This window comes from Pinus tabuliformis, chromosome 4_2, assembly GCF_031772625.1.
Source record: "Pinus tabuliformis cultivar Carrire ecotype Pingquan chromosome 4_2, CPIR1, whole genome shotgun sequence".
Taxonomy (NCBI): domain Eukaryota; kingdom Viridiplantae; phylum Streptophyta; class Pinopsida; order Pinales; family Pinaceae; genus Pinus; species Pinus tabuliformis.
This window is the reverse complement of record NC_142304.1, coordinates 384,196,538-384,268,626: the sequence shown is the minus strand read 5'-3', so window position 1 is coordinate 384,268,626 and position 72,089 is coordinate 384,196,538. Positions and strand designations below refer to the sequence as shown.

Sequence of the window (72,089 nt, the reverse complement as noted above, 5' to 3'; positions counted from 1 at the left end):
TGCCGTTTGGACCAGGTAGGAGCTAAACCCTAGCTCTCTCTTTTCATGGCTTCATTTTTCAGTTTTGTGCCTGTTTTCCTGCCCCCATGAGCCCCTGGGGTTTCACTAGGGCGCTCTGTCATCAGCGCAGGTACCCCATTCGAAACCTGCATTGGGGTTCAAGCTGTTTGAGGGCATTTTGACCCTCAACGCAGGTGGGACCCTTGTCTACCTGCGTTGGGCGTGGAAAAGCATTTTGTTGCACACTTTTTCATGAAAATTTTTCCATTTTCTCATCAATTCAGGGATCTTACTCCTTCTCTTGTTTGTGTTGCAGAGTTTGTTGGAGCAGAATGACTCTTACATGGCGAGAACGAGAGCACGAAGAGGAGGACATGATTGCCCTCTATGATCCTGTCACGGTGAACGCGCTGCGGAACTGTGGCTTGTTAAAATTCTTCCGCATATCTAGCATGAGGGCACAGATACGTTTACTGCAGTACCTGCTTGATGCTTGGGATCCTGTTAACCAAGTGTTCCAGATTAGGGGCAAGTCCATCCCCTTGACCATAGTGGACATTTACTTCTTGACTGGGTTGTCAAGGTGGGGTGCCCCCATTTCCTTGTCTGGTTCGGCCCGAGGGAGTGATTCCGTGAGAGACTATGTCCGTTAGTATTGTAGGGAAGGATCCCAGCCGAGCAGAGACGGCAAAGTCACTATCTGTGAGGTCACTGACAGGTCTCTCAGGTCTATTCTGTACACGATTTGTACGATGGCCGGTAGTGCATCCCCTCATGTTGCCAACAGGTCTTATGTGCAGCACGCCCTGGAGTGCCTTCAGCTGAAAGTTTTTAACTGGTGTGATGCACTACCAAAGTAAAGGACGGGAAACTGAAGAATTTTGGCTTCGGTTCAGTTCTGACTGCCTTCACTTTGGAGAAGATACCACTGATGCAACCTCAGTACATTGCACTCGACTTGCCTTCTCCCACTGAGCCACGCATGCAGAGGTGGGTTGACCACATGTCTAGACATGCAGGTCAATCTCAGATTACTTTTACTGATACCTTCTTTAGGTGGTTCGAGCAGCAAGACATGGCATTTTCCGAGTATCCATATATTGGCATGGATTTCCGAGGTGATCCGGATTTGGTGTTACCGGACGGCGAGCAGTGGGGTGATATTGGTAAAAAAAATTTGACCTTATCACTGTTTACTATTTTTATTTATAATGTCCTTGTGCTTTATTCTGTCAAGACTCTAATCAAACTCGTGTGTGCATGCAGATGTTGGTCCCATCCGTCCAGCAGTCCGTCTGAGAGCTCCAGTTGCTGCCCCAGCAGGGGAGGCTCCTGGGAGAGCTATTCTCCGCGACCTTGACTTGGCCGAGACTCTTTCAGCTGTGCAGGAACAGGTCGAGGGTCTTACCCTTGGGATTCCGGATGTACGGATCGACGAGTTGCCTCTACGGTTGTAGCGACATACTACTGGTGTTCCTAGACGATGGACTCGTCTTCTACGCATGATTGCACAGGCCGTGGCTTGCTATCATGAGCATCACTAGGCTAGGGTGCCCCCCAGCCATTTTGAGTTTTGGGGTCATATGACCGATTTTGTCTTGGTTACAGAACATTATATGTAAACCGTAAACAATTATATATTTTTGATTTTCGGGGTTTATTCCAGTTTTTATGTGATCCATGTATGAAACATTGATGATGCTTCTCTTTTTATCGACTTTGCAAATGTCTATCTAACACATAGTTTGCTAATGAGTCGGTTAATGTGTTTAAGTTTCTGTAAATGTGTTGATATTGGATAAAATCAAACTGTCTTTCCAAGATTTTAACTCTTAGGAACTTGCGATAAATAGCTGGATTTCGGACAGAGTAGGTACCATTGAGCTGTAGTACCACGAGCTGTGAGTCTAGCCTGACGACCAGTCGGCGTATGCCATGGGTGGTGGCATCAGAGAGGAGTTCTATCAACGCGCTATACTCAGCGATGTTATTCGTTGATTGACCAATACATACCCCTCTGAAACTCACTAGCTTGCCGCTTGGATCAAAAATGGCCCATGCTGCAGAGGATAGGTTCCTCGAACTACGACTCACTCCATCGGCATATCCAACCCACGGTTCCAATGGATTTGACATCTGCAATAAGTGTAAAAAGTGGATTACTTAAACCGAAACAAACGCTTTAGCGAAAACAAAAATGTAACAAAAGCATACAGGTTACTATTAGGCATAGTAACGCTTAAGGTACAACCCGTTGCGGGGTTGCGCCAGTGGAATTCCGTCATAATCTACCAACTCGTAGGCTCCTTTTGCTAATACACTTTTAACAATATAAGGGCCCATCCATAAGGACTTAAATTTCCCAGCTCCCAATTTATCGGATTCTTGGTCATAAAGCAGGACCAAATCACCTTCTGAGAAGACACGAGGTTTGACATTTTTGTCGAACTGCGCCTTGACTCGTTTCTTATGAGCTTTGTTAGCCAAAGTGGCATCACGACGGGTTTCATCCAACTAGATTAATTCCAAGAAATGAGCCTCTTCTTCCGAAGTTCCGGGGAGGAGATCAATTGCGAGTTTAAGGGACGAAATTTCACACTGGATTGGCAGGATTGCTTCCAGGCCATACACCAGTTGGAACGGTGTGAACCCAGTGGCATTCCTTACCGATGTTCGGTAGGCCCACAAAGCCGAGTACAGGATCAAATGCCATCTTCTTTTGTGAACCCCAACCATCCTTTGCAGCATGCGCTTCAGGACCTTGTTGATTGCTTCAACTTGTCCGTAAGCTTGCGGATAGTACGGAGTAGAGCTGTCGTGAGACAATCCTAGTTTGGCAGTTAATTCAACCATCATGTGATTGCGGAAATGCGATCCATGATCTGTTACTATGGCCTGTGGTATGCCGAATCTGGCGACTACATGATTAAAAAAGAATAGGGCAGCTGTTTCACCAGTATTATCCAATGTAGGCATCGCCTCGGCCCATTTGGTAAAATAGTCAACTGCGACTATAATATACCCATGCCCCCCGGTCAAGGTGGGGTTGCATTGCATGAAGTCGATGCCCCATTTGGCGAACGGCCCCACAGCTATTATTGGCTGTAAAGGAGCGGGGGGTCTTCTGGTTTTGCTATCAAAAATCTGACAAGCATGACAACTTCTAACTGCGGTTATGCAATCTTTGAACATGGTTGGCCAGAAGTATCCTGCTCGTAAGATCTTTTGTGCTGTAGCATATCCAGATTGATGCCCCCGACAGGTGCCTGAGTGACATTCATTCAGGGCTTTTTCGGCTTCCTCATGGGTGAGACACCTTCTCAGAACCGTATCGACACCACGACGGTAAAGCGTATCACCGACGATCATGTAGTCTTTTGCTTGGTATCGAATGCATTTTTGTTCTGAGTGAGAGGTGTCTGGCCCAAACTTTTGGGTTTGGAGATAAACTATTATATCTCCATACCACTCATCACTTGCTGATATCAGAAACAAACTTTCGTCTACGATCGATTCTTGGGATGTTTCATCGTTGGACGACGATGGGAGATCACATAATAATTCTGCGAAAACTAAAGCTTTCTTTGATTTGGATTTTACAAATTCCAGATCAAACTCTTGAAGGATAGCTATCCATTTTGAATATTTGCCCCCAAGCAACTGTCGCGACAGTATATAAGTCATGGGGTTGCAATCTGACAATACGGTAGTCTTCCGGAAGAGGACATAATGCCGAAATCTTTGTATCGCTTGAACAGCAGCAAGTGCTAGCTTTTCAACATGAGAATATTTACCTTCTGTATCATTTAAGTTTTTACTTAAATAATATATAGGGTGCTCAATTCCATCGACTTCTTGAACTAAAACCATTGCAATGGTCGAATCCGCTGCAGCCAGATACAGGTTAAAGTCTCTTTGATAGTCCGGGGGGTATATTAATGATGCTTTTACTAGCGCTTCTTTCAGAGCATCAAAGGAAGCTCGCGCAACCTGGTCCCAGACGAAAGGCACATCCTTTTTCAAGAGACGGGTATAACCTTTAGCAAGTTCTGCGTAATTTGGAATGAACCTCCTTAGAAAGTTTGCTTTCCCTTGGAGTTTTTGAATCTGAAGCAAGTTCGAAGGTGGAGGCAAATTAATGATTGCCTGCACCTTGCAAGGGTCGAGACGAATTCCATCCTTGGATACTATAAAGCCAAGTAAACGACCAGAACAGACACAAAACACACATTTGTGTGGATTGAGTCTTATCTTGTATTGTCGGCAACGTAGAAATATCGCTCTTAAATGCTGCGGATGATCAGTCCGCTTTTGCGAATGAGCTGGAAGATCGTCGAGATAAGGTTGAACGATGTTCTTGATGTCATGGAAAGCATAGTTCATTGCTCTCTGAAACGTCGCCCCTGCGTTCTTTAAACCAAAGGGTAATTTTCGATAAGCGAACGTGCCCCACGAACAAATAAATGCAGTCTTTGACTGGTCCTGTGGGCGGATATTTATTTGATTATACCCGAAAAATCCGTCCATAAAGGAAAAGATTTCACATCCGGCACATTCATCAATTATCTGGTCGATGAAGGGTGTAGGGTAGTTGTCCTTTGGAAAAGTTTGATTTACATCCCTATAATCGACGCACACTTGTATTGTTCCCTGTTTTTTCATAACAGGGACAATATTCGATACCCAATCGGTTAGAGGAACCGGGTAGACGAAACCAGCATGGAGAAGCTTCTCAACTTCTGCCTTAATGGCAGCGGCTTTCTTGGGGTGCACCTGCCGAAGCCGTTGTCTTACTGGTTTGACATCAGGATACATCTTAATTTCATGTTCAACGATACTCGAGTCAATGCCTGGCATTTCATCATATGACCAAGCAAAGCCATCTCTAAATTCCCGGAAAAGAGCTTTATATATTTCCTGTTCTGAAGGGGAACAACCTTTGCCGACATAAATATTCTCTACAACATCTGTTTTGGTCGAGATATTTATGGCTATAGTCTCTTCAATATTGGATAGGTTTCGTTCGGAATCCACCGTATTTACAGTATTTGTTAGGAACTCAAACACTGAAGGGTGATAAAGGTCCTCCTGAAAATCTTCCCGAGGAAGGGAACGATGGTGGTTATCACTCCATGGTGTCCCCTTAATCAACATCGACTGCAGGATTCCTTCGTCACTTGCATGCACTCGTGACTAGGGATCCAAAGGGGTACCATATTCTCTCGATCTATCCACCCAAACGCTTGACGAGCGTTGATTTGGGCTCGCCTCCCATGCATGGAACATTGATTGCTACAATATTCCGATTGAGCTTGGGGGCAAAACCACTGTACGATCCATGAAGACTTTGTCCTTTGTAGTGATAAAGTTCCCATCATTGTGGGGTCCTTCAACAGGCCTACTCTGATATCTTGAATCGAATGGTCGTTTTCATGGATCATGGGAATGCTTCCTGTAACCTGTGAACCATTAAGGAGGAAGTTCTGTTGGTCGACGACCGTAATCCCTCCTTCAATCGGGAATGCGATCTTCCTAAAATAAGTTGACACGACAGCTGCCATGGCATAAATCCATGGTCTTCCCAGTAGGATGTTGTAATCAAGATTTCCATCTATGACTTCAACGTCAATTTCTATTGTTTTTCCACCTAGTTCAACCTTCAAGTTACTTAGGATACTGTAAGGGGTATATGTCCTACCGTCGAATGCTTTTAGTGTTGTTGAAGATCTTGACAAGGTTGGCGACCCTAATGTTTTCCAGCAACTCATCGACATAATACATGTAGATGCCCCCTCATCAATAATTGTTCGATGAACAGTTTTGTTGAGGACTTTCACTTGAATAAGGAAAGCTAGTTGAGCTGGTAACTGAGGGTCATATCCTTTGTGATCAAAGGATACAAGATTGGAATCCTTAGGATCAACCCCCCCTATTGCCGATAACAATGCCTGCCTTTGGGATGGACAATTTTGTAGTACCTCCAGAGTCGACATAGCAGATGGCGATTGGGCCAAATCTTCTACTACGTTATAATGTTGCGCTGCCCTGGCGCGAGGATTAAACGTCGACTTGTGTACTACTCCCTTAGGTGGTTTTATTGTTAATTCTGGCATTATGGGTGGGACAACTTCTGTCGAAGTTGTTGTCGAACTACTTGGTTGATCTTTACCTTTTTTCGTTTGACAGTTGCGGATTCCCGTAATCTTTGTTCCTTGTCGAAATTAAAGCATCATTCTGTTGCTTAGAGATCGATAACATTAGCACTTGCGATGGGGAAGCATTTCCACTATCAACCATATTTTGACCTGGGTTGGGAAACGGATCAGTCAACACAGCTAGGTTCTTTGGACTCTTAAAGAATCTCTTGAGCTCAGCTTTGTATGGAAAATCTGTTGTCTTGTGATCTTCGTCACATATCAGACAGGGCCATTTCTTTTTCCCTTTCTCAAGAGGGTTTGAAGAAGGTTTTTCAGGTGACGGATCATCCTGTTGCTTCTTCTTCCCTTTGTTTTGCTTCTTCTTGCTTCCTGGTTGATTGGTTTCTTTGCCTTTATCTGCTGATATGGCATTTACTTCCAAAGCAAGAATTTCTTCATGGGCATTTTGATCTGAAGTCTTACGGGCTTTCTGAGATGAAGCCTTTTTCGATTTCGCGCTTGCAGTGCCAATCACGCCATCTCCGGTATGAGAGTCAATATTCGATTTAGGAGGTGGAGGAATTGAAAATTCAGGTCTAGGGGTGTCAGGTATTTTGTCGTAGAGCGTGCCAGACTGAGTATATACTAAGTCTAAATATTGAGCATGAGCAATGACTTGCTCCTCTGTTACGACTCTCCCTTTGGCCACATCTTCCGTTATAGCCGGAAGTAATGACTTTATAAACCATTCAGCTAAGAGCTGATCGGGAACGTACGTTTTCACCATCCTACGACGACGACGCCACTCATGTATATGATCGGATATATGAGTAGCCGTCGTCTGTTTGAAGTTGGTCAGTATTTCGGTTCTCGTTTCATACCTGATTGGTAATTGAAAATGGGTTAAGAAAGTCGTGGCTAAGGAGCTGAAATTGTCGAAAGAGGCTCTTGGCAATTCAATATACCATTTAGCTGCCGGACCTGTCAATGTCCTCTGGAAGAGGCGAAGTCTTATCGAATCATCATTTAGAGTGTTCGATGAACACCACAGATGAAAAGTCATGACGTGATTCGACGGGTCTTCACCTGGATTTCCATTGAATTTAGGAATGTCCGAAGGAAGTTTGTGAGGAATTGTTGGCCACCAAGGGGCATAGGCAATTGGATCGTTCGTCAACCGATGTAAATCGGGTAACTCTAGAGTTGCCACGAATGGCAGCTGTTGACTCAGATTAGGCGAAGCGTACCCAGGATACGATGGAATCGCCTGAGCAGTTGGTCTTTGCATACCAGCATACTGAACTTGATGTTGGTATGACTGATATGGTTGGTGGACTACCCCACTATAAAGTGGTTGGTTTTGACCGTGTTGTATGTACGGTTGTCCATTGTTCGCAAAAACCTGCTGCTCGGTACCTTGGTACACTTGCTAGAATTGCGGTTGTTGATACTGTACCAACCATGGTTGTGACGCCATTGTTTATTGTGCTATACTAACCACTGGACCAAGATGAGGGGTAATGGTACCCGTTTGTACTTGTGTCGCCCCGGCAGTTGGCGATTGTGGTTGAGTCGCAGGGTCAAAGGGCTGTTGCATTATAACCTGAGAAAACTGAGGTTGACATACAACAGGCATCGTTTGAACTTGCGACACGGTTACAATCGCTGGTGTCGTCGGGATGTTCGTCACAGGTATTTGTTGTTGCATAGAATACACAACTCTTGGTTGCTGGGGTAGCATAGGTATCCAACCACTTGTAGTCATTCCAGTATAACCTGAATATGGTTGCGAACTCCCGTATGGGTAACCCCCAGAGAGGGTAATGAAAAAGCATATTGCCCCCCATACGGTGGTGGTCCGAAACTGAAAGGAATTACTAACCCTTGAGGACCAGATTGCCCAAACTGATTTCCAAAAGGATCAATTTGTTGAGTTCCAACATAAGAGTTACTGGGTATTAACCCGGAAGAACAAACAGGAACAGACCAATTTGTCGTTATAGCACCTGAAGGGGCTCCTTCCAGCAGTTGAGAGCTGGTCGGGACAGCTGGTATGCCGGCAAACATCGTTGGAGTGACGGCAGGGGGTTCTGTTGTCGCTGTGTCATTTGGCACAGTCCTAGATGTTGACAGTTGTTCAGACATTTTGAGTCTATCCAATATATTGCCTAGTGATTCTACAGGAACTTCCCTGGGTGATAGGCTAGCTTCTGATGCAGAAGGAAATAGAGTGACCCCTGCTCCAAAATGGGTTGGAGTAGTTGCTTGCGGATCTTCTACAATTTCCTCTATTGCGATCAGACCAGGTGAAAGAGGAAGACCATCAGGTCCGTAAAATATTCCTGGTGCCGAAGAAGGGGTTGTTTCGACAGCGACAGTTGTTTGAGGAGCAAGATTCTCTGAACCGATTATCGGTGGAACTGATTCAGTAACACAAGTACTTGCTCTCAGACTAGGATCAGTGTTACTGTCCCTCTGGGGCTGTTGAACTTCTTCAGTATAGGTAGGGTTTCCAGAAATGTTTGGAGTAACCGGAACCTCTGATGTCGTTGGAACACTCGTTCTAACTTTGACAGGAGATTTTGAACCGGTTGAACGAGTTCGCTTTGCCCGGGCTATTTTCGATTCCGGGGACAAAGACGGTTGACTCGTAAGCCTCCGCGAATGACGGGTCATTGATTGAATTTCTTCCACGATTTCGGATTACTCGATCAACCAAAAATACATAGGGTAAAATGTGTTTTCGAATTGAATTAATTTTAGACGCTTTTTAAGACACAACATGCTTTTTCACTTTTTAAGAGTCGAGAAAAAGCTAAAGATGACTCTAGTCCCCTTCGATGTATTAACGAGCCCGAAGTGACAAATGCTTGGATGGAATTTTTCAGTTATAGAGTTTGAAAAAGGCCAAAAGAAACTACTCTGGAGTTCTAGGCAAAGGGTGTGCCAAACCTTTCGCGAAACCACAGAATACGTTTTACGGTACGAGTGGTCGATCTTCGTGAATGCTGTGTTCACTGCATCGCGATCAATAGGGCGGCCGACACGGCTTCCTATGGATAAAGGCTTTGTTCCTATAGGGGTCTCCCAATATACGCGACGGTACGCGGGACCACAAATCCGTATTAGCGCTATCGTCCCTCAGGAGGAATCACCCACCTTCGTAGAGATCGACAGTCACTATGTTTAACGACGCCGGTTCACGTCTCTACCTAGACCTCTACTGTGTTTTGTTATGTTTCAAAGCGTTGTTATGTAAATTCAGTTCGTTTTAGGTTGATCTTGCTTAGCAGTTTGCCTTTATGGATCACCACGTGATGTATGATATAACTCCTAAACGCAGTCTAAGAATGATAAGCAAGCTTTTTCAATTCTTTCAACTTATGAAAATCTTAACTACTGAGGGAAAAGAAAGACATCAACTTTTCTCACAGATCATAGAGCACACACTTATGCACTTTTCCTAAATCGACATGCAAACTGTCAAAATGCACATGCACAATGCAAGTATTTCTTTTCTTCTTCCTTAATGTTGATGTATTACAAAAAGAAAGTTGTTGTATAATTTCGAATTCAATTTCAAGTGAAAGCAAACAAGCTTTTGTCCAATGATCAAAAGAACACCTTAAGATTCACTCATTTCAACACTAGAAATACTGAAATTCGAACCATATAACGAAAGCAAATCCTTAATCAGCTATGAACAACAATAAACTAACTCTTAGAATCAGAACGACACTTTATCACAGGTCTAGATCTAAGAGGCCATAGTAAGACTAGTTCACTTTCGTTATGGGAAACTGTAAATGAGGTAAGAAATACAACAAGAACAATCACAGCTTCTTCATACAACCGAGGCGAAATGATGGCAAAGAAAGGTAGTTTCAGATGGGTATACAGGTTGACAACAGGCTGCAAAAACAATACTGAAAACTGGGCAACAGAAGGCAGGGAACCCCAGTTGCACAAGGCAAAACTGGTTCAGCGCAGGCTCTGCACTGTCAGTTTGACATTCAGCGCAGGTAGCCCCTTCGGGACCTGCGTTGAAACGCAGAGAGCCTTCACTGCAGTGGCGCTGAAGAGAAAACTCTCGTCTCTCTTAGGTTCCGGGTCACAGATTGCTCAAAAATCAACTGTTTTTGGCCAAATCAGAGGCTATCAATCAAGTATACTCTAGAGGATGATTAAAGGAAGATGAACACTATCACAAAGAGCTATTAAGAGTCCTTTTGGATCAGCTCTTCAAATCATGAACATGCCCAGAACTGAGCTAGAGTAGCTGCCCTCTACTTTGCATCCGAAGAATTCAAATGCAGTTCGATTCGGTACTCCCTTTGTTTAGGAAATGAATAGCGAGAAACACAAGCTACCAACAAGATACGATCCCCAGTGGAGTCGCCAGTCTGTTGTAGGGAAAAGTATCCAACACGGAATGACCCTATCCCACTCTAAGGGTGATAGTTCCTTAGCAACAGTCAAAGCAAAGCTATCTAAGATTACTTCTTTATGACATGCAAAAGAGGAAAGGAAGAGATCCACTCACCGATGTCTTGCGCGAATGGTCGATCCAGTCTTCTCTCTTTGCTGCTTGCTCCCAGCTCCAAGTCTTCTTACGGGCCCAGCTACACAGGATCCTGCAAACAAGACGAGAAAAGGAAACTACAAGAAGCATGCATTCATAATCGATTCAAGGATTAGCATAAATCAAATACGCAAGTAAGACAACACATCATTGAAACACATGCGAATAGAAGAACCTCAAATGCTTTATTGATGGAAGAAAGTAAGGTTCAGGTAGTGATACAACCATAAGAGGCCCAATCCAGCATCACCGTCCCGACGGAAAGAAATCTCCTCTTCACCTCCCTCAAGCAATCACCCAATACTCTCAACTGTAAACCAACAGCAATTCTTTGCACAAAATTCCGGCCTCCAGATCCCATGGGATGAGATCCTTATATAGAGTTTTGGAGTGAAGATAAGTCAGCGTGATGTGTGACTGTTGTCCTCTTCAACCCCAGTTGTTCTTTAGTTCTTGAGTCCACTTGGAGATTCTACCTTCCACTCGGAGTTTTAGAACCTCTTACTCATCACTTAGGCGAATCTTTTGATCCAAGTGTCATTTTAGAAGCTTCCTGGGCACTGACACATTGAGGAAAGATTCCTCCACATGTCCAATCTCGCTCAGCGCAGGTAGCCTTTGATGAATTTGTCATTCAGTGCAGGTACACCATGGAGCAGTTGTCATTCAGCGCAGATGCTCAGTGGAGCAGTTGACATGATCCAGAATTGACCTGTTTTTGAGTGTTTTTCAGTGGAGAACTGATCTGAAGTGCTGTGGTTTGCTGACCTTGTTCCTCTAGGGGTAGGAACAAAATGTTTAGGGACTTTGGATCCCTCATATTATTGACATTTCATGCTTCATGCTGTAAAGCACAAAAATGTCTATAACACGGTGCATTGCGATCAGTAGGGCGGTCGACACGGCTTCCTATGGATAAAATGTTTTAAGCCTATAGGGGTCTCCCAATATATACGCGATGGTACGTGGGAGCACAATCCGTACTGTCACTTTTGGTCCCTCAGGAGGAATCATCCAACCATCAATGAGGCCAACAGATACCAGGTTTTACGACGCCGGAACACGTCTCTAGTCTAGACCTCTATGTTGTGCGTTAAGTTACAAAGCGTTATTAAGTTCATTCAGTTTATTTTATGTTGATCTTTCTTAGAAGTTTGCCTTTTGAGGTTCACCACGAGATGTAGATACAATTCCTAAATGAAATCTAAAAGATGATAAGCAAATCTTTATCTCTTTTTTCAACAATGAAAATCCTAGCTACAAAGGGAAAAGAAAGACGCCATCTTTTCTCAAAGAGCAAGCAGCACACTATAAATGCACTTTTCCTAAATCAATCCAAGCAAACTATCAACATGAAAATGCACAAATTCAAGTGTTTGTTTTTCGCTTTCTTAATATTGATGCCTAAAAAGAAAGTTTTTGCACAACTTTGAATTTGCTTTTAAATGACAAATACAAACAAGTTTACTTTTTCGAAATCAAAAAGGGTAGAAGAGATTACAACAGAGCAAAGAACTGGGCAAAAATAGAGCAAAGAACCCCAGCTGCACAAGGCATAAGTTGATCAGCGCACCTGTATAAGAGAGAAACTGAATTGCAACGCAGGTAGCCCTCTCAGGACCTGCATTGAAAAGCAGAGTCTCTTCACAAAGCCTGCGCTGGAGCAGAAACGAGAGTTCTCTCCGGGTTCTGGGTCACGGTTTGCTGTTTAATCTACGGTTTCAGGCCAAATAAAAGCAACAAGCAAGGTACAATCAAAGGGATGATTTGAAGGAGGGCTAAGAGCTATCACAAAGGGTCATCAAATCATTTGTGAGTCCATTGTTCAGATCATAGACAAATCCAGTGATTGGATCAAAGCAGCAGTTGTCTACTTTGCATCTGAAAATGGCAGATGCAGTTCGATTGCTGCTCTTAAGTCTATGAAACAAACAATGATAGAGACACAAATAAAATGATTAGACAGATCTCCCCAGCGGAGTCGCCAATTTGTTGTGGGGAAAAGTGCCCATGCGGGACGACCCTATCCACCTAAGGTGTGATAGTGCCTTAGCAACAAACAGAAACAACTATTCTAGTATTCTTCCTTTATGAATTAAGAATAAAGAGAGATGGGATGGACTAACCGGTGTCTTCCGTTTGTCCTTTGATCTGGTTTCTCTTCTCTTTAAGAGCTCCCAGCTACTTGCCTTCTCGCTCGCCCAGCTTCACCAAGTTCCTGCAAGATCACAAGAGGGGAAAACTACACAAAGACATAGATTCATATTCATAACTAGTTCAGGATTAGAAATAAACTAAACATACTAATGCAATCATACATCAAAGACACATCAGCATGTAGGAGAAACTCAAATAGTTTTATTGATGAAATAACAAGGTTCAGGAGGAGATACAACCATGAGAGTTCCAATCCAGCATCTACCTCCCAGCAGATGAAATCCCTTCTTCACCTCCCTTCAAAGCATAAAGCACCCAATGATCTCAATCTCAAACCAACAGCAATTCTTTGCAATATCAAAATTCCAGCCTCTGGATCCCATGGATGAGAGATCCATATATAGATGTTTGGAGAGGGGATGAGTCAGCTTGTGATCTGACTAGTGTCCTCTCTCTCTGTCAGTTCTTACTTCCACTTGGAGACTGAGAGCCTCTTACTCATCACTTAGTCGAACTCAGTGAGGCAAGTGTCATGGAGGAAGATTCTGGAAGCTTCCATAGTCTTTACACCTCGCACAAGGGCCCTGCCATTTGTCATTTCCCGCTCAGCGCACCCTGGTAGTGCATTTGGGTGCGTTGCAACGCACCTAGCTAGTGTACTGGGGTGCTTTGCAACGCAGGTGGCCAGTGGAGCCACTGAAATGATCCTGATTTGACTTGTTTTTGAGCATTTTCTGGTGGAGAACTTCTGTGAATTGCTGTGGTTTGCTGGCCTTGTTCCTCTAGGGGTAGGAACAACATATTTAGGGACTTTGGATCCCTTGGTTTATGGACATTTCATGCTCAGAGTTGTAAGGCACAAAAATGTCTATAACAACACCGTCGCTCTCACGAAAGACTAGCGAAGCTGCAGGAGGCCAAAACACTAAAAGAACAGGTAGATGTAGCGCATCACAAAGAGGCGGTGTTGAAGGTGCGCTTGAAGCCCTGGTTGGATGAGGCTTATTCGGTCACGACCTCTATTGAAGGCAAGCTTGCTAATCTGCAAGTGACTCAGCAGAAGCTTCAGGCTTATCATTTAGGAGCAGTGAAAGAGCAGATGGTTGACGAAGTGAAGCAGGCGGCCGCATAATGCACTACCAAGGTTGTCGTCATACAGGTCGAGCTGGGAGGTCTTCGCGCCAAGATCTCCACGCCCACAAAGTGACTCGAGGGCGAGTCACCATGTTTGTGTTAGGCGCCTGTTGGGAACAAGTTCCCCCAAGGACAGTTTTGGGGCTAAAATCCCATGTTTTGGGACAATTTTGTAATAAATTTTTAAAGTCTCCGCATTTTGTGGTCATGGAGCGTGAAGGTGTCAAGAGTCATAAAGGGTTGTCCGTCCTTATTTTGTAAAATGTAAAGTCGGTTGTAAAGATCCACCGATGGTCCGCAGACCATGGGATTGTATAAAAAGGAACTAAGTAAGTAAGCCCTAAGTAGTTTGGAGTAGCGAGTCAGAAGTAAGAATGGATAGCAAAGAATAGGAGTTTTGTGAGAGAAGTTTAAGTGTTTCAGGTCTTAGCATAGGTAGAGGCTCTGTAGCTAAGTGCGCAGAGGACTAGGGTGGAAGTCCGCAGCTGAGTGCGCGGAGCCCTGCAGCTGTGTGTGTAGGGTAGATAGAGTCTGTATTAATCAGGAGATATCAATAAAGAGAAGTATTCTGCAAATTCCGTGTATTTATTTCTTGTTAATGCATCTAGTTATATTGCGTTTTGGGTTTAATTTACAATGTTCATGTGATGCACGAATGTATGTGACTGTATTGGTTAATTGAACACAAGTAAGAATATATGTTTACAAGGCACTAACTATGGTTGACTAGTAAGATAAGTAAAACACTTAAGATAACTTGGGAACCTATACAATAAGTTGTCCCCAAGGTTGTGCTTCTTAAGGATTTCTACCATTTGGTCAATTTGTTTCTTCATGCAGGAGGATTACGGATGGAATCCTCGGTGATAGTAGGTGCATTTGTCTCCTTTCTTCTCTTTCTCATTTCTGGAGCCGGAGGAGTCATTGAAGGGCTTGGTGTACCTGTCCTTCTTTCGATGGCAATGCGCTTTTCCCTTGTCTTTTTGCTGCTGATTTTTCTTATTTGAATCAGAGCTGTGATTTTGATTGTGGCTTCCATTATGCACAGCAACTGCATGCACTTTTGGAGGTTTGATTTTCCCCATGCCAATGAGTTTATCTTGCTCAAAAGTGAGGGACTCCATGAACTCTTTGAGAGAAGGCATAGTGTAGGATTTACATGTTGCGAGCCTTACTGAATGAAATGTAGACATAAAGATGGAGTATTCTGGTCGAAGGTTTGACATAATAGAGAGAACTTGGCGACTCTCCTCCTTGGATTTGTCAATTCCACAACCCTTGACTTGTGGTGATAGATCATTATATTTGGTGAAGAAGTCTTGAATTCTGTCATAGTTTCGTGGATCCAATGAGAGCAGCTACACTTCAAGTAGATGTCCTTTCATCTCATCCTATTTCCCTTAGAGTTCTTCAACCTTTTTCCAAATCTCATTGGGAGTATTGCAGGCAGATAGATGAAACTACAACTCTAGGGAGATGCACATGCATATGGATCCGTGGGTCTCATCCATGCGGTTGAGGTACTTGGATTTCTCTATGGCTGAAGTGGGTTCCACTTCTGCAACCATGGTAATCCTATACAACCCTTTCTGACGAAGGTATCGAGCCATTTGGTCCTTCCATTCGTGATAGTTGTATGATGTTAGGATCGATGCTTTAGGAAACTCCATTTTTCTGTCGATCTTCGATCTCCAAGCTTTAATACCTGCAAAATAAAGTACTGGTGCACCTTTTATATAGCAACCAACTTGCTCCAATACCATGTAAATGTGTTAGAAAACCTGCACAGATGAATCTAGCTAGTAAAGGTTGAACACACAACTTTGCAAAGCAAAAACACTAAAAGAATTGAAAGAACAAAAAGAATGATTTATTCAGAAAATAGGTTACAATGCTCATGATATAGCATTACTGGGTGAAGATCCCAAGGTAATGCACCATAGTGGTGATCAATGAGAGGACTCAACACCTACAACAAGTTTCGGAGAGAACTAGCCAGTTGCAGGGTAAAAGGAGGATCAAATCAGGGAGTAAATCATGTAGAAGAACTAGCCAGTTGTGAAGTGAAAGGAGGAGCAAATCAAGGAGTAAATCATGCAAAAGGGATCTTGCATGTAGTCCCATGCTCTAACTAAGTGTCTACATGTGCCAGTAATGAAGGTCCTAGGTGTGTAGTACCTCCAACAAGTGTTCATGCCATGTACATGGCTAGCCACTCAAACCTAGATGCAGCAAAATGCTGAGGCGCAACAAGATATATTGCAGTTATTCTACTCATGGCGGGAGTAACTTGTACGATGGCAGTTGTGAATCATATGTGTGGATACATAGTCCCAGTCATTCTGCAATACATCAGCGTACTGTAGCACTGCATACTGTCGTCTAGGGCAGAACACAGTCCTAGAAAAACCATGTCTGCACTTCTTTATAATTACAGGCAAAGCATTGCAGCCCAAAACGCCTACTCGCTTAGAGATAATGCTCATCAAATAATCGATCTAACAACAAAAATCCAGATGATAGAAAACAGAGCAGAATCGTTGGACTGAGAACTTCATTTTTCCAAATTTGTGATCCCAAGGAACGATTCATGATTACAATTTAGATGATTGAAATAATTTTGTAACATACTATTAGAACTCGTGTATTTTAGAATAATATACTATGATACTGTACAAATATTCATAGGAATATAAGTCCATTTTTGTTGAGCAACTTATTTTTGTTGATATTATCAAAAACAAAGCCCGGCCAAGGTTTCCCTCAACTCTTCTCATCTCAACTAAGAAATCTATTTGAGTTGTTCATATCAGTGCCATTGAGATTTATGGTTCTACTGCTGTCACGTTCTATATTATGAGCAAAAATTTGTTTAATAGGAATCTCATAAAAATAAATACTATACAAAATGACATCACAGTAATAGTTGCTTATATTCATATATTTAAATCCAAGACATACAAATGGTTGCGGATTGTCACAATATATTTTAATCCATCATTGCGTTTTTTTTATCACAGTATTAGTTGCATATAGTTATATATTTAAATCCAAGACATACAAATGGTTGCAGCTTGTCACGGTATATTTAAATTTATGATTTTTTTTTTAAACAGTTTGGTATTTTTCTACAGGTTTGGTATGAACATTGAGATTTTTTAGAATAGTAATTTGAGTATGGTAATATGTATAAAATTTAATCAAGATTTAGTAATTTTATATTATTTTCTTTTTTGTTAAGCTTTGTAGGATTCTTATTTTCGATTTTACATGTACATTATTTACCCAACAACGGGGGAGGGTAGTACAAGATTCGAACCCAATATCTCCAGTTCGGTGAGACTTTATTCCACAGACATCACCACTTGAGCTACCGGAGATGGACAATAATTTGAGATTTTTAATTTGTATAATAAGAATGATTTAAAGATTTTTCGATGGGTTTGAATTATTTATGTATTTGGGAACTTATTTTAAACAACAAGAAATTAAAATCTCATCTAAAATTGTATCATTTGATTTCTACCAAAAAAAACCTAAAATATCTATTAGTAACATTAAGTCAATTAAAATATGTTTTTAGACATCAAACTACACATATTATTTAAGGTAAACACTGATTTTATGATTATTTTATACTTTCAAAAATTTGTTTTGAGACTTTTTTCCACTTCTAAATAAATACCTAGTTATCTTTATGTTTTTGATAGACTGGTAATGGGAATTGTTTTCATTGTCTTTATGTACTTAAATTAAATATAGTTTTGAGTTTCAATTGGAAGAGAACTTCATTTGAACTTTGTTGTCTAATTTCACAATAGACATGGTGGTTCATTCATTTGATCATTGACATTAGAAGTGTTAGATTGAGCCATGTTTTAACCATCACATTAGAAGTACTATATGGAGCCATGTTAATCATTATTGTTTATCATCTAGTTAAAGATAACCATAGTGTTGTAGGAACAAAAATCATAGGAGTATCATGTTAGTTGACTTTATATGGATGGTAGTATCACTATTCTTGTGGTGAATTTATTGAGAGTTATTTAGTTGATGAACTCAACCTTGAGGTATCAGGAATGAACACATAATTGCAACCAAATCAAAGAATAAATGTTAGAAGAAACTAATCTTAGTTAGTAGATAAAATTTCAAAAAATCCAACTGAATTTTGATGAGTTGCACTATTTATTTTCATTGATGATAGAATTTGTCTATTGGTTTGTACATCAAGCATCAATGTTGATTTGGTTGGGAGTCCATATTAATACTATAGTCACAAAACTAAGAACTTGAAGAAAAACTAGACTATAAGTTTCTTTATATGCTATTCCATGCCATTCATGCAAAGAGAATAGGAGCCTTGGAATCCATTATGAAGACAGATTTCTACATAATTCCTAAAATAGGCACAAAATTTAATTTTTGTATAAGATCCAAGTTGGTGAGGTGTGAGGGCCATAAGTACCATATTCACAAGTCATACCAATCAAAGTATTTAAATATTTGACCTTGACAAAGCTATTAGTACTCAAGGAGAAAGCAAATTCAATGTGGAAGAGAGAGGGATAGGAAGATACAATGGCCATCAATGCATAGATTAAAGAGGAGAATTGGCACTTGAAGGAGAAGGTGCGTATTTTTGAACAAAAGTTAGCATAGCTATACAAGAAGTGAGACCTATGCATTTTTTTTTCTATTACTATAGAATCATTTTGTTGGATAACAATTCTCCCTCACCCCTATTCTAGTGGATTGGGACAAGAGTAGAGTCCATCTTATGAAATGTTGGGATGGGGTCCCTTGGGTTAGTTTTGGGGTAAAAACCCAAGTTTTGATGTAAAGTTTCATGAAAAGATGTAAAGTCTCCACGAATTGTGGATACAGAGCGTATAATTAGTTAGGAGTCAAAAAGGGTTTTTACCCTCGTTTATGTAAAGTTGCGTCGGTTTTGAGATCTACCCATGGTCTGTGGATGATGAGATTGTATAAATAGGTGTGTCTTAGAGAGTCTAAGGCAGATCTATGTCTTTGTCTATGGGTATGACGAATGAAGTCTTAGAGAGATAGCACGGAGAAGTAAGTCTTAGAGGTAGGAAAAGGCTATGCAATTGAGTGCATAGAGCCCTAGAGTAGTGTCTGCAGCTGAGTGCGCAGACCCTTGCAGCTAAGTGCGCAGACCCTTGTAGCTGAGTGCACAGGGAAGTTTTTGAGTCTGTAACCTGATAATGAAGATCAATAAAGAAGATTGTTGAAGAAATTCATGTGTTTTATCTGTTTACCTCTGTTGTTCATGTCTGCGATATATGTTGCTATTAAAGAATGTCTTTACGAATTAATAATATATTGATGCACGAATCTATTGGATGAATCTCTTTAATTTAATGCAATGCATGTTAAGTATTTACACGAAGGTTATAATACTTTATGTTAAGTTTATTAAGCAATTAAGGAAATCTGTGTGGATTTTGATCTGAGTCTAGTCTATGATGTGCGTAAGAAAATAACCTATCAGTTAAAGGTCCGCAGAAACCGATCGTAGACCTTCGCAGAGGTCTAGGGGCCATTTGAAGGAAATTACAACGCTAAGCCCTAAGGGCTTAGAGATCTGCGAGAAGGCATATCTAGGACATAAAAAGACATCACAATGATCTTTGGATGTAGAAAATTGGTTTCAACATCCCCCCATACTACTTCGGGTGAGACTTCAATCCGTGCTAAGCAGGTTGATGCCGAAAGGACCAGTAATACGCGCATGATTAAGGCCGTGAGGGAAGCTTGCCGAATGGTCCCCAAATTAGCCATTCCTGAGGAGGGGGAGGCAGATGAACAGATCTACAAGCTTGCTACAGGGGTGCGCGATGCTCGCATAGAGTTGGCTAAGGTTCAGCTGGAGATGAACCTACAGATTGCAGATTTACAGTTGAAGGCCCGGCCTTCAACTCCGCCAGAAGTAAAGGAGCAGCGTGCAACCACTGTCATCGAGGCGATAGCAACGGTAGATAGTGCAGTAGCAGACTACACACAGTTGTTTGAACAGTCGTTCGAGGTCCTAACGAGCCTGCAGGAGGACCCTAATGTACAGCGGCTGGAGAGAGAGGTGTGAGAGCTGCAGCACCACTATCAATCAATTGACATATTGGAATCTGTTAGCATTGGAGGGTTTGTGTAAGGGTTACTCAATGGTACAAAAGAATTTCCTAAAAGCCAAATATTGACATCTATAAAGTTGAATAAACCTTTACCAAAGGAAATGGGTTATCGTAATCTATATTAGAAGGTTAGGAATGTGTTTATTCAAACCATAATGTGAGCGTTGTTTAAATGTTGGTTTGGTATTTAAGATTACAAGCTAGGATCACTATAGAAGGTGAAGTCTTTGTAAGAAGATGAGATCCTCGTATGAGTATAAATAACATTTAGAAGATAAATTTGATCCATAAGAGGTTAGATTTCAGAGTTATTACAGTAATCAATTGTAGAGGTTATGGATTTGTTAGATTTGTTATAATATGGAAGACTCATATTCTAATTATTTATGTAAGACATCAAGAATGGATTGAAGTGTGTGGCTAGGACAAACAAAGGCCCAAACTATGTTGAATTAGGCCAAGAGAGTGGTCAAGATAAACCAGTGAATTTAATCTCGAAAAGGACGAGGAGTAGATATTAATGGTAGACAAATATTACAGAGAAATTCTATGTACATATGTAATGATGTAGTGTATTTATGCCTTTGAGTAATGTATGCCCCACTTTGATTGATGTGTTTTTGTTTGAGTTAATACATAGTATAATTCTGAGTGAGATACTTTGTTCTTCACATGCTTTGATATTACAAGATTGGACTATCTCCCAACTCATGGTCACATGTGTATTTATTTCTCTATAGATTGAATTCTAAGTAATTTATGCATTATTGTGTAATATTGAGGTCGATTTAAGAAACTAAGTAGAAGAAGCATTCTAGCATAGGTCATTGATTAGACAAAGGTTTCCAGTGTTGCAAGGTTCTACAGATAAGATCAAATATAAGGTTGGGTCATTTGAATTGTGTTTAATGTTTAAATTTTAAAATTTGACAACTCAACACCCAAGTCCCAAAATGTTAATTGACAAGTAATAGGTGTATTGCATAACGTTTTTGCTAGATTCAGGATAGAAACACATCAGTTATTTTAATTCAAAGTTGTTTTTCCTAGTCTCTTAAAACTCCGAAGCCCCGATCAATCGATACTTGAACACCCCATCACCAGATATCTCAATCTCTTGAAATTCCTATATTGCAAGGTTCCATTAGCAAGGTTCCACATAATATATCAAGATGAGACTCTGTTAAGAGTAGTGCATTAAGAAATCCCTGATAATTAATACCCTGATATCTCTACACTCGATATCCCGGTATCCCTTGGAACAAAATTTAGTTAAAGGGAATATTTTCTTTCTACCAGGATTTGAAATTGTCTGCCTACTGAGACAACTCTTATTAGAAAATTTGTAATGTGTTTCATGAATGTGTTTAAACTCTAAATTTTTAATATGCCAAAATTCAATATTTGGTAATGTTAACTAATATAAAAGAGTATCTATCAATTAACATTCTATCTATGCTATGACAGAAATGTACCAGAGAAATTTTTGAGGTGCATGGATCTGTGATATTCCAATGAGCCAACATTCTGATATGTCCTATAATAGAGATGAAAGTAATTTCAAATGTTAGGAATTAGTTCCAGTGGGTTGATGAAAAACATTTTAGATGTCATGAAGCATGCTAATGAGAAATAGATGATAGATAGTTGAAGGGCATGAGGAAAAATTACTAACAGCTACATCACCTGATAGATCTCATGACACGGGAGACCCGATCTCCTAATATCCCAATAACATGGGTCACGATACTAAAATATATAATTGTTTAGTGAGTATTTTATCAATATATAATTATTTGACATACGTAACTACAAAATATAATAAGCTTGGGTTTCCAAGATATGAGTCATTCACTTCCATCTTCCATCATTGGTCCAATGGTTGCATCAACTTGTTTTATCTAAATAAACCATATGTAGGTATAATGGAACTATAATATTGATTAAGTATGTTTTTTTTTAAGGGTGGTTCACAGACATTGAGTGACCACTACATCCATGGGAAATTCCAGGCAGATCAACCCGAAAGGATTGGTTGAGGGGAAAGTACCCCGAGGGTCCTTTGGGTTAAGACTCTACCAGACTGAAAAATGCTTATTCAAAGAAACACACACACAGCCATCATATTTACTTTAAGCAAATTACAATGTTAAGGGTACATACCTAAGGTCCTACGTTTGAGAAGGCCTTAAGGGTCCAAACCCTTCTTGGAGTTCCCTTCTTCCTCTTTGACCTGCAAGACAGACAAATCAAAGAATACCACAGTACATAGACAAATACTTATATGAAAATCATCTTCATGCTATAAAGTTAGTTATAAAAATCTTTAAGTAACTACTTGCATAAGAATTCGAAACATGAACCTCATAAGCATAAAGAAAGATTGTTTCGGGAACAAAGACGTGTTTCTTTATATGAAAGCAAGTAAAGTACATATAACGGAAAGATATCACCTGAAACACCTTCAGCAGGCTCCAAGCGAAGCTTCCTCCCGGATTCGTTCCAGCCTCAAGCCTCCAACAAGAGCTCCTTCCAAGTCTTACTCAATGATGACATCAAGGATGTATGATCACCAATACACATGGAAACAAGGGTTTCCTATGCAAAGTGGGGGAAGTGCAAAATGCACCAAGGACTTCAGACCTGGTCTAAGGGAAAAATATCAGCATAATAATCTTGCTCTTCTTTTCTCTCCCCTTTGGCCTTCCCATTGATGTCTTTTTATACCCTCTCCAAAGTAGTTTTTTAGTTAGGAGTTGGTTGGGAACAGTTGGGCCACGGGCACTAACAGGTTATCCAGCAGGTAAAACCCGCGATCTCCACCCGAAAAAGAGGAATTTATTATTTTTTTAAGTGTTTTAATAGGTACACGCGGGTTGGGTACAACAAAACCGCGTGTACACGCATTTAACTCAGGGCAATGTCGCGTATAGGGAATAAAACACTGTTTTTTAAATTTTAGGACCAGGTCTGGAAGGAGGGGTTGCCCTAGGCCATGAGTGTAGCATCACAAACTATAAGAGTGAGATTTGGAGCTATAACAGATGCCCCCTAATGTATGAGGTCAGAAGGGGAACATGATGGCCGAAATATATTAAGTAAGTACAAGGAAAGGAACTCTGCCGAAAAACCGAGGAGGACTTCACCGGAATTCAGCCTGCTAAGCCACTGAAAGGAGAACAGAAAGAAACACTGTCTGAGGCGGGCATACCCATGCTCAGGAAAAGTAAAGCATGTCCGCATATCAAGTACAAGCGGATCCACTAAGTATACAAGTATAAATGACTGGAAAATACATAATGGATCATCTGATCATAAGGAGCAAGTACATGTCTGAATATCACATATAAACTGTCAATGATGCTGTATGATGTAATGGATCATTGAAACCAAAGAATGATCTCAAAAGGTACCAACTGAACATGATGGAATAGGATGGTACTACACTGCAAACTCAGGTGCCAGCATATAGAATGTCGCCATGACTGACTGCAACATATAAGGTGGAGTGGTATCAACTAGCAGCAACAAGAGCAACTGTCAAGTGAACCAATGAATGCTGATACAACCTGAGGTCTTCACCGACCGCCGTGGTACATTTCTACACCATGGGAATAAATGATCTGAAGTCGACCATGTGAGAAATCGTTTGATTACCGGTCATTGATGTATACCGTTAACAAACGCGAGACAACTCACCGATAATGATAATGAGCGTCAAGGTACCCAGTACAATCTAACAAGTGTGAATAGATGAGCTGAAGTCGAACACCTGTAAGAATCTATCAATCAGGAGACAATGATGGTTTCCCACTGTCGATAGCGAGGAATCTGCCACTAATGACTGCAAACCCCAAGGTACTGCCAAATGGACTCTAGATCTTTGCCCCAGAGCAATGAGTCGGAGTCGATAGGGAAAGATCTGCTAGAAGGAAGGCATTAAGGCATCCTCCATCAATCTAGCGCGAGTGTAACCCGTAGGCCAATAATGTGGAAGGAATCAGACGAAAAAAGATGTAGTAACCCAATCGAAGTACGTTTCCGGCGTACACAAGATGTGGCTAGCGCACGGCAGAAACCCTCTGAACCAACCAATAATGAAAGCTGACACAGAGGCGAGGTATCCACCAATAGGGTCAAATGGAAACCAAGGTACTGCACGAATGCCAATGTGTGATAATGTGTGCTGACGTCGAACACAAGGGAAACCACTCAGTCAAAGACCCATGATACTGATCGATGCTGAGCACAAGGTGACCTATCAATAATGAAAATAGGGCCAGGGTGCGGCTCTAGGCCTGTCCTCAGAGCAATATGTCGTCGTCGATAAGGACAAGACCCGCCAGCAAGAAGTCAATGGGGACCTTCTCAAACCGGCACGAGTAAAGGACCAATATAACTGATGTGATGAGAGACATGATACTGACAACCAGGGATGGCCGACTGAAAATGAGTCAAGAGACACCGCAGAATGGCCGACTCAGGCTAACTTCCCTTGAACAAAAGCACGACTCAATGTGACTATGTGGCAGCATATGATGACTCTGTATAAGTTCGCCATGCAGGAGGCACGAACGAACCCTCCATATGATTGGAAGAGATAACCAATCGGGGGAGAACTGACTCAATACCAAGGTTAAGGTGTACCTAAGTCAAACTAAATCCCACCCATGTGGAGGAGACTTTGTTTTGAGTGCTTTGTTCAAGGGCGACACGACTGACTCTAGCTGCCAACAATGGATGGAAATAACGTCCCTGTTCCCGTTCTTTTTGGAATATTTAATTTTTTTGTCTTTTTCTGATAAGCCGGAAAAAGAATAAAAGAATGCTATGGTACAGTGGAAAGAACGAGTGTCAGTGGAACAGATGATCTAGTTCCTGGGAAAGGAACATTCCTATGCTCAATGCAGGGAGGCGAAAACTGGTCAGTGACACTCAGAAGGATGTTCCTTCCACGGATCAAGGTATGTCAAGCTGCAGAAGTCAAGGGTATGCAAGGTTGATTTTGCAGACGTCATGGTCAAAAGTTGGCTTAAACACGAGTCCAAGTGAAGCCGGCTATAGGCCAAAAGGTGCAAATGGTCAACATGCAATGCAAAAGTACAACTCAACACACGAAGGAGCCTCTAGGGTATAAGGCCAGAACGAAACGAAGAAGCAAAGAGGAATGAGTCTTCAACGCACAAGTCATGGCGGGACTACAGAGGACTCCCGAGCCTAGGGATGAAAAATCAGCATGAGTGCCAAGCAACAACAAGGTACTAACTAGGGCACCCATGATAAGGTAGGCTCTACCACACAAGTCATGATACTTCTAAGCAATGAGAAGGTTCCGCACCATGACTTGGTGGGGTCGATCCTAAGGCAAAGTGGGAAAGGAAACTGATAAATGCACAATGCAGGTGGAAGAACCTAACCTATATGCCAGTTTCGAAAACCAATACCTGTCAAAACAGACCAACCATAAACTTCCAAAGGAGAAATCTTCCAAGTTCTGTAAACATCAATAGGAACACTAGACACGAAGTTAATACATCCCACATATAAACTCCATATAAAATCTTTGTGTTATAGGATACAAAACTTGAAAATGCGTACCTCATATATACAATATGGTACAGGGAACCACGCAGCCTTGCGGCTTACGCATAATAGTTCTTCTGGACAAACCCCTTGCAGGGCTTAGGCCAAGGGCTCCTTTGGTAGTCGTGACTCATGGCTTCAAAGAGTTCCTCCTATGAAGGCAAAACAAGATCTGAGAAATCATGAGAACTACAAGGATCAAAAGAGGGAATTAAAGGGTCCCATGTCCCTATAGGAAGAATCTCTCGGTCAACTGCCGGGACCAAGTCCCAAGAAGGAGAATAATAAGTCAAAGGATCCTTCTTAGAAGCGATTGAACATTGAGGATTCAATGCCACATAATTGACTCGTGGCGGGGTAGAGTCTACTTGAACACTTGGAACAAACCAAGGGGTATTCTGCAGTAAAGTCGAATTAGGGTGGTGATTATCAGATGCAAGCTGATCAATAGTGACGATATTCCCGTTATGAGGAAAGCACATTACTCGAAAGAGTGAAGACACCACAGCATTCATAGCATAGACATAATCACGTCCAAGTAGCATATTAAAGTCTAAAGGGCTATCAACCACCATCATATCGATTAAGACAGTCTTCCCACCTAAAGTGATAGGCACTTGAGGCAGAACACCCATAGATTCACCAGGTCTTCTATCATAGGCTAACAACTGACTCTGAGCTGTCAACAACTTTGGGGAACCCAAAGCTTTCCAAGTCAAAGAGGATATAATACTTGTAGAGGATCCTTCATCCACCATACATCGATAGACATTTGTGGAATTAACTCTGACCTTTATTTGGAAAGGTGCAGCGGAAGGAAGACGAGGCTCAACAAGACTATCCCAATCAAAGGAAACACTCTTAGCACTTGGAGGGGGAACATTCGAAGAAATCGGAATGCCCCCTATACTAGAAGACTCTGTACTAGAGATCAAACAGACTCTTTTGTTAGGCACTTCACCCCCCAAAAGAGGAGTGTAATCGGCCAGCGATTGCACTGGCTTTACCACATTATCAACCAATGGTTGATGGGATTGATGAAAAACCATATCAGATCTAGGAGCAGAAGTACTTTCAGACTCGGACCATATCCTTTGAACCTCTGGAATACCAGGGCATAAATGAGTAAGATGGTCTCCCTTGCATATCTTACAAGGGAACTTAGGTTTAAAACTTCTACATCTAGGTTTCTTATCAACCTCCATTCCGCCAACATGACAAGCAGTGGTTTGCGGAGAGTCCTGAACATGACTTGCAGAGGTAGGTGACTCTTTGCTAGTATGACTCGCAGTGACTAGACTTGTGCCCCCAGCATGACTTGCAGCGGCTGAAGACTCATCTCCAACATGACTGGCAGAGGTTGAAGACGAAAAGATAGAATTATTCTTCTTCTTTGACTTCCTTTTTCTCCTTTTTTTATATTTCTTGTTACAAGGAGGAGAAGAAGGAATCCCAGATCTCTCTTTGAAAGAAGATGAACAATTAGCACCCATGTGATGCCCTTGAAATAAAGCATTCAACTGAGAAGCTTCAAGAGCATTCGGAATATTCGGAGTGGACCACAGCCAAACGGGTAGCCCAACATTCAACCCAGGAATATTCAAAGTGGCCATCAAGGGAGTACCAACGTTTCCAAAGAAAGGAAAAGCACAAGGATCCCCTTTTGGAAGGGTACCTTGGTTGGTTTCCACAGGAATATTGGCCATATTAAAGTGATCCAAAGACCCTTTCCCTTACGGGAATATAGAAATAACTCTTCAAAGAATATGGATATGAAATCAAAACCTTTGCCCTTGAGGAGGCAACCCCACAACTTCCAAAAGAACGACCAAAAGCCTTTCGAGATCGGTAGAGTGGTAAGCCAGTCACTCAGACCACAAAGTCCAAACGCGACTAGACAACAATACCTAAAGCCAACTATATACAAGGAACAAAGAGCACACACTATAAAGTCCCTAAAGATACAGCCAGTCAAACAACTTCCAAGTATTTCCGCTCCGGGTGATTAAGACCGGACACCAAAATACAAGAAACTGGAGTCAGGGGCCTTCCGAAGATAGTCTGGGATAATGACGGCCCAGTCCTATCAGCGAAGGTAACAGAGGAAGTTACGCTGACCTCCTAACAACATCCTGCGCCGGTGCAAGCCCCCAAGCTTCGCAAGGGTGCCCTCCAGTAGTACTGTCGAGAGTGATACAACGTCGACCTCAGGTGTCACGGGATTCCCCTCCGCAGCCACCTATGCAGATCCCTAGGAGAGGCAACTATGGGTACCAACTCATCGCAGAAGCCAGGCGGAACAGTCGTGAGGTAAGTTCGGACAAGTAGGAGAGGGGGTATCTCTCTTCCCTATCTTCACAGACCCTCGTGCTTAACTCCCAGATCCGGAGCTTTCCTGGTCTTCCTAACGCTATTGGGTTTACTCTCATTAATCAGACTCTTATGTTTGACGTTTTATGTGGCCTTGGAGAGTTAACTCTCCACTCGCCTAATCCAAGGCCCTAAAATCCTAGACTTGTTGGTGTAATAACTAAAACAAAAAGTTCTAGTGGATTTTAATTAAGCGCTTGATTTTATTAGGCTGTTCTTTAAGTCACAAGGTAATGGAGATGAAACTTGTGGTGTTTTTTGACGCAACATAAGTGAATAAAACTTAACTATATGCACATGCACTTTTTCGTTCGATGAAAAGTAATCTCTAGAGGGTTCAGAGGAACTTCAAATTAAACAAAGTTTTTTGCTTTCTTTTCAAACTCCACACTCACAAAAGCTAACAAAACTATGCATGCCTAAAAAAGGGGATGCAAAGCTATGCTAATGCAAGAACTATATGTGGATGCAAGATTTCAAAGACTACTCTAAAAACAAAGAAGGAAAGTTGCTTTCTTATCAAATTTGTCTTGCCACTAAGATGCTTAGATAGAATATGATGTGTTACCAATCATTTCGTCCAAACAATAAAAACAAGTTCGAAGATAAAGACAAAGCACTTTCACTTCGCAAAAAAGGAAATCAAATGGAAAGCAAGTTTAAGAAAGCGAAACTCAAAACTTTCAAAAGATTTTCTTTCAATCAACAAAAAAAAGTCTTTTTCAAAGAAAAAATCTCAAAAAATACTGACACTAATGATTGAAGAAAAAGGCAACCAAACACTTTTGCGAATTGACACCTTTGAAATGATGAAAACTCCACAAAAATAAATGTGTTCGAAAACACTTTTTGACAATCAAAAGCAGCAATGAAAGTCCAAAAGATCGAAAGACAAGTTTCAAGAAAATGGTAACAAACAACTTTTCCCAAAAGAAAGGAGAAAATGGTCTCAAAAAGGGGTTTCGTTAAGCAAACAAAAAGGGTCATGAAAACAAAATGAACACAAAGATTGAATCCAACCTTCCTACTGTGTCAAAACAGAGCAGTCAAGACTCTTAAACAGAAATCTTGTGTGTCAAAATCAATGACGCTTGCAATCAACGAAAATAAGACTAGTACTCCTTATAACTAAAAAGAATTCAGAACAAGATGCCCTCTGTCAAACAGAGAACTGTTACTGGAAAATAACTGCTTAAGACTGACCCAAAACACCAGACAAACATTCAGCAAAACAAAAATTTATAAATCTTGAAAATTATATGATATACGCGCCTGCAGTGAACTGCAGAATACGTGTACACGCGACTGTAACTGAGGAAACTCGCGTATACGCGGGTTCACTTAGTACAACTTGCGTATATACGCCTCTGTAATCCAGGAAAAAAGCGTATCTGAAAGTTTTCAAGAAAAATAAAAAACACAGACTGAAAAAGCTGGAAAAAGTTAAAGTTCAGGAACCAATCAGACAGTCAAAACCAGCAAACAGAGAGGCTGAGCCTTGATGGGCTTGAAGGCTACCCAAACTAGGAACAACAAGAGTGTTGTTCCCCAGCGGAGTCGCCAATTCTGGTTGAGGGGAAAGTACCCCGAGGGTCCTTTGGGTTAAGACTCTACCAGACTGAAAAATGCTTATTCAAAGAAACACACACACAGCCATCATCTTTACTTTAAGCAAATTACAATGTTAAGGGTACGTACCTAAGGTCCTACGTTTGAGAAGGCCTTAAGGGTCCAAACCCTTCTTGGAGTTCCCTTCTTCCTCTTTGACCTACAAGACAGACAAATCAAAGAATACCACAGTACATAGAAAAATACTTATATGAAAATCATCTTCATGCTGTAAAGTTAGTTATAAAAATCTTTAAGTGACTACTTGCATAAGAATTCGAAACATGAACCTCATAAGCATAAAGAAAGATTGTTTCGGGAACAAAGATGTGTTTCTTTATATGAAAGCAAGTAAAGTACATATAACAGAAATATATCACCTGAAACACCTTCAGCAGGCTCCAAGCGAAGCTTCCTCCCGGATTCGTTCCAGCCTCAAGCCTCCAACAAGAGCTCCTTCCAAGTCTTACTCAATGATGACACCAAGGATGTATGATCACCAATACACATGGAAACAAGGGTTTCCTATGCAAAGTGGGGGAAGTGCAAAATGCACCAAGGACTTCAGACCTGGTCTAAGGGAAAAATCTCAGCATAATAATCTTGCTCTTCTTTTCTCTCCCCTTTGGCCTTCCCATTGATGTCTTTTTATACCCTCTCCAAAGTAGTTTTTTAGTTAGGAGTTGGTTGGGAACAGTTGGGCCACGGGCACTAACAGGTGATCCAGCAGGTAAAACCCGCGATCTCCGCCCGAAAAAGAGGAATTTATTATTTTTTTAAGTGTTTTAATAGGTACACGCGGGTTGGGTACAACAAAACCGCGTGTACACGCGTTTAACTCAGGGCAATGTCGCGTATAGGGAATAAAACACTGTTTTTTAAATTTTAGGACCAGGTCTAGAAGGAGGGGTTGCCCTAGGCCATGAGTGCAGCATCACAAACTATAAGAGTGAGATTTGGAGCTATAACAAGGATCTACCCATAGGCCAAACTATCAAGGCCTAACCCCAAGGGCGTTGGGGAGATTTGACCCCAGGATCTCATAATAAGCAAAGTACTTAGCAATGGGAACTTGAAAAACTGAGCTATCCCTTGGGGCTTTATTGATTAAGTATGTTATTTAAATCCTTTTATGTTTTCCTTTATTGTTTTATATGTTCATATAAATATGTCCAAACATATTTATATAAAGTCTACTTTAAATGTAGGAAAGAATTCTTAACATAAAGCTTCTATTAAATTCATAGAGAACTTCATGATATATTCAATTCAATAACAATATAAATGACCTTGATTATTTTTTTTTTAATGAAATTTTACTTTTTACGCAACAATATTTATTGACCCTTTTCACCCTCATATAGTCATCAAGTATGACCTTGCTCTTAAAACGTTATGCATGTGTAATCTAGATATATATGCAAGAACAAATTCCTTTAGTGTTTCACTTGTCCATGGTCATTTCAACCTCAAAAATTGTTCCAAATCTCCATTTGATGATAATAATCCAAATGCAACTTTAACCATCCTAAAGAAAAAATAACTCCCACCAAATCGTGTTGTATGTGAGATTGAATTATATCTGATAATTATGATATCAACCTCTTGGAAAATCTAAATAAAGAATGAAGCACATAACAAATTATTAAAGCTAAAAGGAAAGATACGTTAACAAAAATCAAGTTAATATATATAAATATTATCTCAATCCAGAATCCTTAGATTCCATTGCAAAGACGTGTCGAATTCCAATTTCAGGATGCAGTTCCCTTCAACCTAAATTCTTGTTTATTCACATGACAAATCAACTAGTCACAAACATGGCATATGTGCAGCGAGAAAGAAGAGGTGCACACTAATAAAGAACGAAGCATCATCAATAAATCGCAAGGATGACCATGAGTAACTGTTTTAGAGTTTCCATCTGATGGCGAGGGAGCTTTGTGGACACATCAATACTCTTTCCCCCTTCTCTATTGGGGAACAACTTCATCCTTCCAATTTATTTCAAGCAAGTAGCCTGTACATTCAGTGGCCTTCCCCATCTGTGGTCTATCTCGTAAACATGAAATTTCAGAGACATGAATGTCATTACAATGTAATCATTACATAAATTTCCAAGAATTGGGTCTATGTTTCCGCTTCCAAGACGATATTTGACGAAGTCTGCAACTCTACAACATAGGAAGAGACGAGCTCTTGGATGAGAGTCGCAACAAAGACGATATCCTACACCAATAACTACTTTGCTGTAGTCCTGACAATACCACTACATACGTAGTTCCCAAAATATGTTGGAGGCAATGGCGGTTTTACCCGCCCTGTGAAGTCAATAGGCACTCTAAAATAAACGGGCTTGTTCTCTGGAACTTGTCGAGCTTTCATTCCACATCTCCAAAATTGCGCGGAAACTGCTACAAATGAAGTTGAAGAGCCCGATCGTTCCTTCAAACCTTGAATTATTTTTTCGCTGAAATGAAATGTTGATATTTCTAGATTTGTTTCATCTTTGATGGAATTATGGACAATACTGATGTCAATGTTTTCCACTGAGTGATCACCAGCACTTGCATTAATTTCTGAATATTTTAAGGGCAGCGAATTATCTAGGACAAACCTGAAAATTTGCGTCTCTCTAATCAAATCAGTGACAACTTCTTCAGCCCTCAATTAAAGGTTGGGCATTGCACGATCTCCATTGTCTCGCAGAAAGATTGTTCTCATGTAGTGAGGACTCTTGGAAATGGAAATTTCTCTGCTACACTCTACCCAATTGCTCATGAAATGCGAAAAGGAATTCCCGTCTGCAATGACATGATGAAAATTGGCTCCAATGCAAAATCCGCCTCCTTGAAAAGCACTGACCTGCAATACCCATGATTGTTACTTTTGAAACATCGTCCATAGGTTCACCAAATGGGAAGTGGGAGATGGTTATGAATAACATTCAAATTTTGAATTTAAAACTAAACCAAGCCCTCCCATCATATTAATCATGCCCTTTCATCATTATCCGCCATCCACGAGTATGAAATGGACCCATGCATGCATACATCCAAGAAGTGGCCATAACTGGAAAAGGGGAAGTTGAATTTCCTGGTTGGCCTGGCATATGTACTGTATGGTACTGTCTTAGAAGCATTAAATACCGAATAGCATAGGAAATATTGGTTGCCATGTCCAGATCGGTACTGTTGTCGGCAGAGAAAGCCAAAACAAATTCCATACCCAAAAAATAATACTAATTAGAGATGTATACCAACCATCTTCGGTTCATAGGGGTTTGGTTTTCTTATAAATAGGAGCATAAATACGGTGTTAAAATTCTCACCAATATATTGACATAAATTTAATGTAATGTACTAAAATTTGTAAGTATAGTTGAATGAGGTATTATAATATTCATAATAGATTTCATGACACGGGAGACCTGATCTCCTAATATCCCAATAGCATGGGTCACGATACTAAAATATATAAATTTTTAGTGAATATTTTATCAATATATAATTATTTGACATATGTAACTACAAAATATAATAATCTTGGGTTTCCCTTATATGAGTCATTCACTTCCATCTTCCATTATTCGTCCAATGGTTGCATCAACTTGTTTTATCTAGATAAATCATATAAAGGTACTATGGAACTATAATATTGATTAAGTATGTTTTTTTAAGGGTGGTTCACGGACACTGAGTGACCACTACATCCACGGGAAAATCAAGGTAGATCAACCCGAGAACTTGTTGTCGAGATAAAACTTGTGCCAAAATAGAGAGAAGAATAGAGATACCAAATAGGATGGAATCTTTCACCTCTAAAATTGACAAGAAGTAAAGGGGTATTAAAACCCTCAAATCTAATGCTCAAGAACAATTGAATTTATCCACCTTGATGCTCAAAATGAATCCAACCCTCCTCTATTTATAGGCTTCCTTGAGGGGTTTCATCTTCATAAATGGTTGATTAAATCTTACTAAAAACCCCAATTCTGGGATTTCTGCCCAGCTGCTCGAAAACTTGCCCAACAATGGGTAATTTTGGTGTTTTCCCCTTTTTAGGTGGATTATAGATGATCCATGTGGATATTGGTGGCCACCCGCCTACTCCATCTAGACCTTCAGTCAGTTTCATCTATTTCCTTGTTTATTTCAGCATTTACTACTATTAGCAATTTTTCGGTTCCTAAACTTCCGGAGCAGTTTCGACCCCTTAAACGACATTTTTTTAGGTCCGCTACAGGACAAAAACCATAGGCAAGATTTTGACGCAAATATTTTAGTACTCGAGGAGAAATTTCCAAAAAGGCATCATACGAGCCAAACAAAGATAATATGACCAAGTTACGACCCCAGGAAGTTGGTTGCCCAACTAACCCCAACGGGCCCCACAAAATCTTGGCATTACTTCTCCTGGGGTAAGGGTTTTGGTTGTTTAGGGTTTTCTCTTGTTGTTCAATAATAAATAGGCCCTTGAGTCTCATTGTAACATTCAGAGGCATGTAGCCACCAGATCTCTTCTCAAAGATAAGCTACCATCGCCTAAGCTAGTTTATTTCCATTTCTTTTGTAAGCATATTTTAGTATTCTGAGATCAATGAAATGAAGTGTTACTTCTACTGCATCTTTGTATTTATGGCTATATATGTAATTTTTTACGTTCTTGTTTAAGTTCAGATCAGTGGTATCAGAGTAGTCTTCTCGTTCTCTATTTTTCTTTACATGTCCCCAACGAGGTTATGGTATAAGGAGTTAGGAATCGATCTGGTTGAACCCTTGCAAGACCAACCTCACAAACCCCGATGACCTCCCATGGCGGAAGAAAATAAAGATGAGGGGGCAGGAGATCCTTTCAAAACATTACTTGAGGAAGCCCTCGAGCGACAAAGGAGCAGAGTGATCGCGGAGCTGAGGGCCCATGAACACCGTGCTTTATAGGTGATCAGTGAGAAGAAGATTAATAATGAACAGATGGTCCTACAGTGAGACACCGCCCTCACTTCCATGGTGGAACTTACTAACACAAATACGCGCATGATTAAAGCCGTGAGGGAAGCTTGCCAAATGGTCCCCAAATTGGCCATTATTGAGGAGGCGGAGGCAGATGAACAGGTCTACAAGCTTGCTACAGGGGTGCACGATGCTCGCACAGAGTTGGCTAAGGTTCAGCTGGAGATGAACCTACAGATTGCAGATTTACAGTTGAAGGCCCAGCCTTCAACTCCGCCAGAAGTAAAGGAGCAGCGTGCAACCGCTGTCACCGAGGCGATAGCAGCGGTAGACAGTGCAGTAGCAAACTACACATAGTTGTTTGAACAGTCGTTCGAGGTCCTAACGAGCCTGCAGGAGGACCCTAACGTACAGCCGCTAGAGACGGAGGTGTGAGAACTGCAGCACCACTATAACGAAGTAAAAGGTACAGCGCGCACCGTCGCTCTCACGCAGAGACTAGCGAAGCTGCAGGAGGCCAAAACACTGAAAGAATAGGTAGATGCAGCGCAACACAAAGAGGCAGTGTTGAAGGTGTGCTTGAAGCCCTAGTTGGATGAGGCTTATTCAGTCACGACCTCTATTGAAGGCAAGCTTGATAATCTGCAAGCGACTCAGCAGAAGCTTCAGGCTGATCGTTCAGGAGCAGTGATAGAGCAGATGGTTGACGAAGCGAAGCAGGTGTTACACTAAAAAATGTCACCATGACCACTTACAGTTAGTATGGCTCAAATCAAGAGTCATGCTACCCTCTTAGGCAAGTCTTATGCCTCTGCTATCCATCTCAAACTCAAAGAAGAGAGAAAGTCTTGTAAAAAATGTGTTTATCTCTGGGGTCGCAGGTTCTCTCTAGCCTTACCTGCGGGGACGCTTACCATGTTCACAAAAGCTGCGTCCATGGACGCTCTGTATGTTAAGGGACAGGTGCGTCCTTCTGTAAAAGGCAAAATGCGCGAGTTTCATCTTAAAAAAGTTACTTGTGGTTACTTCTAGAACCGTCTAGAGGTCGGTTTGATGAAATGGATGCGCCTCCAGTTGGTTCATGTATCTCTATTAAGGGGGAACTTATCCCATCAATAAGGGAGCTATCCCACCCAAAGAGGGGGATTATCCCATTGATAGTGGACCTGAATAACCTCTTTACAGCACTATAAATAAAGACATTGAGCCAGAGGGAGGAGAGGTTGGAGCTATACATTTTCTTTGGGTAAATGCTGCAGGAATTAGGACTCCCATTTAGAGCCTTGTGAGGAGAGATTGTCTTTGCTTGATTCTACTTGGAAGTGGGTGAGCTTTGTCAAAGTAGAGGAAAACCCTTGATGGACCCTGGGAGGAACTTGCACAACACCAAGGCCAGGTTGTAAGAGTTTCTTTGTTTCGTTATTAATACAAACTGGTTTATTTTTCTCAATAGCTTGTGTTAATGAGTTATTTCATGTGTTCCTTGGTCTGCATGTTGAATATATGTTTTATTATATGAAATGCAAGTGCTTGGTAATTGTTTGATTGTTTGTGGTTGCAGGAATTGACTTGAAGGAGGAGCTCATCCGGATCGGCAAGGACGGACTACAACAACAGCGTTTTGGAATAAGGTAAGCCTAAACACTTGTAGTTTTCATGTTGTAAAAGGTATATTTAGAGAAAGATCACTCCATTTTGTCTTGTTTGTCGCTAGAGAGTTTAGACTCCTAGGGAGGTCAGTTGTGTCCGCACAAACGACTTTTTCCGCCACGACAAATTGGCGACTCCGCTGGGGAATCCATTAATGAGAGAGTCTTTTCCTTTATGTGAACTTTGCTCTGAGAAAATCATTTTTATTTTCTGGTTTTTGACTGTGAGAATTAGTATTTGGGTGGCTTAGCTTTAGATTTAGTTAGATTTGGTTTTTCTTCATTTTTCCAGAAGGACGCACCCTCTGAGTACTGCACAGTGCGTCTTTGGACGCGCTGTTGCCGTTTGCACAGAGCGGGCCCGCACCTGTTATAACGGGTTGCCTGCGTCTTCCTGTAAAATTTAGGAAAATTCCATTTTTTGCTTTAATTGCTTTTAGATTTTGATTTTTCTTAGTGTTTTCTGCCCAGATCCTTTAGTACCCTGTCAAAAATTTTCACCTGAACTTGTTTTGTGAGCTTTGAGTGTTTTAGTGGATTTCAACGAAGTTTAGACCTAGGGTTTGATTTTTGGATAGGTTCTGTAGTGACTTTGATAGTAGAAAGTTGTCCAGCCTTAGATCTCTCTGGTTAGTCAGCCTTCTTAGAAGTCGGGCCTGTCGTAAAGTCTCCTTGTGTGAGCAGCTTGCCATTTAAGTTGTTTTGGGTCAAATTTCGAATTACTTGTTTATAAAGTGTTGATTTCCATTTTACAAAAAGAACAAAAAGATTAGAGTTTTGTTTTGGCTAGTTTTTGGTTCTGCAATAAGCTAGTCCTTGATTTGATTGTGATCAAGTAAAACACCTTAGAATAATCATTGTTAGTTTTGGCCTCGTTAAGATTGCTTAGAGTAAATTTGCCTTTTAGTTTGCTTATGAGTGCATTTTCATAGATTTTAATAGTTGTTAAGATTGATTTTTGGTTATATTAGATTTATTTGCTTTATTAAAAGAAAAATACAAAAACATCTTCTTTAAAAGTCTTGTTTCAAGTAGCTTTTTGTTTTTGAAAGAAGAAAAGAGTTTTTTCGTGCATGTAAAGAGCGGTTATGTTTTTATGCTTGGAAAAGACAAACGAATTGTTTCTTTGATTGTCTTCAATTAAGAAGTTGCTTTTATAAAGATTGCATTCTCTCAACTTTTTAGTTAAGCAATTCATCGAAAAAGTAAAGTAGTGGGTAAATCATCCTAGGTGCATTTTGTAGTGGTTTCGAGTCGAGTCAACACACCACTGGTTTCACTTCCATCACCTTTTGACTTAAGAAACAACCTTAAAAGTAACGCTTAAATTAAAATCAATCTAGTAATTTTTATTTTCTAGGGCTCTGAAGCACCAACATAGCTTAGGCTAGGGTCTTGGAGTAGGTGAGTACTTAACTCTCCAAGACTACAAAACCAAACAGATAGTCTATCTTGAGTAGAACAAATCCAATTGTTTCAGTTACACTCTGGGAAAGCTCCTCTTAAAGGAGAAGCACGAGCTCGTGTCCGAACCAGTGAGGGGATCATTCCTCCCTCGTTGGGAACGACGCCAGACAGTACGTATTACAAACGGTAAACCTCGGATTAACCATTGTCGAGGAGCCAGGGGTCACTTATCGGTAAACCTTGGATTATTGTCAAGGAGCCGGTAAGGGGATTGAGCTTGTTACTCTGCCCTTGCGTGCTGTCGGAGTTTAGACTGTTCCCCCAGGTGTAATTGTTGTGATTGGTAACCTTAGTGACCATAATCTCTAGGATTCTACCCAAGGTGACGGTGGAGGGAAGGTCCCACTGTACCTGGAGCAGACGTCGGTTATACTCACTTGGATTTTCCGGGGGGTTCGCTTCACTTCGAGACGGTTAAAGTGGAGGAACTTGGTCCAGTCTATTCATTAAGCAGGTTGCCGGGGTAACTGTTCCACCCGCCATTTCTGTACTGAATCCTGCGAGGTTGGGCCTAATCACCAACTAGCGCTTTTGGTCCGGAAGACTACTGTTTGTGTGTGGTTTGACGCTCTAGATTATTTAGGCGTGTGCTTCAAATTTGTTTGCTTCTTTAGAAGACTTTAGGTGGTTTGATTTGAAATTTTTACTTTGTTTTCGTGTGTTGTAGTTAAAAATCTTTAATTGTGGCGGAATTACCGAGACAGTCCCGTCGACTTCGGGGCAAGTCTCCTGAGATTGTTACCGGAATAGATTTGTTAAGAAAACTCCGTAAATCGCGGGGTGAATCTCCTGAAGACATTCCGGGTCATTTAGAAGGGTTAAAGGTCCTTGTAACTCCTCCTAGTGGCAGTAGAGTAGGTTCACCTGAAGAAGGAGAATCTTCCTTGGTAGTCCATCCAGATTACCAAAGTTTAGAAACAGGTTACAATCCCGAAGCTGTTACAGTTTCCGAGCTTGCTGGTAGTTTTTCATCTGCCAGTGAAACAGGCGAAGAACCTGAAATTTCCGAACCTGTTACTCCAACTCCTAGTGTTCCTGATTCACCAAGAATAGAAAGAATTATCACCGAAAATCTTCCTGTTGGTTTAATTGCTATAGAAGAACTTGTTCCAGAGGAAGAAATAGGCGTCTTTGATTCTGAAGATCAAATTACCCTTGATCTAAGGGAGCGTGAATCCATCTTTTACAGTCCTCCTAGAAGTGAATCTTGGTACCTTGCATTAACCAATTTTTTAGACAACTCAGTAGGTTTTTCTACACCTCGTACTCCTTTTCCACCTAGAGGAATTCATACTCCTGTAAATATGTCTGGTCAGTCATCTGTGTTTACACAAAGTCCTGAATCTTTTTTACATGGCGGTCCTTCTGTTCCTACTGGGTATCAATCACTTTCTGGTACCTTTGCGGGAGCATCTCCTCAACCCATTGATCATGGGTTATTAGTTGGAAACAGTGGTAATGTACCATTGAGTATAGGTGACATTTATATGATGTCAGGTTCAGTTCCCGTTACCCAACCTCAAGGTGGCCAATTACCGCCTGGGGGGCAACCTTCGTTAATGCCTGGGGGGCAACCTCAAGGTACTTCATTCGTGTCTGGGGGGCAACCTCAAGGTCAGTACCTCCTATGGGGCAATACATACCTCAAGGTCAACCCCAGCCTCAATATGTACCCCAAAGTCAACCTCAGTATCAATATCAACCTCAAGGATGGCAACCTCAAGGATGGCAACCCCAAGGGTATCAACCCCAAGGGTATCAACCTCAAGGATACCAACCTCAAGGTCAAGGTCAACCCCAGTATTCGTATTTACCTCAAGGTTATCAACCTACGGGTCAATACTCTGGTCAAGGTTATCAACCACCTCAAGGGCAATCATATGGGACTGCACCTTACAATTATCAACCCTATCCTCAATACGGCTATGGATCTCAGTATCCTCAACCTGTTACGGGTCAATACCCTGGAATGTTAGTGTGGGATCCGTCACAGGGTCAACAGATGTCGCAACCAAGTATACAGTCGGTACCTCAAGCAGGACAACCTGTAGTTCCTGGTCCACCCCAGCAACCGCAACCTGTCCAGTCAAGTGTTCAGACCCCTGTAACTTCGGTAGTTACTCAGCCGCCAATTGCACCTGGTACTCCACCTCACACGGCTGCAGCAACTACCGCCACATCTACCATACTTACTTCTGGAGTATCGGCAGCTCCGGTTTCTACTGTCCCTGTAACCACTCCTCAGACATCTGTACCGTTGTCTGGATCTACGATTCAAACCACAGTCCAGATGCCTGTAGGCCAACCTGGTACAAGTACGGTTGTTACTACTCAACCTCAATTTGTTCAACCTCCGTACCAGGGACAGTATCAACCTGGGCAAGCTGCCCAACAACCGGTTTACCAGTATCAACCGTATCCTGGGTACACTTATCAACAACCTCAGCAACCCCAGTACGGTCCGGTTAATCCTGGTTTTCCAGGAGGATATAATATCCCAAATGCGACTCCTGTTCCTAGTTATCCTGGATATCCTCCTCCTGGGGCTGGTATTGTGACCCAGAGTTTTAGAGATCCTAACCGGCAGTTACCGTTTATTGCGACTTTAGATTTACCCGACTTGACGCGCCTAACGAACGATCCAATTCAATATCTTCCGTTCTGGCCGCCAATGCCAAATAAGTTGCCCAGCGATATACCCAAGTTCGAAGGTAAGTCTGGAGAGGATCCGTCCAATCACGTGATGACTTACCACCTCTGGTGTGCTTCAAATTCCATCTCAGATGATTCCATCCGCTTACGTCTTTTCCAGCGTACACTCATTGGTCTCGCGGCCAAGTGGTACATTGAGTTACCACGGGCCTCTTTTTACAACTTTAGCCAGTTAGCTACCTCGTTCTTAACTCATTTTCAGTTACCAGTCAGATACGATAATGGTACAGAGTTATTAACTTCACTAAAACAATCGACATCCACGTATATTTCTGATCACATTCATGAGTGGAGACGTCGAAGGAGATTAGTGAAAGTTTTTATCCCGGACCAAATCTTAGCTGAATGGTTTGTCAAATCATTATTACCAAGAATTACTGAAGATGTAGCTAAGGCCGGAGTAGTTACTGAGGAGCAAGTCATTGCTCAGGCACAATACCTTGACTTAGTTTACACTCAGTCGGGTACGTTACACGAGAAGATTCCGGATCTTCCAAAGTCGAACCAAATCGCTGCTGCTCCTTCGGGATCTCATGCCGCTGATGGTATGATTGGTATCGTGACTACGAAGAGCAAGAAGAAGTCTTCCAAGGCTTCAACTACTCCAATTATCACTTTGCCTGATTCTCCGACAGGAGAGTCTTCTCCTGAACTTACCGCCGACATTCACGCTGTAGAGTCATCTACGGCCAAATCAAAAAACGGTGGAAAGAAGAAAGGAAAGAAGAAGGCTAAAGCAGACAAGGCTCCAAAGGAGAAAAATGAAAAGTCGGAAACCAATGACGAAAAACGCAAACCTCGATATCCTTGTCTTATTTGTGAAGAAGATCATTTTACGAGAGACTGCCCTCATCGGGCCGAGGTAGTGAAAATAGTCAAAGGTTCTCCCACTCCTGCTGTGTTAAAAAATCCATTTCCAGAGCAGGAGAATAAGATGATAGGTTCTTCTTCGAATGCCAGTGAAGAACCCATTTTGATGATGTCTCATGTGAGGATTGCGACTCGATCGCAAGATTATGGTAGTAAGGCTCCTGTTGATGGTAAGGAAGCAGAATCTTCTCACTCTAACCCATCAACCTCAGCTCCTGGTTCCGATCCACTACAGATCGAAAAACCTAACCCAGACTTAGTGATTAAGCCGCCCGCCAAGGGTGTACTTCGAAGGTCTGCTTTCAATCCACATGCGAGAGCAGCCCAGAATTACAACATTGTTGAGGACTTAGCTGTTTCACCTTCAGCAATGTCGGCACTCGAAGTGCTGCAATCATGTCCAGCACAACGAAAATTGCTTTTGTCGGCTATCGGAGCTGTCGATGTTCAGGACCCGAACCTAATGATCTTTGATCTAGAAAATAGTACACCACGTCTCCCCCATCAAATGGCTTTCCAAATTCCAGTGATAGTCAAAAACAGGCCTATTCATCGGACTGTGATTGATGAGGGAGCTTCTACGTGTATTATGTCGATTCAATGTTGGAGATCGCTTGGTTCTCCTTCGTTGAACCAATCCCCCACCATCCTTAAGGCCTTTGATGGCCGTGGGTTCCGTCCGTTTGGTATTCTACAAGAATTGCCTATAGGGGTCGAAGGTAAAACCGTTAGTCTGGATGTGGAAGTGGTTGATGCCCCTCTAGACTACAACCTTCTTTTGGGTCGAAGTTGGTCATATGCTATGACAGCGGTCGTTTCATCGGTCTTCAGAGTAATTAAGTTTCCACATAACGGTAAGATCGTGACTATTGATCAGCTGACATACTTTTCATCCGACCCAGCCTCTTCAGAGAGTATCCAGCATGTTGGTAAAACGACAATCCCTTATAGGGACATTGGTGTAGGTTTAGTTAAGGATTCCGGTTTACTGGGAACTTTTCCTCTCCCTCCACTCAGCGCAGACCCTTCGTTTGCAACAATTCATATGATCACGTCAGAAAACATTATTTATGATGATCCTTGGTATGTTCCATCTGACTCTGAGCTAGACTCACTCGGTGATGTTATGCCGTTGAGTCCGTATGAAATTGCTTATGAAGCTCTTATGTCTTTTACCGATTTTCATTCAACCGAAGTCGACCAAATGAATGTGGTCAGTGAAGAGTCACTTTTCACTTCACCCTTAGAACGGATAACGTTTCCCGAAGTCGTGTCATCTGACGAACAACTTCGCGAAATCCTAAGTGTAGATGATCTACCATGGGAAGATCTCCATCACAGATCTTCGTTTTTACCTAAGGATGATGCATTTGAAAATGATTTTTCATCTATCTTTACCGCTGAATATGTCAAAGACGCTCAGGATCCAACGAAACATTCTGATTCAGAGCTGAATTTAGGGAATATTTCTCGTACTATTCCCATTGATATTTCAGTGAAGCCCGGAATCGAGGAGAACATTCATATAGGTGCCGCATGTACTGAAGAAGAAATCCAAACTTACAAGGCCCTATTCCAAGAATTCCGCGACGTGTTTGCCTGGTCTTACGAGGAAATGCCAGGAATCGATCCTGCCATTGTTGTTCATGAAATCAAAACCTACCCGGATGCTAAACCCATTCGGCAACGGTTGCGTCAGATTCACCCTCGAAAAGCGGCTGCGATTAAAGCAGAAGTCGAAAAGCTGTTGAAAGCAGGTTTCATTTATCCGATCCCGTTAACGGATTGGGTATCGAATATTGTTCCCGTCAATAAAAAACAAGGAACAATAAGAATCTGTATCGACTATAGGGATATCAATCGAGCTTGTCCAAAAGACAACTATCCTACGCCTTATATCGATCAAATTATTGATGATTGTGCCGGAAGTGAAATGTTTTCCTTCATGGATGGTTTCTCGGGCTATAATCAAATCAATATTCTACCTGCCGACCAACCAAAAACGGCATTCATTTGTCCATGGGGGACATTTGCTTATTGCAAATTACCTTTTGGGCTTAAGAATGCCGGGGCCACTTTTCAACGGGCGATGTCTTATGCATTTCATGACATCAAGCACATTGTGCAACCCTATCTCGATGATTTGCCTGCTCATTCTTTACATCGAGCTGATCACCTTGTCCACCTACGAGCAATCTTTATGAGGTGTAGGCATTATCGAATTCGGTTGAATCCCCACAAGTGTGTTTTCTGTATAGAAACAGGTCGATTGCTGGGATTTGTTGTTTCAAAAGCCGGCATTCGCGTCGATCCCTCGAAAGTCGAGGCTATCATCAAATTGCCTCCTCCTTCGAGTTTGCGCCAACTCCAAAGTTTGCAAGGGAAAGCGAACTTTTTACGCCGATTCATCCCAAACTACGCCGAGGTCACTAAAGGTTTTACACGGTTGTTGAAACAGAACGCACAATTCTTTTGGGACGAGATTGCCCAACAATCTTTTGATGCACTTAAACACGCGTTGACCCATGCACCGTTATTGCATCCTCCCAACTACAACCAGGACTACTTCTTATACCTCGCAGCTTCGCATTCCACCATTGGAATGGTGTTAGTTCAAGAAGATGAATTCGGAGCGGAGCATGTGATATATTATCTTAGTAGGACCTTAAATCCCACTGAGTTAAAATATTCGCATGTGGAGAAATTGGCCCTGGCAGCCGTTCAAGCTGTCCAGCGTTTTCGTCACTACATTCTTCTCCGCAAAACTACAGTTATTTCGGATTGCAACCCTATGATTTATATTTTGACAAAACAACTGCTAGGGGGCAAGTACTCTAAATGGATTGTCATCCTGCAAGAGTTCGACTTGGAGTTCGAGAAGTCCAAGTCTAAGAAATCCTTAGTTTTTGCGGAATTGATGTGTGATTTCCCGAGTGCTGACACAGAGACTGTGGCAGAGGAGTCCATTGCGGACGAATCTTTGTTTCTTATCAGTACTGTAGATCCGTGGTACGGGGATATAATCATCTATCTCCAAACCCAAACCTTTCGGCCTGAAGCTTCCAAAGCAGAACGTCGAAAAATTCGGTTTCAATCCCAGCAATACAAAATTATTGGAGATACACTTTATCGCCGGGGGGCAGACTTAGTTTTTCGACGTTGTTTAACTCACGAAGAGGCTGAGAGAGTTTTGAATGATTGTCACTCTGGAGCATGTGGCGGTCATATGTCTGGGTATGCCACAGCTCAGAAGGTGTTGCGCGCTGGCTATTTCTGGCCGTCTATGTTTAAAGATTGTATCATTGCAGTCAGGAAGTGCCACAACTGTCAAGTGTTTGATCGCAAGATGCGCGCTCCACCTGCTCCTCTCCACCCTATAATTGCCGTTGGTCCATTCGCCAAATGGGGTATCGACTTTATTACTTGTAACCCTCACTCGGCCGGGGGGCATGCGTATATCATCCTTGCGGTTGATTATTTTACTAAGTGGGCCGAGGCGATGCCTACATTCGACGCAAGCGGCAAAACAGCTGCAGTTTTCGTATTCAATCATATCATAACTAGGTTTGGTGTCCCACAAGCAATCATTACTGACCATGGGAGCCATTTTCGAAACGTCATGATGACTGAGCTTACAAGCCAGCTTGGTTTGCGCCACGATAGCTCTACTCCTTATTATCCGCAAGCCAACGGTTTGGTTGAGTCTATCAACAAAGTTCTAGTTATCATGATCCGACGAACCATTGGTATTCATCGGTCGAATTGGCACAACATGTTATTTTCGGCGCTATGGGCATACCGAACCTCAGTGAAAAATTCAACAGGGTTCACTCCTTTCCAGCTAGTTTATGGCTTAGAAGCTGTGTTACCCATTGAATGCGAAATCCCATCACTTCAAATGGCTGTCGAATTACTTCCAGCTACTTCCGAAGAGGAGAAACGTTTATTATACTTGGCTAAATTAGATGAGACTCGACGTGACGCTACATTGGCAATCGAGACTCACGCGAAACGAATGAAAGCTCAGTATGATAGAAATGTAACCCCTCGAAGTTTTTCGGAAGGAGACCTAGTACTATTATATGATCAAGCTAACGATAAGCTAGGTGCCGGAAAATTCGTTCCCATGTGGCATGGGCCCTACATTGTAAAGCGAAAGCTAGCAAAAGGGGCTTATGAGCTAGTTGATTTTGATGGGGACTCTTTGGGTAAACCCAGAAATGGACTTTACCTAAAGAGGTATTATGCTTAAAATGATGGGTATGGAGAAATTTTTAGATAGGTTAGATTTTCTTTCTAGCTAGCAAGTGTGTTAGTTTAGTCAGTGTGCTTAGCTTAGAGAGTGTGGTTTTTCGTCGTTATTCTGGCTTATCTTGGTTTTACTCTTGATATTGTAGATGTCGACGCCTCTCCAAACATACATTGGATTTGCTGATGGTGCTTGTCGTAGTACACGGAATATCTCTTCCGCAGCTTGGGTTATCTATTCGCCCTCTGACGAGTTAGTTTCTATGCATGGGGTAAGCCTCGGTCAAACAACGAATAACATTGCAGAATACAGTGCAGTGGTTGAATTATTATCCGAATCTATTTCATTTGGAATTCGACGTTTGATAGTGAGGTTAGATTCTGAACTTGTTGTATTACAGCTTAATAGAGTTTATGCCATTAGAAATCCTGTGTTATTAAGGTTGTTTTTGAGAGTGCGTCTCTTGGAACGTGAATTTGATTACATTGAATATCAACATATTCCAAGGTCTTTGAATACATTAGCAGATGCAATTGCTTCTCGAGTGTTGGACAGACATTTACAATAATCATGCAAGTAAATTTAAAAACATTTCATCATACATGTTAAACAAGATAAGCCGGTAATAGTGATATATATAGATAGAAGTGTGTCAAAAATATATACATCGTCTTCGATCATAGGTTGAAAACACCTTATGATCGGCAAAATGATAGTACAAAAAGTCAAAAATGTCACATGTGACTACAAAAGTGACTAGTCAATCACTGGTGGTGCTCTCTGTACGACACCACTGCGCGGGCTACCTTACGCAAAAATCTCCTAAACGGTCCAGGGACCGCGACTACGAAGCGCTGAAGCCTGATAGGAATGTCGTCCATAGTAGTCTCAGGTATATCTGCCGTGAGACGCTCTAGATCATGCTCCAACTCAGCTAGTACTTCTGCTGCCGCGTCCTGTGGGGCCGGTACCGGTGCAGCTGGATGTAGTCTATCAAAAGGCCGGAGGTTGGCTGGACGCTGTGGACCAACATCTGCATTTTGAAAATTTTACTGTTAGTTTTGAGACGATATATATGAAAAATAAAAAAATACATAATTAGAAAACTTGTGAAAATAAAAGTACCTCTGTCGTCCCATTGTTCTCCCTGTGGAAGAACCATGTCCGGATCACCTCTGAAATCCATTCCGGCATACGGAAAGTCCTGTATCAAAAAAACCTGGTCCTCTAACCAGTGAAAGTAACTATCTGAGAATCGAACCACTGCCGCACCCTCGTCAGGATGCCGGGCCATCACCGCAACCCATCGTATCAGCTTTGGCTCCCGAGGACCCAAGATATCAACAGTGAGTTGCTGAGGGATCAGCATTGGAACTCTCTCCAAGGCAAAGCTCACGACTATAGGCCCATATCCAAAAGTCTTTAGTCGTCCGTTCTTTGCCTTGGTCAGTTGGCTCTTCATATGAGCCGACACAGCTTCACACCAGTTGAAAATGGTGCCTTGGTAACAGTCAATTGCCATCCGCATTTGGGATCCGGAAGCAATGTGTAAAGCGGCCGCGCCGCAAATTCTGGTAACCGTGAACGCTATGACTTTGAGTTCAGGCAGAGTGATGTGTTTTATCTCTATGCCTTTTGAATGGTGAGCCCCACGTGTGCACCAATCCTCGCGGAGACTATCAAGGGATTGGCCACCCGGCCTAGTCCCCGCAAGATTGAGTTGCTCACCTCTGTTTGGCAAGCCAGTGAGAAAGTATACATCCGAGGGCTCTATCTCGAGCTGGTGCCCTCCTATGTAAAAGCATTGTTCTTGAACGTTCCATCGCTCAACCAGCCATTCCAAGAATCTTACCTGGCCCCTCATGCCCGGTATGGTCCAATATTTGTATAATCCGCATGCTCTTAGGGCATCCAGGGAAGGTTGATGATTTATTGCAGCTTCATCTTCCTCTACATGCTCTCTTTCTCTCCAGTCTAACATGATTAATGCCCTGCATATCAAAAATAGCAATTAGAAATTGATTTGAGGATTTTTGGTAGGTTTTTGAGGGAGTTGGGGTTTTGAAATGCGCACTTCTCGGAAGACGCACCCCGGCTTTGTAGCACAGGGCGCCCGGACGCAGCTGGCCTGAAGGCGGGCTGCGTCTTCCGACCGTTTTCCCGTATGAGAAAAAGTCGGGGGACGCAGGTCACCCGAAGGGCACCTGCGTCCGCCGAGAGGCGCATTCCAAAACCAAAACCCCCCCAAAAAATGAAACTAAGACCTAAAAATTAATTCTAAACGGATAGAAATGCAGAGTAGGATGTGTAAAATACCTGGATGAGACGGCGTTCGATTCCGACGGTCAGATTTTCCGCAGCGACCACGGGAAGTTTCTTGTCAAAAGCTCCTTTTTCAACCTCCAAAGTCAAACGGTAAAAATGACATGGTAAAAGGTCTTTTTATAGGTTTTTTGGATGAATTAGTTCATTTTTTACCATGAAAAGATGTTTTTCGATGTATTTTTGCCTATTTTAAACAGGTATGAGTAATGTGTGACTTTTGTGCAGGACAAAGGGATTTCGAGGGAAATTATCATTTTTCACAAATAAAAATATCAGAGTCATCTTTTAAGCCCTTTTCTGACTCCTAAAACATGAAAAGATCGCCGAGCGTTTCTTTTACACTCGTTAAAACGGAATTAAAAGACGGTCCCCTTTTAGCTCTTTTCTGACCGTAAAATCAGGAAAAGATTGCCGGGTTTTTGTCGTTTCAAACTCGATAAGGAAATAAAACGACGTGTCCTTGATCGCTTTTTACTTTTCAGGTCGACGACACTATTATGAAAGTACTCCTTGGTCGCAAGATCAAGCGGTTCCCCCAGGTATTATTTTATACTTTTTCGGGCTTGAGGGACACAAATTTACGAAAAAGTTCAACGTGGAGTTTCCTTAAGTTTTTTCAGACTCTCTAAAATTGAAAAACGCCGAGTTTCTCCTATACTGGGCTCGTTAAACTTTTACAGTAAAGGACCTGTTCAATTACAAACAGGAACGAACCACTCCTTCCTAGGGTTCGAATTTAAACTAGGTTGGACTCGTCCGAAGGATGAGCTTATAATCAAGCATATGTTATCCTCCTCAAGCTTGTTAAAAATAAAGAGGTACTTGCCAGAAATGGTGGGGGAAAAGAGAGAAGAATGAGCCTATTTGTTACCTTTTGTCTCAAAAGAAACTTTATTACCGCTCTTGAACACGACACTTTTCATTCACCTGGGTTGGGAAATCTTTTACCTCACAGTTGACCAAACCACTTTGAAAGTCTTTAACCTGGTTCCGGGGATTAACTTTGAGTTATTCGTCACCAAGCCATCTGTCGTGTCGTTATGTGTTCAAGAGGTCTGCAAGCAAAACTTTCATCTGCAAAATACTTGTCATCCATTTGACCATCCCTGAGTCAGTCCTTACAGCAACATTTCTTCAACTTGAACAATGATTTCGTGTTGTAGGCTTGCCTGCAACGGGTCGCTTTCTATCGACATCGACACATTATCTAGAAAGATGACTTAGGAATCGACAGTACCTTGAAGTCTGCATGCATCAATGGCAGGTTTCTCGCCTTTGACGTCAGTTTACATCATTGACTTTCGATCAAAGGATTCCGTGAAGTGTTCGACATCAAAACATCTATTCACATTTCACGGGTTGTGCTTGGTACTTTGAGAACCATTGACATTACTGGTGGTCTCTCTCACGCTTGTTAACAGTTCACATCATCGACTGGTAATCAAGTGGTTTCTAACATGTTCGACATCAAATCATTTAATCACATGGTTAGAATCGTACCAATTCGGGAAGTAGAAGTGAAGACCCTGGATCTAGTTTCTACCATCCAGGCTGCGAGGAGTTTTGTATTCATTGTCTATGTAGACTAATCATAAACAGATGGCTGCGTCCATACTGTGTCTACAAAAGTCTATAAAAATGATGTACTGCAAGATCATTCCTGTATCAGAATAGTTAGTCCATTAGTTAAAGTTTTGAATCTGAGTATGGGAATGCCTACCTCAGTGATGATATAATCTTATACATGTATTTTGTGTTGAAAATTGCAGGTTCCAACCAGGTCATCCACAAGACAATCCTTGAAATGATAAAGCGCTTCACCCTTCCTAGAATTACAAAACCCTAATCTATTCCAGGCTTCGCACTTTAGGGGGCAATCTGTTACACTAAAAAATGTCACCATGACCACTTACAGTTAGTATGGCTCAAATCAACAGTCATGCTACCCTCTTAGGCAAGTCTTATGCCTCTGCTATCCATCTCAAACTCAAAGAAGAGAGAAAGTCTTGTAAAAAATGTGTTTATCTCTGGGGTCGCAGGTTCTCTCTAGCCTTACCTGCGGGGACGCTTACCATGTTCACAAAAGCTGCGTCCATGGACGCTCTGTATGTTAAGGGACAGGTGCGTCCTTCTGTAAAAGGCAAAATGCGCGAGTTTCATCTTAAAAAAGTTACTTGTGGTTACTTCTAGAACCTTCTAGAGGTCGGTTTGATGAAATGGATGTGCCTCCAGTTGGTTCATGTATCTCTATTAAGGGGGAACTTATCCCATCAATAAGGGAGCTATCCCACCCAAAGAGGGGGATTATCCCATTGATAGTGGACCTGAATAACCTCTTTACAGCACTACAAATAAAGACATTGAGCCAAAGGGAGGAGAGGTTAGAGCTATACATTTTCTTTGGGTAAACGCTGCAGGAATTAGGACTCCCATTTAGAGCCTTGTGAGGAGAGATTGTCTTTGCTTGATTCTATTTGGAAGTGGGTGAGCTTTGTCAAAGTAGAGGAAAACCCTTGATGGACCCTGGGAGGAACTTGCACAACACCAAGGCCAGGTTGTAAGAGTTTCTTTGTTTCGTTATTAATACAAACTGGTTTATTTTTCTCAATAGCTTGTGTTAATGAGTTATTTCATGTGTTCCTTGGTCTGCATGTTGAATATATGTTTTATTATATGAAATACAAGTGCTTGGTAATTGTTTGATTGTTTGTGGTTGCAGGAATTGGCATGAAGGAGGAGCTCATCCGGATCGGCAAGGACGGACTACAACAACAGCGTTTTGGAATAAGGTAAGCCTAAACACTCGTAGTTTTGATGTTATAAAAGGTATATTTAGAGAAAGATCATTCCATTTTGTCTTGTTTGTCGCTAGAGAGTTTAGACTCCTAGGGAGGTCAGCTGTGTCCGCACAAACGACTTTTTCCGCCACGACAGCAGGCGGCTACACAGTGACCTGCCGAGGTTGTCGTTGTTAGCTCTACTGTGCAAAATAATCAAAAATGGATTCAAACACTCTCAAAGGCTGCAAGCACACTTATAATCATGCCAAAGGAACCATTAATGCTGTCGAAATCCTCAAATTATGGCTAAAAGCTTTCCACCGATCGAAAAAATTGCAAGAGGAAAGCCCTTTGGAGGGCAGAAATACACTATCGGGAGGCAGAAATACCCCAAAAACCATGTAAAAATCAAAGTTACAGGCTTAAGGATCCGCTTTAATCTCAGTCGTTGGATCTGGCCGATCAATGGTCCAGATCGTGTCGGCATATCGCAAGTCGGGGGAGGCAGCGACAGCGACATGATACATCGCCGATGAGTGATCGTCGATGAGCGATCGGCATATCGCAATGGAGGATTTACAAAAGGGGCTTTATTATTGTGTGACGAGCGATCGCCGATATCGCATCGGCGCATCGCTATCGGCGTTTCCAAGGGAGCATGGCCTATTGCATATATATGAGCGATCGCCGATGGGCTGACCCAGCGGCAGTGTTAATTCCTGTTGATAGATTATCGTGTCCGTGGCAATATCGCTATCGGAGATTTTAAAGGGGCAGGCTTTAACATAAGTTATGTGCCGATGCGATGGGCCGGACCCGACAGCCATACAATGCTCCATTTTATATTATTTCGGGTCCGCAGCGATTGGGGCACAAGACATTGCCGATGTGCGATCGCCGATGGGCCAGATCCGATGGCATCATTAATTCCTTTTGATAAGATGTTCGGGTCTGCAGGAGTATCGGCAATATCAGAGAAATCGGGGCTTTTATCGCCGATGGGCTGGACCCGACAGCGTTATGAATGCTTTTTGATAGATTTTCGGGTTCGAGGCAATATCGGCGATCGGCGCATCGGCGGGTCGACGGTATCGGCAGTGGCATTGCGATTGCGATATAGCGATTCAATCTGGGCCGTTAATCACGTGCACAAATCAACGGCTCACATCACCTCAGCTTTTCGCTATCGGCAAAACCAAAGGGGCGGGGTTTTTATTTAAGGCATGCTTGCGACCTGATGGGTCGGACCCGATGGCGATCATAAGTGATTTTTGATATATTTTCAGGTCCGCACGCAAGCCATTTTTAGTGTATTTGGCACATTTTTGTATATAAAGAAAATACAAGGGATGCCTGGGCAGCTGCCGATTGCGATGGGTTTCAGATCCGAAAGGGTTCGGAAGTAAAATATATATATTATTCAAGTCCGCCAAAGCCATTTTTCATGGTTTTGCGGCAGTTTTGCCTGTATTTGCAAATATTAAAAAATCAAAGGATGGGCCTGTTTTAATATGAATTGCGACCCGAAAGGCGGACCCGATAGATGATTGAACCATGCCCGAACCTTTTAAAGTCAAAATTGAAGCAATGATGGGCGGGAATGAACAGTTTGGGCAGCGTTTCACTGTTTTGAAACAGCACAGTCATAATGGAGCCATTTTTAATGTTCAGCTGCTGCAATTAATCTACAGTATGGCCGAAGAGGAAGCAGGACACCGCTTATCTGATCAGAGCATTCAATGGTTATGGTTCCTTTTCTATTTCACGCCACCTTCTCAAAGGAGGACTGCAGAGCACCAGAGGGGTCAAATCCATTTACAGCACAGCTAGATTTGTATCAACAGCCCCATTTCTAAATGTAAATGTGGTTGGTGGCCATTTATGGGCTCCTCCACGCATAACTAACAGGGAGATTGTGTAATGAGACACCATATATACTAAAAAAACAGATGTAGATGGGTTGATGAGTGTTAGATGAAGGTGACTCTGTTGTAAGGTTCAACTTCTAGAGACTGTAACTACTTTGTAACCTGCAGCGTCTGGTCTTCATTTCCAGCTAATGCAAGCTTCTTTTGTTGTTAATTGCTCGCTTTCCACTTCTCTTTCTTGTTCCAGGCTGTGCCTGTTTGCATTGATTCATGTTCTGTTAATGTTTAGCATTAGAGGGGCTGTCATCCCACCTCTGTGTTAGGATTTAGCTGTATCATTGAACATGTATGCATGTTTCTGTTGTCTAATGCATAGATAGATGTCATCCTGTTTGTGTATTAGAAACTAGATTTACAGACCTTTTAACTGGTTGCCGCCGGCCATCACAGGGTCCTGTGCATTTGCTGGTGTGGTCAGTTTTCTCCATTATCACCTTATCCTCAAGTTGTGAGTAGTTGGTGGTTAAAAGCCTTGTAGCCTGGGGGTGTTCACCCATGTCTGGGGTCAATCATAGTAGAAGTGGTTATCTGGCTTGAATATGCAGCATTTGTTTCATTCATTCATCATTTATCCAACTATTTTGTTGAAATTGTAATGTTCTCGAGCATCACTGAGTTACAACCTAGGTGAGTTTCTTGGGGTGATAACAGTCGTCATACAGGTCGAGATGGGAGATCTTCTCGCCAAGATCTCCGCGCCTGCAAAGTGATTCGAGGGCGAGTCACCAAGTTTGTGTTGGGGGCCTGTTGGGAACGGGTTCTCCCAAAGACGGTTTTGGGGCTAAAATCCCATGTTTTGGGACAATTTTGTAATAAAGTTGTAAAGCCTCCACATTTTGTGGTCGCGGAGTGCGAAGGTATCAAGAGTCATAAAGGGTTATCCGCCCTTATTTTGTAAAATGTAAAGTCGGCTGTAAAGATCCACCGATGGTCCGCAGACCATGGGATTATATAAAAAGGAACTAAGTAAGTAAGCTCTAAGTAGTTTTGGAGTAGCGAGTCAGAAGTAGGAATGGATAGCAAAGAATAAGAGTTTTGGGAGAGAAGTCTAAGTGTTTAGGGTCTTAGCGTAGATAGAGGCTCTGCAGCTGAGTGTGCAGAGGACTAGGGTGGAAGTCTGTAGCTGAGTGCGCAAACCCTTGCATCTGTGTGCGTAGGGTGGATAGAATTTGTATTAATCAGAAGATATCAATAAAGCCTAAACTCTATTATTGAATCCTTGCACGGGGAAGCCATTGCTATCAAGGTTCGTCAATTTGAACGGGCTCGCTTGCAGGTTTCAAGGTTGAAATCAGATCTAGCTTCATGCTTAGCTAGATCTGTTTTCTTCATCTTGTCCTGACGATGAACCACACTGGTTGGTTCGAAACGCGTCGACAAATGACTTTTCATGTGATTTACGCCGAAATCTTTATCTAACCTAATATGGATCACAGAAGCCTAAACTCTATTAGATATCAATAAAGAGAAGTATTCTACAAATTATGTGTATTTATTTCTTGTTAATGCATCTGGTTATATTGCGTTTTGGGTTTAATTTACAATGTTCATGTGATGCGCGAATGTATGTGACTGTATTGGTTAATTGAACACAAGTAATCCTCAAGTATTGGTTAATGCTCAAGGAATCCATTGTAATGTTCATGATGCAGATGATGGTGAATCCCACTGTGACAAAACAAATGTGGATGATGAATACAAAGTGAGAAGTGAATTGGTGCAACCAACCGTAGTTGATGGATTTTACATTGTTTTTTAATATGCATGTGTTCAGAATAGCATGGTCGAAAAAGTTGAAAACAAGGTTCTTAATAAATTTGAGGCAGATTTGAATCTCATTGAAGAATGGATTCAAAAACCAATAGAACAAATTGAAGTGAGTCTTAAGGCAACAGCTGGAATAAAATAATTGAATGAAATGGTGAATAATGATCTTCAATGTGTAGATTACATGAAAAAATTAGCAGTACCTGATGATAAAAGTGAAAAGAATGATATGAAAGACAAAGATGAATGCATTGAAACCATTTTTCAACAATGGAGTCCATAAGATATGAGATTATGTTATTCAGAAATATGGTAGAAAGAAATTCAGGAATGTAAAGCGCAAGAAGAAGAGAAAAGAAGACAATTTAAAGATGTAATGTTGTGGGAGCAATCCAAGGTTGAACGAATATTTGCAGATGAAGGTGTAGTAGAGAAGATCAAATTGTGTTTCAACACAAATTCAAGAAAAGTCCAAGAAAAATTACAGCAGCAGCAATAACAAGTAAAGAAATATGGAGCCTACAACAAGAACGCCAACAGAGAATGAAGCAATTTTGAAGATTTACAATTTGGAAGAAGAGAAAGAAAATGAAAAATTGTGAAAGTCTTGAGTCATTGTAAGCCTAGCTGAGACATAGACCAGCAGGCATGTTTGGGTGATGATTGAGTCAATTTCTATTGTGAGGAATAATTGAGTCATGTTTGAGTTATGTTAAGTCATACTGTCATAATTAAGGGGGGTGTTAGAAATTGTAATTACTCCGGCATGCCAGAGTTGGCTAAAATTAGAGAGTGAGTTAACTGAGCATTGAGTCAAGTCGTGCGATGGATAAAAAGTTCAATGCAATCCATATTTAGAGTGTGAGTTAACTGAGTTAAGTGTGTGTATATGTCAAGTTATTTTAGGCGAATCGCTAGTCGAAAAATTTTAAATACCCTTCATAGAATTCATTACAAAAAGTATATATATAATTAAAAGATATTTTATTTTTATTTTAAAAATCCCAAACACCAAGAAAATCACACATTACTGTCAACTGAATAAGTAAGATCGATGAAACCTGCAACATGCATGTATTCGAAATTTAGATGTAGATGGAAACATAAGTGGCCATGCATTCCGTGGAGCCGCGGAAGCGGTTCTTTATTTTAGCTTACTAGTAGAGTGCACGGCCCATGATAACGGATAGCTTACTCATAAGAGCAGGGATACATTGGTAAGATGTCCTTCAAGGAGGAGAAAATTTCAGTGATCTGCTTTGGTCCTTGAATAATGTGATCGTCTGTGGTGCCAGGAGAAAAATTAATAAGAGCATAGGTGTCACCCTTAAATATGTAAGCCTCATTTGTTCGAGAAGAAGAAAACACTGCATCCAGTCCATTCTCGAAAATCGTACCTTTAAGACTGTAAAAACTGTCAATAATCTTTTTGGGTCCTTGAATTATGTAATCATCTGTTGTGCCGGGTGCGAAATTGATACGGGCGTATTGATCACCTCTGAATAGATAGGCCTCATTTTCGGAGGAAGAGGTGAAGGCCGCATCAATACCCTTTGCAAAAATAGTATCTTTCAAGGAGTAGAAGCTATCAGTGATGAGCCCGGGTCCTTGAATAATGTAGCCCTCATCAAAGTTGATAAGTGCGCAGATATTACTCCTGAAAATATAGGCCTCATTTTTTCCGGAAGCAGTAAAGGCGGCGTCAATACCACTTGCAAAAATAGTATCTTTTAGGTAGGGAAAGCCATCGCCAATAGTCTGGGGTCCCTTGATAATGTAGTCATTGGTGGTGCCCGGAGCATAGTTGATTAGGGAGTAGTCTACCCAGGCGGAAGAATGGCCCGGTTTCCGTCACCGCCCAGAAGAACCTCCGGCTCCGGCCACCAGCAATTCCTCCACCGTCCGCGGCCTCTGCCCAGCTCTGCCACCCTCCGTATTAATGTGGACGACTGACAGGTTCCTGATAGACATTCCGATTTTTGGAATTTCCATCGCGTCTTGCCGGGAAGTTAATTCACCATATTCACCTGTGAAAGGGGACGGACGGGCTCAAGATCAGAAAGTCTTTGCCGGGAAGTTAATTCACCATATTCACCTGCGAAAGGGGACGGACGGGCTCAAGATCAGAAACTCGTTACATACAGGAGCACGGCCATGGCAGCTCGAGGGCTCTGCCGCAGAAAGCTGGTGATTAGGAATTTATATTTAGTGCTAGAACTTGCAAGAAATTCTCTGTATTTTTGTTTTTTTGGGTAGTTTTCATGGGGTGATTTTTATGCAGGGTTGCTGAGATGCGGGAAGAGCTGCAGATTGCGTTGGGCTTACTATCTAAGGCCAGATATCAAGCGGGGGAAGTTCACTGTGCAGAAGAGCAGACTATTATTCACCTTCATGCGCTACTGGGAAACAGGTCAGTTGGCCTGACAAACAAAACAACGTTGGATGAATTAGTTTTTCATATCTTGATTCTGTCACCTGTGCACTGCACTGAGAGCTGATCTTGATTATAATGTGACAGGTGGTCCGCCATTGCTACTCACCTTCCCAAGCGAACCGACAATGAAATCAAGAACTACTGCAATACCCACTTGAAGAAGCGCTTGCTGCAGATGGGAATCGACCCCATGACGCACAAGCCCAAAGCCGAATCGATTATGGCACCTGGTGTTCAGTCGTCCAATGGGTTCTCGAATCTGAGTCATACGGCGCAGTGGGAGAGCGCGCGCCTGGAAGCCGAATCGAGCTTGGGGCGCGAGTCCAAGCTCAGGGCTAGGGGCCTCTGGTTTTCCCAGTTGAGAAACGTTAATGCGAGCTCAGATTTATTTAGCCGATTGCAGAGAGCCAGTCCAGGGTTCGAATCCGATAGAGAGGAATCAAAGATTCCCGGGTTGAGCTCTGTTCTGGGCTTTGATTGTATGAAAATGACACAGAAATGGGACAAGTTCCAGGATTCGAGGTCGGGAACCAAGTTAGACCAGTGCAATTTGTCAGCCTTGGGAGGTTCACTGGGAGTTATAGTCCACTGGAGAATGAGGAACGAGCTAGTAAGACGAGCTATTTGGGCCTTCTACAACAAGCTATGTGCCATGCTGGAATATTTTATATTTTATCCCAGTTTAGACCTGAATGTCTGTGAAATCTCAACTCTCTTTGAATTGTTGGATTTCATAGAAACCATATAAATGGTTTTGTAATTAAATTGGATTGTTTGAAATTTACTGATTAATTTGGTTTTGTAATTATATGAAATAGCCTGAAATTTACTGATTAATGAATTATTGTCCAGAGAAACCCTGTTATTATCACCTCAAGCTTTGGGTTTTTTGTTAGCATGGTGGGATGTATTATGTGATATATTAGTTTTGGAATCCAATGTGTGTTGCTTTAAAACCTTTTATGAAGCATTGGATTTCATTATTTGAAACTCAAGGACAAATATGAAGTCTTGTCTAAAGAAAAACTTGTTATTTCCCCTCATTATCCTTTTAGTTCTCTTGTTAATCTGTGTATTATATATCTTGCCTTGAAATTTAACCATTTGATTTTACAATTACTAACATCGCTTTTTATAATTTTTTGAAAGTTGAAGAATTCAATTGGTTATTTGGCAGTGGCTTGGCTTTGCTTTGCATCTGTATAATTTTAAGAATGTTCCACTTTCAAAACCTTGAATGTAATGAGTAGGTTTTTAGCTCCGTTCTCTGTTTATTTTGGACAAGGGTTTTAGCCACGTTCTGTTTATTTTGGCAAGATATGGAGTGTTCTACTTCATTTTACTAAGCGATATTCTAATAAAAATTGACCTTGGATAGTATGTTCATACAATCACTTCCTTATTAAGGTTTTACAATCTGTCTAATTGCCAGTGATAATTTACCAGAAGAATGAAACTACCCAGATATTTTATACCATGGGATTGAGTTTTTGTATGTCAAAAATTGAGTCAACGTGTTTGCTAAGAAGGTTAAGAGACCTGATAAGAGGGTTAAAAGACTTGATTCTATAGAATAAAAAATCAATGAACTATCTTCTGGCTCTTCCAATGTTTTAACTTTAACAAAATAGTATGTTCTTTTGTTTGATGTTTTGGGTTAACTATTAATTTAATGTAATATACTTTCACTTAGAGTTTGCAATTCTATATGTTATGTTAATTAGATTTTCTTAAATAATCAAAACCATACTATTGTAAAAGCTTTGTATGTAAACTCAAAATAAGTCCGAATTTGTTAAGCTAGTCTTCAATTTCATTTTGAATTTGGAAGATCTGCATAATGAGGTTCTGTTCTTATTTAATATTTTGAGGATTTGTTCGGTTTATCTTCAGTTTAAGTTTGCAGGATTCGTTCGGTTAATCTTCCATTTAAGTTTGCAGTGTAATATCTGCATATTCAAGAGCTATTCCCCTTGAATATTTGAGTTGGGTAAATGTATTTGCATTTGCAAGATCAATGCTTGAGTTGGGTAAATGTATCTGCATCTGCCAGATCTGGATATTCAAGAAATGTTTATCTGGAACACTGATGTTGGGGAAAGTGTATTTGGTTTTAGTGTATTTGGGGAAAGTGTATTTGGTTTGTCATAGAGGTTGAACATATTCTCATTGATGTTAAATAAGATATATGATAGTTGTAAGAAATATACAAAATATTGAAAGTATAATAAAAAAAGGGTGCATGTGAAAATGTAAAAAGTGAAAATGGCATAACAAAATAAGGCGCATATAGAAAAGTGAAAAATCATTTTTACGTCTTTAAAAGTACACAAAGAAGTCAAAAATATTTTATAATTGGTTTTACCATTGGTGGTTTCAAGTCCATTGATCTATAGATAGCCATGGCTATTCCACTGGACAATTCATCAGAATAAATCTGATAAAATTATACTTAAAATTCTAAAATCTATAATAGGAGGGCTATTTTTGCTTATAAAATTATACTTAAAATTCTAAAATATATAATAGGAGGGTTATTTTTTCTTATATTGTTGGATTTATTAAGTTATTATTTTATGTATAAATATGTAAAATGTGGAAAATAGAGAACATGAAAAGATACAAACACTCACAACCATGATTTGGAGAACTTGGGAATCAGACATAAATAACAATATTAGCAAGACGATAAACATCATTGATGATATTTCAAGATTTGCCAATCATATTTAACAATGCAACCAATCATTGAATCTAGTTATTGCTGAAATAGAAATTTCTTTGAAAATTACATTTCATTCCTCACTCATCCAAATAGGGAATCTTCTAAGTTCACCAAACAGCATGTTAGCAAAACAGGACTATTGCCAAGATGTAATATCAAGGTCACTCCTTTTCTTGTCATTCTAATCTCATCAAAGACACTAACTTTCGAGGGCTTTCCAAACTGTTATTCGTATCAAAGACACTAACTTTCGAGGGCTTTCCAAACTGTTCAGAATAAACAATTTATTCTAGTATAATCAACAATGTATTTGGTTTAGCTCGTAATGCTAAATGTATCATCGAGCTGGATCTGAAACTCCCCAGCGTGCATGCTGGGCCAGTAAATGTATTCATGTAACTTTGCCACTTCCATGATTACAATGGACAATCTTTTAAAGACCAAAGGAGAAAACGAGTGCTAGGAAACTTCTCCAAGGTTTAACATATGTTGATTGCAGGATTGATGAATTTCTTGCTGTAGTTACCCTAGAGGAGATTCAAAGCACACCCGTAGCAAGCACCATCTGATTAGATATTGGTGGATCTATATTTATTCCTTTGCCAGGACAAGGAATAAACATTTTGTCACTCATAAGTCGGCCACCTCAGAAGTTCCATGATACAGTTAGGGCATGTCATATCAGTGATAAGTCAGAGGCGAATTAAATAAAAGAATGGTATCTAACCTTGGTAGCAATTTAAGAAGATATCCATGACGGGATGTCTTGCAGAGTGAATGAGAAGGCTATTGACTGGAGTTGAATTATTTGACAGTTATGATAACAATTTCATTTGTTTGATTAAAACATGTTGAGTGAAAATTCTTGCTCCTTGTCTTAAGAATGAAGGTTATCTTTACATTTTGAACAATGCAAGGTGGGCAGAGGGAATTCATATCTCTAGTTTTGCAGGCCACTTGGGCTTTTGATTGAGGGAAGTATGGAAGTCGTTTGCTATATAAATTAAAATCTGCTCCTCATTTTTGCATACAGCTTTGAAAACTAGATCAGAACATACCCTGTTCACTTCATCTCTGAAATGGTTAAATTTCAAGCAACATATATAATACACAGATTAACCAGAGAACTAAAAAGATAATGAGGGGAAATAACAAGTTTTTCTCTAGACAAAACTTCATATTTGTCCTTGAGTTTCAAATAATGAAATCCAATGCTTCATAAAAGGTTTTAAAGCAACACACACATTGGATTCCAAAACTAATATATCACATAATACATCCGACCATGCTAACAAAAAACCCAAAGCCTGAAGTGATAATAACAGGCTTTCTCTGGACAATAATTCATTAATCAGTAAATTTCAGGCTATTTCATATAATTACAAAACTAATCCAATTTAATTACAAAACCATTTATATGGTTTCTATGAAATCCAACAATTCAAAGAGAGTTGAGATTTCACAGACATTCAGGTCTAAACTGGCATAGAATATAAAATATTCCAGCATGGCACATAGCTTGTTGGAGAAGGCCCAAATAGCTCGTCTTACTAGCTCGTTCCTCATTCTCCAGTGGACTATAACTCCCAGTGAACCTCCCAAGGCTGACAAATTGCACTGGTCTAACTTGGTTCCCGACCTCGAATCCTGGAACTTGTCCCATTTCTGTGTCATTTTCATACAATCAAAGCCCAGAACAGAGCTCAACCCGGGAATCTTTGATTCCTCTCTATCGGATTCGAACCCTGGACTGGCTCTCTGCAATCGGCTGAATAAATCTGAGCTCGCATTAACGTTTCTCAACTGGACAAACCAGAGGCCCTTGGCCCTGAGCTTGGACTCGCGCCCCAACCTCGATTCGGCTTCCAGGCCCGCACTCTCCCACTGCGCCGTATGACTCAGATTCGAGAACCCATTGGACGACTGAACACCAGGTGCCATAATCGATTCGGCTTTGGGCTTGTGTGTCATGGGGTCGATTCCCATCTGCAGCAAGCGCTTCTTCAGGTGGGTATTGCAGTAGTTCTTGATTTCATTGTCGGTTCGCTTGGGAAGGTGAGTAGCAATGGCGGACCACCTGTCACATTATAATCAAGATCAGCTCTCAGTGCAGTGCACAGGTGACAGAATCAAGATACAAAAAACTAATTCATCCAAAGTTGTTTTGTTTGTCAGGCCAACTGACCTGTTTCCCAGTAGCGCATGAAGGTGAATAATAGTCTGCTCTTCCGCACAGTGAACTTCCCCCGCTTGATATCTGGCCTTAGATAGTAAGCCCAACGCAATTTGCAGCTCTTTCTGCATCTCAGCAACCCTGCATAAAAATCACCCCATGAAAACTACCCAAAAAACCAAAAATACAGAGAATTTCTTGCAAGTTCTAGCACTAAATATAAATTCCTAATCACCAGCTTTCTGCGGCAGAGCCCTCCAGCTGCCATGGCCGTGCTCCTGTATATGGTGAATTAACTTCCCGGCAAGACGCGATGGAAATCCGAAAATCGGAATGTCTGTCAGGAACCTGTCAGTCGTCCACATTAATGCGGAGGGTGGCGGAGCTGGGCAGAGGCCGCGGACGGTGGAGGAATTGCCGGTGGCCGGAGCCTGAGGTTTTTCCGGATGGTGACGGAAACCGGGCCATTCTTCCGCCTGGGTAGACTACTCCGTTGATTAGCAGGTACCGGTCGGTGATGAACAGGTATACCTCTTCTTTGTCGCTGAAGTCAGGGGTTAAATTTGACGGGTACCCCTACCCATCACAATTATTTTTTATGACGATTTCATTTTTTAATTGCCTTTCATATGACTTTTAAAATTTAATTTTACCAGTTTTATCCATTTTTTGCAAATTAGATTCATAATTGGTCTTATATGAAGAAAAAGTGGCCTGCAAATAGTGAAGTGAATGCAATTGATTTTTGAAAAGATTAAGGCAAAAAGAAACCTGTTATTGCGAAAATTAAGTTTCCAATATTTAGTTTTTCGATTTATTTTTCAATAAGAAAAAACCACTTATTTTGATAGTCAATCAAAGCAAACAAGATTACATTAGCCAAAGTCTTTTTTTCTCATAATACTATCAAAACATACAAAAAAAAAATTGCAATAAGAAAAAAAAACACATCCCAATACTAGATATCAAGGAGAAAACCACTAAACTGATGAGCAAGAAAACTATAGAGTAAACCTAGAGCTTGTGAAGTAAAACTACACACTCTGGTGATGCATACTGGATTACTATTGTGATCCCATCCACCTAGTGGATACTACTATAATCCCACCGAGTGCCTATTAGATACTATTGTGGTCTGGAAATCATTTGGATCTCGTGCTAAGAAATGCATTGTATACTTATTATGCATTTGGATCTCGTACTTCAGAGTGGTAGTGATTATCTGCATTCAGCTACCATTGGATTAATGTGCATATGTGCCTAATTCATATTGCTATAATCACATATATTGGTACATTACATGTTATTGCGTGAGCACCCACTGCTTACTGGATATTGTTGTAATAGCCGCTACACCTACTAGTGACCACCTATAAATAAATTTCCATAAAACTATCTAAAATAGGTTGTTTACTGTAAAACCCCAGTTTTTTTTTGAACAGAAAAACACGTTCTATTGATAATGGAAGAGAATGTACATATATTACCTTATATCACCAAAATTCACAAGCTTGATTATATTAAACAACCAGTCCACAGGAAACCTGGGCATAAACTTTTGGTGCTAATGAAAAAATTGAAGAAAAAAAGCCATTGCTGTGTGAGCACTTCAAAAAGCCATAACAAAAATGTAATCGTCCAGCAAAACATGAAGTAAGGGTTATGTAGAAAGAGCCTTGCAAACAGTGATGTAATAGAAATCTATCAATCTATGCAGATCAAAATAAAGAAACAGAGCACCGAGACAGGTCAAATCCTTAGAACAATCTATAATGCCACATATATCAAATTATTCATATGAAATGCAATATATGCCATACATTGGAAATTATCAGAGTATAGGTTTTGGGTATTATCCTATGCACTTGAAATTCTTACCGGAAATGATTTGGGTATCAATTCATTGATTTCTCCTACAAAAGAATCTGCAATGACGGGTCTGATCTCATCCTACGCATTGCCATCATTCACATCATCATTTGTTATTGAAAATCCCTTGTTTTGTTCCTCATCCTCATTTTCTCCATTGGATCGAAGCTTCCTCGAATATCTCCCCATTGCTGCATCACCAATTCCATTTTCATGCCCCCTGAAGCCCTCTGCAATCTGGGCCCGAAGAAAGATCCATAGTAAACAAACAAAAAACCCACAAAAAAACTGAAACTAGCAGAGGCGTAAGAGCTCTATTCCTCTGAAATTCCTCTGAAGCACTTCATTGTGAGCCCTCATCTTCAATCTATCTGGATGAACCCAGATCTCTATGTGGATTGATGAAAGAAAACCAGATCTATGGCACTAGATCTCCTTATTCTAAGGGCCTTGTAGACTTGTAAAACCTCGAAGATAACATTGTTTTTGTGGTACAATGGTAAAAAGAAGTCGCATAAAACTCAATGGGATGTCAAACCCAAGGAAGAACAGAGAAAAGTACTCTAGCGTGGGAGTGAATGTGTAGACGCGTACAAAGTCAATAACTGTGAACCAACCATTCACATGGACCGTGGTGCCAGGGGTTAAATTTGACGCCCGTATGCCCGTATTTAGCATTTTTCCCCGTAAAATACGTTTTAATTTAAAACCTCCACGTCATACGCAACTTGTCATTCATTTTCAAAACCGTCATATTGACGAGCATATTTAAAAATTAAAAGTTTTAATTTTTTTTTTATAAATTATATATATATATATATCGCATTTTTGATATGGTGTACCTGTGACATGATTGGATGGTTGGCATTTTTAATATTGTGTACCGTATGACAGTGATCGGATCTGCGGTGCGGATTTTCCCTTCAATTCGCATTGGGCTACCACCTGTAAACTTTAATTCCATTAATGAGTCCCTGTCCGACTGCGGGGAAATAATCTATCAATTTACCACCGAATCCCCAATGCGGTCGTAGATTTGGTAAAATCGCTGAACAAGCAGAGGCTCTACAGAGAGAACACTCTCGCCCTTAGAACCACCCTAAGGGATGCCACCGCTGAGTATTCGTTTCTCCGAGTCAAGGGACTAGGGAAGCTTTTGAAGTTCTTGGGCTCGGTCGTGGAATCGGGTGAACTGTTCCGCAAGACTCAGACTTTTACAGAATTTCAAGGTTTTCTTCTCTCCTTCATTATTTATACTAGCAGTAATTTCAGTTCTCAATTATCTATTAACGAAATATCTCCGAGCATTTGAATTTCTTGTAAACGTGAATCAAATCGCAACGCCATCGGAACAAAACTATTTAATGAAAGTTGCCAAAATATGTTTGCGAAAAGCGTTTGGGTTTTGAGCTAATTTGTAGAGGTATGTTTCCTGAAATAGCTTTGGAGCTACTTTCAGAAGACACAAAAAAAACCTATAAGAATGGTTGATTTTGGTTGACTACTTAGTAACATTACACGGTCCTGCGTGAAATGAAAATAGTTAGATTCAAAAACTATCTTAATTGATGGATATGTGGTTCTGTTATGTATATCCTCTCGAATATGGATATTTTCATTTGAAAATGAAATGGGGGTATGCATGTCTTCTGACGATGAATATTTACATATAAAAACCGGGATAGAGGAGAGATGGATAGAAAGAAACAACTAAGATGAATATTTTCATGTACACATGAGGAGGCGGCTTCAGCATTGACATAGTATATATGCCATTTTATCTTTTACATACTCTTTGATTTGTTTCTTTTTGTAATTTAGACGATGGGATTTAATCTAGCTTTATGGGAAAATATTTTCCTGATCGCTGCTCGTTATTATTATTACCTCAAGCCAATACAGTTGCTATAGCCCATCTTAACTTAGTCGATTGTGTATTTTCTGGAGGATAAATGTTTCATTTCCGCTGGATTTGGTATGCTGAACAAATCTTTCAATACCCCTCAGTTATTCTGTAGTATCGGAACTCTATGTACATATTCAGAAAAACAATTATAGTGTCCCTGGTGACTTGGACTGTTTTGTTATTTTGTAATACGAGTTATTACTTTTGATGGTTTTGATTTTTATTTTATAACATATGAATTAGGATATAAATTAACAGCAATATTATTTTATAGTATATGAGTATGAATTAGGATATAAATGGACGGTAATAAGCAGTTTAAAAATAAATAAACTAGCATTTGCACCAGATGTTGCAAAGGAAACGCCGTAAGGCATAAATTGAAGAACACAAATACAACAAAAGAATACTTTGATAAAGAATAAAAATATATTGAACGCTCAAATCAATGCCCCATTAACTGAAACCAGTTAGTAGACATATCTATCAACATTAGGATTATACACAATGATCAAGAAATTTCCCATATACAAACAACACCTTCCACAACAACCTTTTGTCACATTCACTATTCAAAGGAATAAGAAACTTTACTCTGTTCTTTCTTGGGTTCAAAGAAAACTGAAGAGTAACCATGACTATCAAAAAGCAATAAATTAGATGTCACAAGATTAAAGCTAAAGATAAGACAAAAGAATACTAATATGGAATGGAATTTCAACAAAGGGACATGCCATTTTGGAAACATACCCTATAACATGACATAGGTCACAATCAAAAGCTGAAGATGGTCCATGAACCAAAATAGATTTTATATTTTTTATGCCATAACAGGGCCAAAGAAGATTGGTAAGCTAGATACGAAAGGAATTAAAATGTTTAGATATTTGTTTTCACATATTCTAATATGATCCCACTGTAGCAGAGTGAGGTACAAATGTTGGAGAATTCCTAAAACAATCAAGATTTTTTCAATTTTAGGACTCGAACTCAGATAGTCAGATTGTTGCCACTCCTTCCACATTTCCCTGCAGATTTGATTGAATGAGGCTTTCAAGCATCAATGTACCATTACAAGGCACCATGGCCCGTTGGCAGAGAAAGTAAGTTGTGAGTTGAACATCCCATGGCTGAACATTGTGGCAACACCTATCTCCTATGTAGCATGTGCATTAAACTGCAACCCTTGAAAGCACGTTGGCTCCTGAGGAGTAAGGTTACTAACTAATGATTGATCCACATACATGGTGGACCAATTTTTGTTGAAATTTATGATTAAATGGATTGAAATTGTAGAGCCTGATTGGCACTGATGGACTCAGTAACAAATCTCTACTTCACCCTGATTATGCACTATGGGTTTCATATACAATTTCATGGAACAAACAAACAATTTGATTAAAACTGTAGATTGTGATGGTATAGCTGGATTCAGCAATAAACATATACTGCATCCTGATTTCTGCAAGATCATGAAAGTAAACAAATAATTTGGTTGTAATTGTATTTGTAGATTTTGATAGCATAGAAGGATTCAGTAACAAACAACTTACTGCACTTGAATTATGCCAGTTGTGACGTACAATTTTCTCAATCAAAGAAACAAGAATATTTTTAGAAATGAGGGCCAAGGTCGCTATTAAATGAAGATTCTACATAACAGATAGGTAGAGCCAATGTCTTTAAATGAGATTTTTTGGAGTTTCCTAGTGAAAAAATTTGTGGCCAAATCTTGATTTGTGTTGTTTAAACTGGATTTTTAATTGCATATATAGATTCAGCACCCTCAAAAATCTCTGGGGCACTTTCTTTATGAAGAGTTCACCTCGAGAGCTTGTGATTTCAATGAATCCCCAACAGATTTTAGACAAATTTAATAAGAAAACTTTCCAAAAAATCACATTTAAAAACTATTAGAATCTAAAAATATCTTGCAATCCTAAAAATAAGAGCAAGTTCAAACCATTAACCTTGCTGTTATCTGCCAGATTCCTGATATATATAAAAATGCCCATGGTTGCCCCTATAAACAACATTTGCTCACCTGAAAACAAAGCACTGCTATCAAAGAGAGGGGAGATTGCACGAATCACAAACAAACGAAAGAGACTGTTAAACATTGTTGCTTGTTGCAGATTTTGTTTCTTTCTTGCGTGGAGTTATAGTATTTGTCGTTACCTTTGATTATATTGGTTGTGAGATAAGAAGTGAAGAGAAGCGGAGGACACCATTAAAGCAGCAGTAGCAAAGGAGGTTTCGACTGGGGCGACCTAGGAACACGTCCACATTACTCTAAACTCTTGATCTCTCTATTAGTCCTGTGAATGTGTTGCAAGGTCACCCCAGTCAAGCCTGCTCCGTCTCATTTATTCATGTGACCCAATATGCAGGGGAATCCCTTTCTGAAACTGCGTCAATGAATGTCTGTAATTTATAATTTATTGAAATGAGATTGATAGAGAAGGAGAAAGGAACCAAAACCTAGTAGTACACGTAGTACACGTGAAGTGCAGATATGGCCCTGAGATTTATGTTGAGTTAGGTCGAAATTAGATGGTTTCACACATTGTCGGTGGAAGGAATGGAAGGGCTTAATCTCCTCCATATTTAGGTTGAAAGGACAGTTGCCACGATGGGAGGTCAGTATGAAATTGCAATGTATGGAATGTAGTCTAGTACTATTTTTACCAGAAAAAATTGAACAGTACAAACAATAATACTTTATTGTAATAATAGAACGAATTGAAGTATAGTAGGGTTTGAAGGTGTCAAAGCCAGTGTGAATGCTGACATGTCTAACAGTGACTATTGAGACTATGACATTAGCCAGGGACTTGCACACCAAAACCCAAAACCAGTTTCTGGCCCGATAAATCTTTTGTTCATGGATGATATGTTATAAATCATATACATTTCACAACTTGCTTGACCACGGCAAGATAAGCACCGTACCTACCTAATGTATAAAAGAAGACTGATAAGTAGGAGGAGGGGCAGGCAGTCCACTACCAAAGCGATGGTTGCTATAATTAGTAGAGGAATTGTAAGAACCGTGCTCTAATATGTCTGATTTTGAGTCTGAGTCAGTAAAGAAAAATGCTCAAATGTAACTATGTGCTCCTTCAACAACCATGATGTCATGGTGACTTGGGAGCTCCACAGGCAATTTGTGAATTTCTAACCATTACATTAACCCACTTGCAACTTCTCTCGGTAATTCTTTCCTCGAATCTCTATTAGACACTTAATAGACATTTTAACATAGGATAATGTATAAAACATAGGGAGAACATCAAGGTGTACAATGGAATTTATTGTGAGTATTAAAATGTTTAGATATTTGTTTTCAGATATTCTAATATAATCCCACTGCAGCAGAGTGAGGTACAAATGTTGGAGAATTCCTAAAACAAAAAATACTTGTGCCATTTTGACTTCTTTTGAAGTTGAAAATTCTTCGGAGAAAGACTAATTTCGAGATTTTTTCAATTTTAGGACTCGAACTCAGATAGTCAGATTGCTGCCACTCCTCCTTCGGTATTTCCCTGCATATTTGATTGAATGAGGCCTTCAAGCATCAATGTCCCATTACAAGGCACCATGGCCCGTTGGCAGAGAAAGTAAGTTGTGAGCTGAACATCCCATGGCTGAACACCGTGGCAGCACCTATCTCCTATGTAGCATGTGCATTAAACTGCAACCCTTGAAAGCATGTTGGCTCCTGAGGAGTAGGGTTACTGACTAATGATTGATCCACATACATGGTGGACCAATTTTTGTTGAAATTTATGATTAAATGGATTAGAATTGTAGAGCCTGATTGGCACTAATGGACTCAGTAACAAATATCTACTTCACCCTGATTATGCACTGTGGGTTTCATATACAATTTCATGGAACAAACAAACAATTTGATTAAAACTCTAGATTGTGATGGTATAGCTGGATTCAGCAATAAACATATACTGCATCCTGATTTCTGCGAGATCATGAAAGTAAACAAATAATTTGGCTGTAATTGTATTTGTAGATTTTGATAGCATAGAAGGATTCAGTAACAAACAACTTGCTGCACTTGAATTATGCTAGTTGTGACATACAATTTTCTCAATCAAAGAAACAAGAATATTTTTAGAAATGAGGGCCAAGGTCGCTATTAAATACAGATTCTACATAACAGATAGGTAGAGCCAATGTCTTTAAATGAGATTTTTTGGAGATTCCTAGTGAAAAAATTTGTGGCCAAACCTTGATTTGTGTTGTTTAAACTGGTTTTTTAATTGCATATATAGATTCAACACCCTCAAAAATCTCTAGGGCACTTTCTTTGTGAAGAGTTCACCTAGACAGCTTGTGATTTCAATGAATCCCTAACAGATTTTAGACAATTTTAATAAGAAAACTTTCCAAAAAATCACATTTAAAAACTATTAGAATCTAAAAATATCTTGCAATCCTAAAAATAAAAGCAAGTTCAAACCATTAACCTTGCTGTTATCTGCCAGATTCCCGATATATATAAAAATGCCCATGGTTGCCCCTATAAACAACATTTTCTCACCTGAAAACAAAGCACTGCTATCAAGGAGAGGGGAGACTGCACGAATCACAAACAAACGAAAGAAACTGTTAAAAATTGTTGCTTGTTGCAGATTTTGTTTCTTTCTTGCTTGCAGTTATAGTATCTGTCCTTACCTTTGGGTATATTGGTTGTGAGATAAGAAGTGAGGAGAAGCGGAGGACACCATTAAAGCAGCAGTAGCAGAGGAGGTTTCGATTGGGGCGACCTGGGAACACATCCACATTACTCTAAACTCTTGATCTCTCCATTAGTCCTGTGAATGTGTTGCAAGGTCACCCCAGTCGAGCCTGCTTTGTCTCATTTAGTCATGTGAGCCCAATATGCAGGGGAAACCCTTTCTGAAACTGCGTCAATGAATGTCTGTAATTTATAATTTATTGAAATGAGATTGATAGAGAAGGATAAAGGAACCGAAATCTGGTAGTACAAGCAATACACGTGAAGTGCATATATGGCCCTAAGATTTATGTTGAGTTAGGTCAGTATGAAATTGCAATGTATGGAATGTAGTCCAGTACTATTTTTACCAGAAAAAATTGAATAGTACAAACAATAATACTTTATTATAATAATAGAATGAATTGAAGTATAGTAAGGTTTGAAGGTGTCAAAGCCAGTGTGAATGCTGACGTGTCTAACAGTGACTATTGAGACTATGACATTAGCCAGGGACTTGCACACCAAAACCCAAAACCAGTTTCTGGCCCGATAAATCTTTTGTTCATGGATGATATGTTATAAATCATATACATTTCACAACTTGCTTGACCACGGTAAGATAAGCACCGTACCTACCTAATGTATAAAAGAAGACTGATAAGCAGGAGGAGGGGCAGGCAGTCCACTGCCAAAGTGATGGTTGTTGTAATTAATAGAGGAATTGTAAGAACCGTGCTCTAATATGTCTGATTTTGAGTCTGAGTCAGTAAAGAAAAATTCTCAAATGTAACTATGTGCTCCTTCAGCAACCATGATGTCATGGTGACTTGGGAGCTCCACAGGTAATTTGTGAATTTCTAACCATTACATTAACCCACTTGCAACTTCTCTCGGTAATTCCTTCCTCGCATCTCTATTAGACACTTAATAGACATTTTAACATAGGATAATGTATAAAACACAGGGAGAACATCAAGATCTACAATGTAATTTATTGTGAGTATTAAAATGTTTAGATATTTGTTTTCAGATATTCTAATATAATCCCACTGCAGCAGAGTGAGGTACAAATGTTAGAGAATTCCCAAAACAAAAAATACTTGTGCCATTTTGTCTTCTTTTGAAGTTGGAAATTCTTCAGAGAAATAATCCCAACAGCAATGTTAAGATACACACAATAATCCCAAAATAGAGACATCCAGTTATGCCACTCTAGTAAGATCACCTGAAATATCACATAGAAAACAGCCACAAACCAAGGATCGCCCATGTGGCATGGCACTGAAACCGTTTACAATGTTAGTAACAAAATGAGGAAGGATACTATGACATTAGCCAGGGACTTGCACACCAAAACCAGTTTCTGGCCTGATAAATCTTTTGTTCACGGATGATATGTTATAAACCATGTACATTTCACACTTTGCATACGTATAGAAGTTCAGTTCGGCTAAACTTAACAGAAAGGAAGTATATCTCTAGGTGATAATGACAACTCTTCCATGTTACACTTAAGCTCAGTACCTTGTAAGGATTTTGTGCTAGAGGGTGCAGATTTGTGTAATAGTAGATAAAAATCAACTCTCTAATACCATTTTTAAATATTTCTAATAAATTTTTACATTTCTAAATCAAATTCCATGAATTTGCCAGAATTCTTAATTCCATTGCTAATTTGTAAATAGCTGCACACATATGTTATTGCAGTTTAGGGTGGGATAACTTTGTACACTGTTCCAGGTGGGAGAAATCTGTGCATAGATTGATAAAGGAAAAAAAGCCACTTGCTATTCAGAAAAAATACCAAAAAAGGTCG

General features: G+C 40.6%; 1 protein-coding gene and 2 pseudogenes across 1 annotated transcript; 1 reads left to right on the top strand and 2 right to left on the bottom strand.

The window, feature by feature from the left end:
• Positions 1-55,616: 55,616 nt before the first annotated feature.
• LOC149169546 (albumin-2-like) lies at positions 55,617-56,417 on the bottom strand. Its single transcript, XM_089425240.1, has 2 exons — positions 56,281-56,417; positions 55,617-56,136 (listed from the first exon to the last, which is right to left on the bottom strand). Exons 1-2 carry the CDS (start codon positions 56,415-56,417, stop codon positions 55,617-55,619), a joined length of 657 nt encoding a protein of 218 aa, XP_089281366.1.
• Positions 56,418-56,579: 162 nt separating this feature from the next.
• Positions 56,580-57,561, top strand: LOC149169545 (transcription factor MYB102-like; annotated as a pseudogene).
• A 3,322-nt stretch (positions 57,562-60,883) lies between these two features.
• LOC149169544 (transcription factor MYB106 pseudogene) lies at positions 60,884-62,122 on the bottom strand (annotated as a pseudogene).
• Between the last annotated feature and the right edge of the window lie 9,967 nt (positions 62,123-72,089).

What these genes read in the sequence shown, in the direction of transcription:
- LOC149169546 (XM_089425240.1), bottom strand. Translation starts at nt 56,417, where the DNA reads ATGGAAATTCCAAAAATCGGAATGTCTATCAGGAACCTGTCAGTCGTC. An exon ending in GCCGGAGGTTCTTCTGGGCG is followed by an intron (nt 56,137 to 56,280) that starts GTGACGGAAACC and finishes TATTTTTGCAAG; the next exon opens with TGGTATTGACGCCGCCTTTA.